This window comes from Cervus elaphus, chromosome 32 (assembly GCF_910594005.1).
Source record: "Cervus elaphus chromosome 32, mCerEla1.1, whole genome shotgun sequence".
In the NCBI taxonomy this organism is placed as follows: Eukaryota; Metazoa; Chordata; class Mammalia; order Artiodactyla; family Cervidae; genus Cervus; species Cervus elaphus.
The window spans coordinates 9,249,552-9,321,640 of record NC_057846.1 but is presented as its reverse complement, the minus strand read 5'-3'; the positions used below and the strand labels follow the sequence as shown (position 1 = coordinate 9,321,640).

The 72,089-nt window shown below is 37.6% G+C and overlaps 1 protein-coding gene, 1 long non-coding RNA gene and 2 pseudogenes across 2 annotated transcripts; 3 read left to right on the top strand and 1 right to left on the bottom strand.

The window, feature by feature from the left end:
* Window positions 1-4,422: 4,422 nt before the first annotated feature.
* Window positions 4,423-5,379, top strand: LOC122688074 (olfactory receptor 1030). The gene has a single exon (XM_043893899.1). The coding sequence runs from the start codon at window positions 4,423-4,425 to the stop codon at window positions 5,377-5,379; it is 957 nt and encodes a 318-aa protein (XP_043749834.1).
* A 9,614-nt stretch (window positions 5,380-14,993) lies between these two features.
* On the top strand, window positions 14,994-17,946 carry LOC122687732 (annotated as a pseudogene).
* A 2,823-nt stretch (window positions 17,947-20,769) lies between these two features.
* LOC122687861 lies at window positions 20,770-50,705 on the bottom strand. The gene is made up of 3 exons (XR_006339246.1): window positions 50,617-50,705; window positions 34,644-34,646; window positions 20,770-20,818 (listed from the first exon to the last, which is right to left on the bottom strand). It is a non-coding gene; the product is annotated as an uncharacterized LOC122687861 (long non-coding RNA).
* Window positions 50,706-64,889: 14,184 nt separating this feature from the next.
* LOC122688115 lies at window positions 64,890-65,837 on the top strand (annotated as a pseudogene).
* Window positions 65,838-72,089: the final 6,252 nt, after the last annotated feature.

Here is a 72,089-nt window from a genome sequence, read left to right as displayed (position 1 = left end):
AAAAAACAATAAATTCTGATAGCTCTTTAAATTTGGAAGCTCTTCAGGTCTTAGATTTTAATACTTCCCTGGTTGCTCAGATGGTAAAGTGTCTGCCTACAATGCAGGAGACCTGGGTTCAATCCCTGGGTTGGGAAGATCCTCTGGAAAAGGAAATGGCAATCCACTCCAGTACTCTTGCCTGGAAAATCCCATGGACAGAGGCTCATGGTAGGCTACAGTCCATGGGGTCACAAAGAGTTGGACATGACTGAGTGATTCACTCCACCTAAGATCTCACAGGGGTCAGATGATAGATAATCTGTCTGCAATGTGGAAAACTCATGTTCAATATCTGAGTCAGAAACATCCCCTGGAGAAGGTAATGGCAACCCACTCCACTTGCCTGGAGCATTCCAAGGCAGGAGGATGGTGGGCAACAGTCCTTAGGGTTGCAAAGAGTGACACAATTGAGCGATTTACACACACACACACACACACACACACACACACACAAGATCTTAGGACACACAACTTAGAATGACCAGTTAAAATTAGACTATCGTGAGTGGCTGCTGACCATTTATCTTGGGAACCACCACCTAGTTCACTTAAGTTCATTCTTATAATCACTCTGACGGGCTTCCCAGATGGCACTAGTGGTAAAGAACCCACCTGCCAATGCAGGGAAGTTAACAGACACGGGTTCCATCCTTGGGTCAGGAAGATACACTGGAGGAGGGCATGACAACACACTCCAGTATTCTTGACTGGAATATTCCATGACAGAGGAGCCTGCTGGGCTGTAGTCCATGGAGTCTGACTCACAAAGAGTCAGATATGACTAAAGCAACTTAGCACACAGGCACATACTCACCCTTATTATCTAAATGCCTCCCACAGGCATTTGAGTTTTTGTTTCTTATCGTATGTAGTATATAGCTTATAAAATAGCACATGACAACACTGAGAATCCACAATGAAAATATATTGAATCTGTAATGAGAAGTCTGGAAAAAGAAGTCCTCATTTCATTCTTTCATTATCATCTATATTGTCTGAACTGATAATCTTTTCCTGAAAGTATAATCCTCTCATTATATTTCAGTTCAGTTCAGTTCATTTCAGCCACTCAGTCGTGTCCGACTCTTTGCGACCCCATGAATCCCAGCACACCAGGCTTACCTGTCCATCACCAACTCCCAGAGTTTACTCAAATCTATGTCCATCGAGTCAGTGATGCCATCCAGCCATTTCATCCTCTGTCGTCCCCTTCTCCTCCTGCCCCCAATCCCTCCTAGCATCAGAATCTTTTCCAATGAGTCAACTCTTTGCATGAGGTGGCCAAAATATTGGAGTTTCAGCTTCAGCATCAGTCCTTCCAATGAACACCCAGGACTGATCTCCTTTAGGATGGACTGGTTGGATCTCCTTGTGGTCCAACAGACTCTCAAGAGTCTTTTCCAACACCACAGTTCAAAAGCATAAATTTTTCGGCGCTCAGTTTTCTTCACAGTCCAACTCTCACATCCATATAAGACCACTGGAAAAACCATAGCCTTAACTAGACGAATCTTTGTTGGCAAAGTAATGTCTCTGCTTTTTAATATGCTATCTAGGCTGGTCATAACTTTCCTTCTAAGGAGTAAGCGTCTTTTAATTTCATGTCTGCAATCACCATCTGCAGCGATTTTGGAGCCCCCAAAAATAAAGTGTGAAACTGTTTCCACTCTTTCCCCATCTATTTGCCATGAAGTGATGGGACCAGATGCCATGATCTTAGTTTTCTGAATGTTGAGCTCTCCTCTTTCACGTTCATCAAGAGGCTCTTTAGTTCCTCTTGATTCCAGCCTGTGCTTCTTCCAGCCCAGTGTATCTCATGATGGACTCTGTTGTAAGTTAAATAAGCAGGTGACAATATACAGCCTTGATGTACTCCTTTTCCTATTTGGAACCAGTCTGTTGTTCCATGTTCAGTTCTAACCGTTGCTTCCTGACCTGCATGTAGGTTTCTCAAAAGGCAGGTCAGGTCGTCTGGTATTCCCATCTCTTTAAGAATTTTACAGTTTAGCATATAGGATTATCATTACCATCTTTCTAAATTCCATATATATGTGTTAGTATGCTGTACTGTTCTTTATTGTGATCCACACAGTCAAAGGCTTTGGCATAGTCAATAAAGCACAAATAGATGTTTTTCTGGAACTTTCTTGTTTTCTCGATGATCTAGCGGATATTGGCAATTTGATCTCTGGTTCTTCTGCCTTTTCAAAAACCAGCTTGAACATCTGAAAGTTCACAGTTCATGTATTACTGAAGCCTGGCTTGGAGAATTTTGAGCATTATTTTACTAGTGTGTGAGATGAGTTCAATTGTACGGTAGTTTGAGCATTCATTATAATTAGTATCATGTAAACTCTGCATTAGAATGATTCTATCTCTGTTAATTAGTTTTTTTTTTTTTACATAACTTCTCGATATTGCAAGTCTGTAAAGAAGACAATCGAACTATTTATTATATAAATTGACCTAAATTGAATTAATTGAACTATATGATGCTAGGAAGGTTAGAGTCAAATTTCTGTTCCACTAGCAGCACAAAGTTACCGAATTTTGTTATATGCTATAAACTCCTTAAATGTTATCCAGTTAAAAAACTGGAAATAGAACTGCCATATGACCCAGCAATCCCACTTCTGGGCATACACACTGAGGAAACCAGATCTGAAAGAGACACGTGCACCCCAATGTTCATTGCAGCACTGTTTATAATAGCCAGGACATGGAAGCAACCTAGATGCCCATCAGCAGATGAATGGATAAGGAAGCTGTGGTACATATACACCATGGAATATTACTCAGCCATTAAAGAGAATTCATTTGAACCAGTCCTAATGAGATGGATGAAGCTGGAGCCCCTTATACAGAGTGAAGTAAGCCAGAAAGATAAAGAACATTACAGCATACTAACACATATATATGGAATTTAGAAAGATGGTAATGATAACCCTATATGCAAAACAGAAAAAGAGACACAGAAATACAGAACAGACTTTTGAACTCTGTGGGAGAAGGTGAGGGTGGGATATTTCAAAAGAACAGCATGTATACTATCTATGGTGAAACAGATCACCAGCCCAGGTGGGATGCATGAGACAAGTGCTCCAGCCTGGTGCACTGGGAAGACCCAGAGGAATCGGGTGGAGAGGGAGGTGGGAGGGGGGATCGGGATGGGGAATACGTGTAAATCCATGGCTGATTCATGTCAATGTATGGCAAAACCCACTGAAATGTTGTGAAGTAATTAGCCTCCGACTAATTAAAAAAAAAATGTTATCTTGGATAAATGAAAAATGAATAAATAAGTGGATAAGCAAACAAAACTTTGATCTAAGATTTTGCCACTTCACCTGTCCTCTATCCAAGTTTCTCTTGCTTTATTCACATAAAGTCATCTGAATGAAAAACTCTTCCTCTAATTCATGCAGGACTTTGTTATTTCTGAATCTTTGTCTTTGGTCTATTCACATAAGAATGCTACATCCTCCTGTACTGGGGGGACATAATAGTAAAGTGGGATTTCCCCGGTGACTGAGACTGTAAAGAATCTGGCTGCAATGAGGAAGCGTCAGGTTTGATTCCTGGGTTGGAAAGATCCCTTGGAGAGGAGAATGACTACTCACAATAGTAAGCTTGCCTGGAGAATTCCATGAACAGAGGAGGCTGGCAGACTATAGTCCATGAGTTAGCAAAGAGTTGGAGATGAGTGATCAGTAAAATAGGCCTCAGTAATTTTTCTTCAAATTCCTATAATGTGGGGCTCTAATACTCAGAGGTAAAGAATCCACCTGCCAATGCAGGAGATGCGGGTTCAATCCCTGGGTCAGGAAGATCCCCTTAAGAAGTAAATGGCAAGCTTCCAGTGGTTAAGACTCTGCTTCCACTGCAGGGGGCACAGGCCAGGTCCCTGATACCTGGTCAGGTAACTAAGATCCTGCATGTGGCATGACTAATAAACAAATAAATATGCACATACTATTAAAGACTGCAAAAGTGTTTCCAAACATGTTCACCATTTTGTCCAGAATCATCCCTGGGGCCAATGATGAATCTACAATTTTATAGCAATCTGTAAGCAACAGTTGGTGGTTGAAGCCATTTTAAGACAGACTTTGGGTCATAATTCCCTCATTCCAAAATAAGGTGGAGACACTGGAGCCATTCTGTTTGGGAATCATCTGCACATTGTATACCTAGTTATTAGGGGTTATGACCTTATTAAAAGTCTTACCTCCTACAGTCTTAGACTATGTCTGATAATAGCTAAGCATGAGGGTAGCTGAGGGTAGAAGAAAAAGAGAGAAAGGGAATACAAGAAAGAGAGAGAAGAAATGTATGATGGACTTCTCATTCACTTCTTATTTTAATTTATCTAAGTGAACAATGCTGGCACCTAAGAAAATGGGCAGAAGAAATTCCACCTTGGTGACTGAATTTGTTCTCTTGGGATTAACAGATCGTCCAGATCTTCAGCCCATCCTCTTTGTGCTGTTCCTGGGGATCTATCTGATCACCATGGGAGGGAACCTTGGGATGTTGCTATTGATCAGGATAGATCCGCGTCTCCACACCCCTATGTACTTCTTTCTTGCTAGTTTGTCCTGCTTGGATTTGTGCTATTCCACTAACGTGACTCCCAAGATGTTGGTGAACTTCTTATCAGAGAAAAAAACCATTTCCTACACTGCTTGTTTAATCCAGTGCTATTTTTTCATTGCCATGGTGATTACTGAATATTACATGCTAGCTGTGATGGCTTATGATAGGTACATGGCCATCTGTAATCCTTTGATTTATAGCAGCAAGATGTCTAAAGGGGTCTGCATTTGCCTGATTGCTGGTCCATATACCTACGGATTCCTTAGTGGCCTGATGGAAACCATGTGGACATACCACTTGACTTTCTGTGGCTCCAATGTCATTAATCACTTCTATTGTGCTGACCCACCCCTCATTCGACTCTCCTGCTCTGATACTTATATTAAGGAGACATCCATGTTTGTGGTGGCAGGATTTAACCTCTCCAACTCTCTTCTCATAATCCTCATCTCCTACATCTTTATTCTCACTGCCATCTTGAGGATGCGTTCTGCTAAAGGCAGGCACAAAGCTTTTTCCACCTGTGGGTCCCATCTGGTGGCAGTGACTGTGTTTTATGGGACCCTGTTCTGTATGTACGTTAGACCTCCCACAGACCAGTCAGTGGAGCAGTCCAAAATCATTGCTATTTTCTACACTTTTGTAAGCCCTATGTTGAACCCCATCATTTATAGTTTGAGGAACAAGGATGTGAAACAAGCTTTTTGGAAACTGATCAGAAGAAAGGTACTTTTGAACTAAACTTGCATTGTTTTTTTCTTTATGTATTAAATAAAAGTTATATTTATGAGAACCAGATCCAATGTTTAACTGTATTGCAGAAATGTCGATTTTAAATCCATGATTAAAAGCTATAAGCTAATGACAGAAAAGCTAAAGACTCAGTTTATAGTTTTACAGGTGACATGGGAGTGCATTGTGTGCAAAAGGTTGGGCATTATATATGTAGGTATTTTACTTTTACGTGTATATCTGTATATATACATTAATTTTACATTAAAAGTTATACATTCTCATAGTAAAACATTTAATCTCTAAAAGAATATAAAGTAAAATATTTCCTTTTCTTTGCCCCACTCTGATCTTCCAATCTTGCTTCTCGAATTTACCATTATTAACATTTCTTTATATTTCTAGAATATTTCTCTATATCCACAAATCAATGTATGATATGGCCATATATGTACATATATATACAAAATTGTTAATAACACATGTTGACTATGGTGAGCTAAGTTATAGTATTTTATAATTTTGTAGCATTTATCATGCAGGGTCTTTGATCCCATGGTTTAGAAGAATGTGATCACAACTGCTGATAAGACTTGCTGTCACCTCGGGGAGACAATGTGTGATGGCACCCTCATGTCCATGAATGACACCCATTTATTTTTCTCCACCTGTGACAGACATTTTCAATTAGACAGTTTCCTCCTTAGGCCATAACAGAAAACAAACATTTCCAAACAATTTATTTTTATTTATTAATTCCTGAAACAAAGAATGGTTCAAACAAAGATTTAGGGTTTGTCTCCGGAGGAATTATATCATCTCTAGAGTTTATCAACGTCATTCTGACCTCCTAGGGTTTTCATGCTTTCTCTCCTCTCTAGTAATCTATTTTTTCAGGATGTGGCAGATATTTTCTGTCTATACCATGGTTCAAATTTTACCCACAATTGTCCTTTGTCACAATTAATTCTTATATATCCAAGTTGATGAATGTTTAGCCGGTATCTACAATGAGCCAAGAACTGCTTCACGTACCAAGGAACCTTCAAGGAGCACTAGTGTTGCACAGTTTCTTGAAACTGTAAACATACAAGTCAAAAAATTGTGTTAAGTGCTATAATAAAGAAAAGGAATGAGCTGATGCTATAGAGGAAATAATCCATTTATTCTGAGTAAATTGAAGTGAGTCTGATAATTGCACAAAACAAAAACATTCATCTTTTATGCACCTGCCAAAATATACCAATAAGTCCCATTCAATATTATGTCAGGCCAGGCAGTGTCTGAACAAAATCAGTGTCCAATGTTACTTTCAAAGGAAAAGGATGACACAAATATTATTATTCCCCCAACTGACACCTTTCTTTCTCATTTGTATTTCAAAGCATCCTTTTCACCTTAGAGCTTATTTTTGCTCAATATTTTTATAGTCATTAATTCTGTGTTATCCCATACAATTATTTCAATCTTTCCATTACTAGATATTGTTATTGAAATAGCTTTATTTTGAAAGTCAGATTGCTTATAAATTTTGTTAAAACATACATACAAATAAATAGCTATTCTTTTAACTTTTAACATTCAATTTATAGTTTGTTGAATTCCACTTAAATATCTAGAGAGCTATTGTTTTTAAGAATACAAACATATTCAGTTATGTAAAACTAGCCCTTTTATTATTTCAAATGTTGTGATCCCAGGGTCCATGTCTCTATCTTTACAATCTAGACAAGCTTGACACTAAATAAAAGTCCAGTAATGACTGCAGCATTAAAAAAATGTCCATTTTGAAAGTGAACAAAGTGCCTCCCTTTTTGCAAATATAAGAAAGTTTTTGGAAGGACCAAGTGACTCTGAGGAAACATTATTTATAAGTCAACAGTACTGTTCAGAAATTCAGGTGACCCATGCGGTCATTGATGTTTATAAATGACATTAGCAATATGGTGCTCATAGTTATGTACTCATGCACACAAGTTTGAGACATAAGAGGATTTCACCCACTACTTTCATGAACTGACTAATTGGCATCTGATAACCTGTCTTTTTAGTTTCTATTGAACACTGTGTTGGCCATAGAATAAGTATGTGCTCATGAAATGCTTTTTGAAGTAGTGAGGTATTTCAGTAGACCCTGGGTTTCCCTGGTAACTCAGACGGTAAAGAATCTGCCTGCAATGCAGGAGACCCGGGTTCAATCCCTGGGTTGGGAATATCCCCTGGAGAAGGAGATGGCAACCCACTCCAGTATTTTTGCCTGGAGAATCCAATGAACAGAAGACCTTGAATTTTTACCTAAAAATTAGGGAATCACTTTATTAATGATAAAGTCTCTCTTGAAAAATGTTAGAACAGTCTCTTAAATCATTGTTCTCCTTTTAAAGTTAAATCTGACAGATCCTACAGTTACTGAAAAAATTGAGCAATGTGATGATTGATGCTTCCATGAGAAAATAGAGAATATTTAATGAACATTTCCCTGTTGTTGTTTGCTGTTCAGTCACTAAGTTTTGTCCAACTCTTTGTGACCCCATGGGCTACAGCATACCAGGCTTCCCTTTTCTCCACTGTCTCATGTCCATTGAGTTGGTTGTGCTATCTAATCATCTCATCCTCTGCCACCCTCTTCTCCTTCTGCCTTCAGTCTTTCCCAGCAGCAGGATCTTTTCCTATGAGTTTGCTCTTTGCATCAGGAGGCCAAATTTTTGGTGCTTCAGCTTTAGTATGAGTCCTTCCAATGAACATCCAGGACTGATTTCCTTTAGGATTGACTGATTTGGTCTCCTTGCTGTCCAAGGAACTCTCAAGAATCTCCTCCAGCATCACAATTCAAAAGCATCAATCCTTTTTCTATGATCCAGCTCTCCCACCCATACATGACAACTGGAAAAGCCATAGCTTTAACAAGATGGACCTTCAGACGGACCTTCTTTGCTTTTTAATATGCTATCTAGGTTGGTCATAGCTTTCCTTCCAAGGAGCAAATGTCATTTAATTTCAAGGATGCAGTCACCATCCACAGTGGTTTTGGATCCCAAAAATATAAAGCCTGTCACTTCTTTTCAACTTCTATTTGCCACAAAGTGATAGGACTGAATACCATTATCTTAGTTCTTTGAATGTTGACTTTCAAACCAGCTTTTTTATTCTCCTTTTTCACTCTCAGCAAGAGGCTCTTTAGTTCCTCTTCAATTTCTGCCATTAGAGTGGTATTATCTGCATATCTGATACACTTTCTTAAGGAGCAATAACTATTGTAATATGCATTTTCCTTTCCACCTATCTGAAAGATCACTGGCTCTAACTAGCAGTTTTTTTTTTTTTTTAAACGAAAACCAATCCTGGTGTATTTAAACAAATAGTTGAGTATTTCAGGAAACAGTAATGCAATAAGCCTAGTATTTTTATTCATATATGCTTTCTTTAGAGTAGTGGATATTTGAAGAATGTTTAGACTTTCACACTCACACATGTACACATGGAGGAGAGAAAAATAAATAATGATAATTTTCAAAGATCAGGCACTGTTTTAATATTGGGTTGGCCAAAATGTTTGTTCAACTTCTTCCATCTGATCTTGCAGAAAACCCGAACGAATCTTTCTGGCCAACTTAATATCTGTTGTTTCACTTAATGTTATCACCAATACTATTATTTCAGTATTATATTATATTATATATTGTTATATATAATATATATATTAATTATATTATATATTATATTTCAGTATATATTTCAGTATTATTTCAGTATTCCCATTTTAGAAATGACCATACAGAGACTACAGATTACTAACATAAAATCTCATAACTTAGAAAGTGAAAAGTGAAAGTGGCTCAGTTGTGTCAGATTCTCTGTGACCCCATGGACTGTATCCATGGAATTCTCCAGGCCAGAATACTGGAGTGGGTAGCCTTTCCCTTCTCCAGGGATCTTCCCAATGCAGGGATCAAACCCAGGTCTCCTGCATTGTGGGCAGATTCTTTATCAACTGAGCCACAAAGGAAGCCCAAGAATACTGGAGTGGGTAGCCGATCCCTTCTCCAGCGGATCTTCCGGACTCAGGAATCGAACCAGGGCCTCTTGCATTGCAGGCAGATTCTTTACCAACTGAACTATGAGAGAACCCCAAGTTTGTGTGAATGGTTTTGTGAGTGGCTGGCTTTGAAGACTATTTCAAATATGTTTGACTTCCAAGTTTATTGCTTTTTTCTATTATACCATCCTTTTTTCACTATAGTTTGTTGATGACAAAAACTATGCAATGAATAAAGCTATAATTTTCTGTCTTCCAATAATGTTATTGACCAGGTATTGACCAGGTATTTAACAGTTGCTGGACATTGAATGATATAATCCACCATGAGATGATGTCCTATCTTATTATCTTCAATAAATTAAATTAAATGTTTAATAAAGTAAGATTTATAATCAGATCCCGACTCCATCATTTGTTAACTAAATTAAGAGTTAGAAGCATGAATTCTGGAATCCAATACACTGAGCAGGTTACTCAACCTCCCTGCCTCAGTTTTCTCATCTGTGAGAATAATATATGGTGATTTCTCATAGGGAAGCTGTATAGAGGAAATGGATTATTACCTAAAATATTTAGCAGAGTGCTTGTTACATAATTTTCAATCAATAAAATGAACTCATTTTATTATTAAATAGGAAATTACTCCCTTGTTTGAGATTCTCCCTCCTCATAGCTTTCTTTATTTTTCCATTATTACATTTATTACTATTTAGATATAATATCCTTATAGGTTTGGTTATTTAATTTAAACCAATGTTTCCCATGATATTATAAATGCCTTTAAAAAAAAAAAGTTGAAAAGTGAAATCGCTCAGTTGTGTCTGACTCTTTGCAACCCCATGGACTGTAGCCTGTCAGGCTCCTCTGTCCATGGAATTTTTCAGGCAAGAGTACTGGAGCGGGTTGCCATTTCCTTCTCCAGGGGTCTTCCTAACCCAGGGATCAAACCCAGGTCTCCCACATTGCAGGCAGATTCCTTACTGTTTAAGCCACCAAGAAATCCTTTTCAATAAACATCTTAAGGCCAGATATAACATTTGAAAGCAATTATTTCTCTATTACTTAGCCTGGTACATAGTCAGTTAAGTTCAATTCAGTAGCTCAGTCGTGTCCAACTCTTTGCGACCCCATGAATCCCAGCACGGCAGGCCTCCCTGTCCATCACCAACTCCTGGAGTTTACTCAAACTCATGTCCATCCAGTCGGTAATGACATCCAGCCATCTCATCCTCTGTCGTCCCCTCTCCTCCTGCCCCCAATCCATCCCAGCATCAGGGTCTTCTCGAATGAGTCAACTCTTCGCATGAGGTGGCCGAAGTATTGGAGTTTCAGCTTCAGCATCAGTCCTTCCAATGAGCACCCAGGACTGGTCTCCTTTAGGATGGACTGGTTGAATCTCCTTGCAGTCCAAGGGACTCTCAAGAGTCTTCTCCAGCACCACAGTACAAAAGCGTCAATTTTTCAGCCTTCAGCTTTCTTCACAGTCCAACTCTCACATCCATACATGACTACTGGAAAAACCATAGCCTTGACTAGATGGACCTTTGTTGGCAAAGTAATGTCTCTACTTTTTAATATGCTATCTAGGTTGGTCATAACTTTCCTTCCAAGGAGTAAGAGTCTTTTAATTTCATGGCTGCAATCACCATCTGCAGTGATTTTGGAGCCCAAAAAAGTAAAGTCCGAAACTGTTTCCACTGTTTCCCCATCTATTCCCCATGAGGTAATGGGACCAGATGCCATGATCTTAGTTTTCTAAATGTTGAGCTTAGTGTTCCCTAAAACATAGGTATGTGATAGATAGAGGATAGATAGATGGATAGATAGAGGTATAGACAACTTTTACAAAGTGGAAATTGCAATTTAAGTCTTATAATGTGAAGAGAATTAGACATCATGTTAACATACTGATGGTATCATAAAATATGTGCAATTTATTCATGTGTAATAAATCTGTTTTTATTTCCTTAAACAGAAGAATTCAACTGGAAATGTTCAGAATAAATCAGACAAGAAAGAAGGATTTTAGCCTCCTGAAACTGACCAGTTGTTCAGTTTTGCAACTTGTCTTCTTCCTCTTATTCCTATTTCCCTGTATTCTCTTTCTTGTTGAAAACTTAGACCTAACTTTGAGATTCACACTCTCATACTGTCACTTTGCCAATCTGCCAATCTCACACATTCTGGTTAAAATTTTGTTTAAAAAAGTCATTTTCTTGTCCAACTTATTCGAAGAGTATAATATGATTACATTCCTGGTAACTCAGGGTTTCCTTCCTGCTGCTCTCTGTGACCATTACATCCATATGATTACCTACTTTTCATGTAGTTTCATGTATTTTTCATGTAGTTATGTGCAAAATGTACACTTATGTGGCTAACATTGCCTATACATGAGGTTTTGCATAGATTTATGTACAACATTGCAGCTGTTTTCTGCAGAGCTGGTGATATGGAACAACATTATGGTGTCTTGCCACTTTGTAACTACTAAGATCAAATGAAATTGTTATTTATCATAGATTATATTGGAACTCCAAAATATGGTTAAGGATATATAGTATCTCAAAAACTTACATTTTTTCAAGTGAATTTTCCATCTTTTTAATATTTGCAAGCCAGAAAAATATCCCTGCTTTGTAATTCTCTTGTGAATATGGTACTTCCTTAGAAGAATGAATAGCGAAATTGAAGTAGTGTCTCTTCTATACGTTTGTGATTCTTCATTTGAACTGCCAAATAAATAGAAAGAAGGAATATAAATAATATCACATTTGAATTACTACATATTATTCTTTATCAATAAGGATGAAGAATCACTACCTGAAGAATTTGAACAGCTCATATTTGATTATCTTTTACTATGGGATGCTGTAAACATGATTTTTGTTTGTTTTATTTGAATAATAGAATAAATATTATATTTTTAAGAGTATTCAATCTAGAGTCAAGTAATATTTATATCAGTGACTTACTTAAAATCTTTGGCTCTGAATCCTTTATTCCTTACTTTAAACTCATCTGTCTCACACTTTACAAGTAGATGTTCAATGGAAATTTAAATGTTGAATAAATTTTCCTGAGTTTTAAAGAAATAATATGATACTCATTATTGAACTCAGAAAATCAGAATGCGTGTAAAAGTAGTCATTGATTTGGAAATTACAGTATATTTAAAATTATTGTTTATTTTGATGATTTTGGGTTGAGAACTCTATTGTAATAAAATGGATTTTTCCTAGAAGACTATTTGATAAACTTAATGAAAGTTTGCTTTAGCTAGGCAAGACTATGTTGAGGGAAAGTTTCCTCTTATTTCACACCTCAACTGATAGAGATTTTTTTTTGGGGGGAAATTATATGATAATATATTTGATAAAAATATATTCACAGTCATGTGTTAACTTAGTTCAACACAAGTTATTAAAGTTTGTCAAGGGTAGAAAACATAGGTTTTAAAAACCATTAAATATACACCCACTATCATGTTTATTTATGAAGAAAATTCACATTTATTTGCCATACAAGTTTCTAGGATAAGGGAAACAGTTGATGAAGTTCTTTTTATAAAAATGTTTTGTGAAGAGAGAGGAAAAAATAATTCTGACTAAGACTTTCAGGATAGAGCTAGGCTTTGAAAACTGAGTAGAATTTCGAAAAGGTATAAGATGGGTGCAAAGACATTTTCTAAAGAAAGAGGCAATAAGAGGCAATTGATGGAAGGAGAATGGTTTGATCATGTGTGGGCCACCAATCATGGATAGAAAATTGAGAAATAGTACACAGGATCACATGAGGTGGAATGGGAATGCTTTGCTAACATATGTAGGATTGAATTTGTTACAGATAGGAACCAGAGAAACTTTCAAACCTGAGTAATGACAAGAAGAGTGTAAGACTTTGTCACTATTTGTTATTTTTCTGAGAGACAAGAACTCTGTGAAGAACAATGATCTCTTTTAGCCAAGGTGAAAGTGAAAGTGAAGTCGCTCAGTCGTATCTGACTCTTTGCGACCCCATGGACGGTAGCCTATCAGGCCCCGTCGTCCATAGGATTTTCCAGGCAAGGATACTGGAGTGGGCTGACATTTCCTTCTCTAGGGAATCTTCCCAACCCAGGGATCAAACCCAGGTCTCCTGCATTGCAGACAGACGCTTTACCATCTGAGCCACAAGGGAAGTCCTTTAGCCAAGGTAGACAGTGACTACAGGAGTGGCCACCATTGTTAATCTGGCAAATGACAGTCTCCTTCCCAGACCTTTTTTATTCCTCACCAAGACGTGTAGTTTTTTGCTTTCATCTAGGGATATACTTTACAAAAAACACCTATGAATTGGTTATTTGCATGTGTTCATGCTAAGTCTCTTCAATCATGTCCAACTCTTTGTGACCCTATGGACTGTAACCAGCCAGGCTTTTCTGTCCATAAATTCTCCAGACAAGAATACTGAAGTGGGTTACAGTGCCCTACTCTGTGGTATCCTCCCAAACCAGGGGTCAAACCCGAGTCTCCTTTGGCTCCTGCATTGCAGGTAGAATCTTTACTGCTGAACAGCTAGCAAAGCCCGGTTGGTTATTTATCTGCTCTTTATCTTTACTGTCACTTTAGCTTCCCATTTATTTACAGATTTAGGATTGCGTTGACTAGTTCCCTCTTGTCTAGATCCTAAGTTGCATTGCGATGAATCACCCTTGTCTTCCAAATCACTGAACAAAAGCTGAGTTCCACTAACCTCTCAGGAAGAAAATAGCTACTTGTTTATGTATTTTTGGTATACCAGTTCAAACAAACTTAAACAATAATCCACACAATAATCAGACATTTAGTGTTCACCAGAAGACAATACATGGAAGAATATGTAGTTTGATTCCAGTTATGTAAAATTCAGAAACCAACACAACGATCTACAATGATACAAATAATCACATCATCATCACATCATGTAGTCACTCCATCATGTCCAACTCTTTGCCACCGCATGGTCCACCAGGCTCCTCTGTCCATGGGATGCTCCAGGCAAGTATGCTGGAGTGGGTTGCCAGTTCCTTCTCCAGGGGATCTTCTGATCCAAGGATCGAACCTGGGTTGCCCACATTGCAGGGAGATTCTTTACCATCTGAACGACCAGGGAAGCCCAATAAAAGTGAAGATGCAGCTGACTTGAGGGACAGTAACTGAGAAAGGAGGTGAGACGTGGATCTGAAGTAGTGTTAATATTATCCTTGCTTTAGATCTTGGATCTTATAAGTCTGTTTACTGTGTTAAAAATTCATTAAGCTGTACATGTTTGTGTTGTGCACATTTTGTATGTATGTATTAATCTCCACTATAAATATTAAAATATATAAAAATGATACTATTCTTCAAAGGAAAAAAAAAAAAGCTTCAATCCAATATCAAAGTACTCTGTTTGTCTGTAGAACACAGAGCATATCGATTTGCTAGGACTGCCATAACTAAGTACCACACGCTGGTTGGCTTAAACCAGAGAGATGGATTTCCTCCCAGTTTGGAGGCTGTGAATTCAAAATCAAAGTGTCAGTAGAGTTGGTTTCATTATGAAGCCTCTCTCTGGCTTGTAGATGGCTGTCATTTCCATGTGTCTGTAAGTACTCTATCCTCTGTGAGTTTCTATGAGCTGATCTCTCTCTCTCTGTCTTTTTTTAATAATAAAAACAGCAGTCATCTTGGGTTTAGACCAACTCATATGAACTCATGACACTTTAATTTCCTCTTTAAAAGCACTATCTTCAAATTCATTCATATTCTGAAGTACTGAAAGCAGAGATTTTGATATATGGATTATGAAGTGAAATGGAAGTCGCTCAGTCGATTCAATGGACTATACAGCCCATGGAATTCTACAGGCCAGAATACTGGAGTGGGTAACCTTTCCCTTCTCCAGAGGCTCTTCCCAACCCAGGGGTTGAATCCAGGTCTCCCACACTGCAGACAGATTCTTTACCACCTGAACCACAAGGGAAGCCTGATATGGATTATGTGTGTGTGTGTGTGTGTGTGTGTGTGTGTTAGTCACTCAGTAGTGTCCGACTCTTTGTGGCCCCATGGACTCTGTCCATAGGATTCTCAAGGCAAGAATACTGGAGTGAATTGCCATTTAAAGGAACACAGTTCAACCCGTAAGACTAAGTAAGGTGGTAACACAATGTGACACTAAGTTACGATATGGTGTGGAAGAAATTGCATTAAGCTAATATTATTGCAAATATAATGTAGTATGAGCATTCATGGCAGACATCAATACTATGGTGCAGATTTCCCAATGTAAGAAGAAAAATATTGAGACTGAAGGTTGCATTCCATGGTAAATCTGCATTGTGCCCAATTGTTATTTCTCCAGAGAACTCATGTATTGAATTATTATCTAAAAAAGTATTTGCTTCACTCTCACTTGTTTGTGCAATCTCTTAGGAAATCAGTATAAACCTACAAATGATATAAATTCTGCCTTCATCATTCCTCAGAAGAGCCATTGTTATTCTTTCTTAAGACAGCTCTTCCCCCATAGGTATATTTCTTTATTCTACATGTATTTATTACTATCAAAAGCCTACTTACTTGTGTAATCATGTATGATACCAAAATTAGACCTAAGATTTATAAATAACTGTGGAAAAAAAAGAAAGGTCAATGAACATAAAAGTGCAGACATTTAGTGAATATAGATGAAGTCTACATAGAAAAGCAAACACATATTTTAGTTATTATTAGTATGAGTGTTTATTTATTTATTTTTATTTCTTGCCAAAACAGAAGTCAACTCTAGCTTTCTCAAGCAAAAATAAACTGTTTTGGAAACGTATGTGGTGTTGTGATCAATGTGCCACCAGAATGCCAGGCATAAAGAAAAAACCCAAGGAGTCTGGAGACCTGTCAGCTCAGACTTAATAGAGTCAGTCTTCCTTTGCACGATCAGTCTGGCCTTTAAAGTACACTGCAATCTATTTAATGGAAATGTATGTTGCATTAAGGCGACCACCTTAAATCACTAATGGACTCATGTAAGATATCCAGGGATGAGCATTTGATTTCTGCATATTCTTCTTTGAACACAGAATCTTGGCCCTCAGATTTCACAGTGAAACCAGAAGTGAGACCAGGAACTGAGAATTTTTATCACTGCCAACTCCATACAGGGGGAAATTCTCTATAAAATAACCTAATGGAAGATTAATGGATGGAGAATTTAAAAGCTGGTCAACTGCCAGAATATAATTATGTATTTATTTTTTTAATTTTTTCCATTTATTTTTATCAGTTGGAGGCTACTTACTTTACAGTATTGTAGTGGTTTTTGCCATACATTGACATGAATCAGCCATGGATTTACATGTGTTCCCCATCTCGATCCCCCCTCCTGCCTCCCTCCCCATCCCATCCCTCTGGGTCTTCCCAGTGCACCAGCCCTGAGCACTTGTCTCATGCATCCAACCTGGGCTGGTGATCTGTTTCACCCTTGATAGTATACTTGTTTCAATGCTGTTCTCTCAGATCATCCCACCCTCAGTTTTTCTACTTTATTGTAATCCAATATAAATGTAAAGGTCAATATCTCACAAAGGAAATTATAAGAAGAAACTTCACATTAGTGACTGAGTTCATTCTCCTTGGACTATCTAGGATCCAGGAATTGCAGATTCTCTTCTTCATGCTGTTTTTCACCATTTATATGGTCACAGTGGCAAGAAATCTTGGCATAATTGTCCTCATCAGGGTCAATGCCTGCCTCCATGCCCCCATGTACTTTTTCCTGAGCCACTTATCTTTTGTGGATCTGTGTTTCTCTTCCATTGTGACTCCAAAGATGTTGGAAATCTTCTTATCAGAGAGGAAAACCATTTCTTATACAGCTTGCATGGTTCAGTGTTACTTTTTTATTGCCTTGCTCCATGTAGAGGTCTACATCTTGGCTGTCATGGCCTTTGATCAGTACATGGCCATTTGCAACCCCCTGCTTTATGGCAGCAGAATGTCTAAGTATGTGTACGTGTGCACATCCCTCATCACGGTCCCTTATGTATATGGAGTGCTCACTGGCCTGATGGAAACCTTGTGGACCTACAACCTAGCCTTCTCTGGTCACAATGAAATTAATCACTTCTACTGTGCTGACCCACAGCTGATTAAGCTGGCTTGTTCTGACACCTATAAAAAAGAATTGTCCATGTTTGTTGTGGCTGGCTTTAACTTCACTTGTTCTCGCTTCATCATTCTCATTTCTTACATCTACATTTTTCCTGCCATGTTGAGGATTCATTCCACAGAAGGTAAGCACAAAGCTTCTCTACCTGGGGCTCCCATCTGACAGTTGTCACTGTCTTCTATACAACTCTTTTCTTCATGTATCTTAGACCCCCTTCAGAAGAGTCTGCAGCAGGGGAAAATGGTGGCTGTGTTGTACACCACAGTGATCCCATGTTGAATCCTGTCATCTACAACCTGGGGAACAAGGATGTGAAAGAAGCTTTGATCAAAGACTTGTTCAGCAGGAAACTGCTTTCTATTAATAGATAAATTCAATGCTACTGTTCTTAAGAATTTTTATTTTCTATAGACAATAACTTCTTCCTATTGCTTCATTCAGTAATTTGTCCAAATACATATCCTTTTCTTAAAGAGATGGGGGAAATTTCCATGGAGAAAATCTTACTAAAATGTATATGAGCATCCATGTCAATAGACAGGAATTTTGAATTCTCCAAGAAGTCTTTGCTTGCCCGGACCCAAAATTAAGAACTTATACATTGAGAAATCAATGTCAGTCAAAAAGCTAATTTATATCTTGGAGGATAAAAAAAATATTAATGTTGGGATAGTATTTTCTTTTTGGAAGGAACTGGTCATTGTTTTAGACTGTCTTTTAATGGGGTGATTTGCTATAAAATGTAGCTGACAACTTTCAAAAAATTATTTCTCCTCAACTTTACTAAATAAGCATGAATTTCTTACCACTGAAAACAAACACTTGAACTTTCAAAGAGGGGAAACTTTCCTCCTCACCTTGCTTGAATTCTTTTGACTGGTCTATAATTAAGTTTACACAGATATATAAAGAGGAGGAAAAAAAAATGCTCATATGTGCAGAAGTCTCATAGGAAGAGACACCCAAAGTGACAAAAGCAAGTTGTTTATGTATCAGTTCCAGACAAAGACAATTATTTGTGAAGATTTTACAAAATAAAGGGACATGTGCTTGGGGTTGAGATCTAATGAAAAAAAATCACGGTTGGTTTACAGTTTTCTTAACTTGAATTCTCTAACTCTAGTGATAAGGATGATTTCTATCTTCCTGGTGTTCAGAGGGTACCCTCACAGGTGAGAGTTATTTTCCACCTTTGAGGAAAAGTGGAGGGCTAGAATGTGTTTTTATTATGTTTTGATAGGTATTTCCCAAGTAAACTTAATTCGAAATAATCAACAAGGCAGCCAAGGTCACTTGCTGTGACCTTTTCTGAGCCTCCATGAACTCAATTAGTCAACAGTAGGTCTCACTTCTTTACACTTACCCATCAGCTCAGTTCTATACCCTTCTTCCATCAGCACTCTCTTTAGCCTGAAGCACAAGAAACATGGTCCTCAGCAAATCACACTTTTTTCCCAAGATCTATCTCTGGCTTTTTTTTTTTCTTGAGACTTTTGTTGGGGGGGAGGGGCAAGATTAATTGGTCAAGTTCAGTGCTACCTAAAAGTCTATGTAAAGAAATATACATAGATATACATAGTTCCCCTGGACTTGAAGCATCCAATTCTAATTTCTCCTACAGGAGCCCTGGATAAGAAAATGGAAACCCATTCCAGTATTTTGCCTGGAGAATTTCACAGACTGAAGGCCCCAGTGAGATATAGTCTATGGGATCACAAGGAGTCAGACATGACTGAGCAACTAACACAAACACACAAAAAGATAAAAAGTGACTTGATAATTAGTTCAGTCTCTCAATCATGTCTGACTCTTTTCAGCTCCATGGACCTCAGCATGCCAGGCTTCCCTGTCAATTACCAACTCCAGGAGCTTGCACAAACTCATGTCCATGGAGTCTGTAATGCCATCCAACCATCTCATCCTCTGTCATCCCCTTCTCCTCCTGCCTCAGTCTTCCCAGAATCAAGGTCTTTTCCAGTGGGTCAGTTCTTCTCATCAGGTGGCCAAAGTATTGGAGTTTCAGTTTCAGCATCAGTCCTTCCAATGAATATTCAGGACTGATTTCCTCTAGGATTAACTGCTTTGATATCCTTGCAGTCCAAGGGACTCTCAAGCATCTTCTACAACACCACAGTTCAAAAGCATCAATTCTTCAGTGCTCAGCTTTCTTGATATTACATGTATCTAAAACTATTATGTCAACCCATATTGCTTAAAACACAGCTATAATAATATAAAATAATTACATAATATATTATATATAATATAATAATAGCAATACTTCACATTTGAATAGCAATTTGCAAACCACACAGTCCTTTATGTTATCTCACTTTATTTCACAGAATATTAAGAGTAGAAAATACTTATTTTCAATGGAAACCCCATGGAACTGAGATTATTTTTCCTGTTTAGAGACAAAGATACTGCAATTCAAATCTCAAAGTGATGAGAGATAGTCCAATCCAGCCCCACCTCTTCCAATCATGTAGACATGGGTTTTATGCATGCTGAGGCCAACAGGTCATCTAAAGGTAACTTGGACTTTAAGTATAATCATCTTATGGAATATGACAGGCCAGTGATAAGGCTCACACAAAGCAAGGAGCTAGAATAGACGTCTCTCATGAAATTAAGATTGTTGTAGGCCTATAACTTCTACAGAGGTATAGGGTCAACAATAATAGCAGCGACAACAAAATCAAAGTAGTTTACTTAGGTTTTGACAAATGGACAAGTTAAAAATAATTTTTATTGAAAATTCAAAAAATAACATGTCATTTTTTTTTTGTCATTTTGGGTTTAGATTTACAGTGCTTTCATCAGCTGTCAAATTCATTTAAAATGAACTTAAGGTGTTCCTAGTTTAAAATAAGCTTTGTGGGAGTGAAAAACCATAAATACAGAAATGAGCTATCAACCACTCATACATGAAGGAACTTCCATAGATAAAGTCCTTGTTCATGCAAATTTCCAGAAAAATGGGGGGAAAAAAAAGAAAGGATACTGTTAACTTCAGATATTAAATTTATATTATGCAAAGTATATATTATTTGAAAGAAATAAAGGTTAACATTAAAGCCATGGGACTATAAAGAGTAAAGTGGACAACTAGAACTTGTGAAGAAACTGTCCAATTAGGACGAAGTACAAGGAAAACAAGAGTTTCCCTGGTGACTCAGAAGGTAAAGAATCTGCTTATAATGCAGGAGACCCAGGTTCAATCCCTGGGTTGGGAAAATCCTCTGGGGAAGAAATGGCAACCCACTCCAGTATTCTTTCCTGGGGAATTCCACAGACAGAAGAGACTAGTGAGCTACAGTCCATAGGATCACAAAGAGTCAGACATGACTGACAGATTAACACTTAACACAAAGAAAATAAAATCCATCAATGAGAACAAACTTGTGACTAAATATACATAAATAAAGACCATATGGAGCAACAGTATAAATTTGGGTAGTTCAAAAGACAGAACTGACTGACTGAAAATAAACAAATTATAAAGAAAGAGGAAGAGATGGTAGCTAAAAGGGTTTTTATTCTGCATTATCGGGATGGGGAATACATGTAACTCCATGGCTGATTCACGTCAATGTATGACAAAACCCACTACAATATTGTAGAGTAATTAGCCTCCAACTAATAAAAATAAATGAAAAAAATAAAAAAAATAAAAAATAAAAAAAAAGCAGAAAAACAAACAAACAAACAAACATTGGATGACTTCAGGATTTATTAAACTTAGTCTGGGTGTTAGAATAACAAGTGGTACCAGTGAAAGACCAAACATAGAGTCTAGTTTGCAAAAAAATTAGAAGGTAGATTAATAGACAATCCAGGTATAGTGTTGTTCATATGCCAAACAATAATCAGCCCATATTTTACAGATCTTTTCCCCCAGATATTTACAGATTGTCAATGGTCACTGAAACAACTGAGACACGTGACGTTACTGTCTCAGATTTGTACTTGGGAGAACCTGAAGCAAAAATCCATTAAATGACTGCCACAGATTACATGTATTAAGTGGCAGAGCTGGAAATATTAATGTGATTTAAGTCTAATTCATTACAGTATGTCAAAATATTGCCCAATTAATTCACAGAAGTGAATGAAAAAAAAAAAAAAAGCAAATCATGAACAGGTTCTCAACAAAGGTATATTCAAAAAACTGAGTAACATGTCACATAACTTCAAATTCAATGGTAATTAGGGAAATGCAGATTAGAACTATAAAATATTTGTACCTAGATGCAAATTTAGCATACAAAAAATTTTTATAAACACCTTGTAATATTAATATTGGTGACACCATGGAACAAAACTACTTAAATAGTGCTAATAGGAATGTAATTCATATAACCAGTTTGTGAAACTATTTGCCAGTTTAAGCAGAATATATACCTAATCTGTAAACCAGCAATTCTATCCAAAATTTTATCAAGCAGAAGTGCATGGATATATTCACATAAAGACAGGAACAACAATGTATTTTGTACTAACCACATCATGAAGCACTCTAGATGTTTCTCAAAAATAGGAAGAATACGTAAGTTTAGGTACAGTCATGTAACGGATACTATGTTGTTGCTATTCAGCCACTCAGTCGTGTCTGACTCTTTGTGACCCCATGGACAGCAGCAGACTAGGCTTCCTTGTCCTTCACTATCTCCTGGAGTTTGCTCAAATTCTTGTCTGTTAAGTTGGTGATGGGTGGCCAAAGTATTGGAGTTTCAGCTTTAGCAACAGTCCTCTCAGTGAATATTCAGGGTTGATTTCCTCTAAGATTGACTGATTTGATCTCCTTGCAGTCCAAAAGACTCTCAAGAGTCGTCTCCAGCACCACAATTTGAAAGTATCAGTCCTTGGGTGCTCAGCCTTCTTTATGGTCCAAATCTCACATCCATACATGACTACTGAAAACAAAACAAAACAAACAAACAAACAAAAAGTCCCACCACAAAAAAAAACATAGATTTGACTATACAGACCTCTGCCAGTCAAGTGATGTCCCTGCTTTTTAATATGCTATCTAGATTTGCCACAGCTTTCTTTCCAAGGAGCAAGCCTCTTTTAATTTCATGGCTGCAGTCACCATCCACAGTGATTTTGGAGCCCAAGAAAATGTAATCTGTCACTGCTTCCAATTTTTCCCCTTCTATTAGCCATGAAGTGGTGGGGCATCCCATGTAGTGCTAGTGGTAAAGAGCCTGCCTACAAATCCAGGAGACATAAAGGATACAAAAGATGCTGGTTCGATCCCTAGGTCAGGAAGATACCTTGGAAGAGGGCATGGCAACCCACTCCAGCATTCTTGCCAGGAAAATCCCCATAGACAGAGAAGCGTGGTGGGCTACAGTCCATGGGGTCTCAAAGAGTTGGACATGACTGAAGTGAGTGAGCATGCATGAACAATGGGACTGATGTCATGATCTTAGTGTTTTGAATACCGAGTTTCAAGCCAGGTTTTTCACTCTCTTCTTTCACCCTAATCAAGATCCTCTTTCGTTCCTCTTCACTTTCTGCCTTTAGAGAGGTATCTGCATATCTGAGTTTGTTGACATTTCCACTAGCAATCTTGATTCCAGCTTGTTATTCATCCAGCTCAGCATTTCTTATGATGTATTCTGCATATGTTAAATAAACAGGTTGACAACATACAGCCTTGACGTACTCCTTTCCCAATTTTGAATCAGTCTGTTATTCCATGTCCGCTTTTAACTGCTGTTTCTTGACTGACCTACAAGTTTCTCAGAAGACAGATAAGGTGGTCTGGTGTCAGGAGCCGGCAAGAGAAACCCCGCCCATGACAAGGTCTGGGTTCAAGGAGCTGGCACACAAAGGTGTCCAGACCTCTGGGGGTTTCTCAGGACCACCCCCACCATCCACTCCCAGGCCTTCGTCCTTTCATCTTCTGATGTTTGGCATTCTTCTATGTTCCCTAAAATCTAGTCTGACTCTTACCTAAAATCCCTCCTTGAAACCTTTGCATGGCAACAACACAGTCCCTGGGGGCACGTGGGTCCCAATAAACAGGCCTATCTATCCCATAATCAAAAGTAGATAGAGTCCCTTACGAGATTGAGAAGATTCCTTAGGGTGTGATCAGGAGGGGATTCATGAGACCTCTGACCCTTAGGATTACATACCAGAACTAAGTCCACCCGGAGCTGAGCTTCCCAATATAAGGTTTGTAGATGGCTTTTCACAGTTGACTAGCTGCTGCCATTAAATTGTTTAAAAGATATGTGTAGGTCTTGACAGTTTTGGAAAGTTATTTATGATGTAACCCATGATTATGCACCTGGTACAATCTTATCATTCCCCCCTCCTTAAACCTCTTTAAAGGATTATTGGTTTTAGGGTATATAAGCACTGATGTAAAAAAAATAAAGTAGTCTTGATTCTGCACTCAACCAAGACTCGACTGGCTTTCTTTTCTTTGCAGACACTGCTCATCTGAAGGGAACCCCTGGACTCCGCCAGAGCTGGACCCCGGCAGTCTGGTTCTCCCATCTCTTTAAGTTTCTCTACAGTTTGTTGTGATATACACGGTCAAAGGTTTTAGTGTAATCAGTGAAACAGAAGTAGTTTTTTTTTTTTTTTTTTGGAACTCCTTTGCTTTCTCCATGATTCAATGAATGCTGGCAATTTGATCTCTACACTTACAGTAATAGGCCAATATCACTGATGAACATAGATGCAAAAATCCTTAACAAAATTCTACCAAACAGAATCCAACAACATATTAAAAAAATCATACACCATGACCAAGTGGGCTTTATCCCAGGATTGCAAGGATTCTTTAATATCCGCAAATCAATCAATGTAATACACCACATTAACAAATTGAAAGATAAAAACCATATGATTATCTCAATAGATGTAGAGAAAGCCTTTGACAAAATTCAACACTCATTTATGATTAAAACTCTCCAGAAAGCAGGAATAGAAGGAACATACCTCAACATATTAAAAGCTATATATGACAAACCCACAGCAAGCATTACCCTCAATGGTGAAAAATTGAAAGCATTTCCCCTGAAATCAGGAACAAGACAAGGGTGCCCACTCTCACCACTACTATTCAACATAGTGTTGGAAGTTTTGGCCACAGCAATCAGAGCAGAAAAAGAAGTAAAAGGAATCCAGATAGGAAAAGAAGAAGTGAAACTCTCACTGTTTGCAGATGACATGATCCTCTACATAGAAAACCCTAAAGACTCTTCCAGAAAATTACTAGAGCTAATCAATGAATATAGTAAAGTTGCAGGATGTAAAATTAACACACAGAAATCCCTTGCATTCCTATATACTAACAATGAAAAAACAGAAAGAGAAATTAAGGAAACAATACCATTCACCATTGCAACAAAAAGAATAAGATACTTAGGAGTATATCTACCTAAAGAAACAAAAGACCTATACATAGAAAACTATAAAACACTGATGAAAGAAATCAAAGAGGACACAAACAGATGGAGAAACATACTATGCTCATGGATTGGAAGAGTCAATATTGTCAAAATGGCTATTCTACCCAAAGCAATCTATAGATTCAATGCAATCCCTATCAAGCTACCAACGGTATTTTTCACAGAACTAGACCAAAGAATTTCACAATTTGTATGGAAATACAAAAAACCTCTAATAGCCAAAGTAATCTTGAGAAAGAAGAATGGAACTGGAGGAATCAACCTGCCTGACTTCAGACTCTACTACAAAGCCACAGTCATCAAGACAGTATGGTACTGGCACAAAGACAGAAATATAGATCAATGGAACAGAATAGAAAGCCAGGAGATAAATCCATGAACCTATGGACACCTTATCTTTGACAAAGTAGGCAAGGATATACAATGGAAAAAAGACAACCTCTTTAACAAGTGGTGCTGGGAAAACTGTTCAACCACTTATAAAAGAATGAAACTAGAACACTTTCTAACACCATACACAAAAATAAACTCAAAATGGGTTAAAGATCTAAATGTAAGACCAGAAACTATAAAACTCCTAGAGGAGAACATAGGCAAAACACTCTCCGACATAAATCACAGCAAGATCCTCTATGACCCACCTCCCAGAATATTGGAAATAAAAGCAAAAATAAACAAATGGGACCTAATGAAACTTAAAAGCTTTTGCACAACAAAGGAAACTATTAGTAAGGTGAAAAGACAGCCCTCAGATTGGGAGAAAATAATAGCAAATGAAGCAACAGACAAAGGATTAATCTCAAAAATATACAAGCAACTCCTGCAGCTCAATTCCAGAAAAACAAATGACCCAATCAAAAAATGGGCCAAAGATCTAAACAGACATTTCTCCAAAGAAGACATACAGATGGCTAACAAACACATGAAAAGATGCTCAACATCACTCATTATCAGAGAAATGCAAATCAAAACCACAATGAGGTACCATTACACGCCAGTCAGGATGGCTGCTATCCAAAAGTCTACAAGCAATAAATGCTGGAGAGGCTGTGGAGAAAAGGGAACCCTCTTACACTGTTGGTGGGAATGCAAGCTAGTACAGCCACTATGGAGAACAGTGTGGAGATCTCTTTAAAAACTGGAAATAGAACTGTCATATGACGCAGCAATCCCACTTCTGGGCATACACACTGAGGAAACCAGATCTGAAAGAGACACGTGCACCCCAATGTTCATCGCAGCACTGTTTATAATAGCCAGGACATGGAAGCAACCTAGATGCCCATCAGCAGATGAATGGATAAGGAAGCTGTGGTACATATACACCATGGAATATTACTCAGCCATTAAAAAGAATTCATTTGAACCAGTTCTAATGAGATGGATGAAACTGGAGCCCATTATACAGAGTGAAGTAAGCCAGAAAGATAAAGAACATTACAGCATGCTAACACATATATATGGAATTTAGAAAGATGGTAACGATAACCCTATATGCAAAACAGAAAAAGAGACACAGAAATACAGAACAGACTTTTGAACTCTGTGGGAGAAGGTGAGGGTGGGATGTTTCAAAAGAACAGCATGTATACTATCTACGGTGAAACAGATCACCAGCCCAGGTGGGATGCATGAGACAAGTGCTCGGGTCTGGTGCACTGGGAAGACCCAGAGGAATCGGGTGGAGAGGGAGGTGGGAGGGGGGATGGGAGGTGGGAGGGGGGATTGGGATGGGGAATACATGTAAATCTATGGCTGATTCATATCAATGTATGACAAAACCCACTGAAATGTTGTGAAGTAATTAGCCTCCAACTAATTTAAAAAAATAAAAAATTAAAAAAAAAAAGAACAATTGCTATTTAGATGTGAGGGCTTTAGGGAGGTGATTAGGTCTTGGAGGCTTTGCTTTGCCCTCATGAACTGAATTAGTGCCTGCGCATGCTTAGTCATGTCCTACTCTGTGACCCCATGGAAATTCATGTTTTGTGCACATTTTGAATGTGTACTATAATGGTTTAAAATATATTAAAAATAATACTCTTCAAAGAAACAAAGCTTCCTTTGAATATGAAAGCAGTCTCTTTGTCTACAGAAGGCAGAGCATATTAGTTTGTGAGGGCTGCTATAACTAAGTACCATAGCCTGGGTGGCTTAAACAAAAGAGACGGATTTCCTTCCAGTTTGGAGGATAGTAACTCAAGATCAAAGTGTTGACAGGGTTGGTTTCATGCTGAAGCTTCTGTCTGGCTTATAGATGGCCATCACCACCTGTGTCTGTCACAGTCTTTCCTGTGTGTACTTTTGTGTCTTAATCTCCTTTTTCAAAAATGGCACCAGTCATCTTGGGTTAGGATGAACTCATCTGAACTCATTACAGTTTAATTTCCTATTTAAAAACTATATCTACAGATTCAGTCATATTCAGAAGCATTGGGAATCAATATTTTGATATTTGGATATTAAAGAAACTGTTAAACCCTTAGCCCAAAGTGAGATGGCCATAAGTTGTGGCACAAAGATATGATAATTGTGTGGAAGATATTACACTAAATTGGATTAAGCAAATATTATGGGTAACATAATATGGTATGAGTATCAATGGAAGACGTCAAATTTATGCTGTGGACTTCCCAAACTATGAAGAAGAATACTGGCACTGAATCTAAAAAAGAAAAACACTAGAAAAGCAGTTGGGTACCATGGCAAATCTTCATTGTATCCAGTTGTTATTTCTCCAGAGAATTCATTTAGTGCAAAATACTATCTAACAAGGTGATTACTTAATACTCACCTATATGTGTAATCTCTTAGGGAAATGTGTCAATTGACAAATAATATAAATTCTGCCTGCATTATTCAGGAGAAGAGCCATGACATTGATATTCTTTCCACAGATGTCTCTTTCTTCATAGGTATGTAGACTTCTATATTATACATTTATTTATTTGTAACCATCAAAATTCTGCTTTCTTATTTATTTTTTTCCATTTATTTTCATTAGTTGGAGGCTAATTACTTTACAATATTATAGTGGTTTTTGACATACATTGACATGAATCAGCCATGGATGTACATGTGTTCCCCACCCCGATTCCCCCTCCTGCCTCCATTTCCATCTCTTCCCTCTGGGTCTTCCCAGTGCACCAGCCCTGAGCACTAGTCTCATGCATCCAACCTGGGCTGTTGATCTGTTTCACCATTGATAGTATACTTGTTTCAATGCTGTTCTCTCTGAACATCCCACCCTCGCCTTCTCCCACAGAGTCCAAAAGTCTGTTCTGTATTTCTGTGTCTATTTTTCTGTTTTGCATATAGGGTTATCATTACCATCTTCCTAAATTCCATACATATGCATTAGTATACTGTATTGGTCTTTATCTTTCTGGCTTACTTCACTCTGTATAATGGGCTCCAGTGTCATCCATCTCATTAGAACTGATTCAAATGAATTCTTTTTAATGGCTGAGTAATATTGCATGGTGTATATGTACCACAGCTTCCTTATCCATTCATCTGCTGATGGGCATCTAGGTTGCTTCCATGTCCTGGCTATTATAAACAGTGCTGCAATGAACATTGGGGTGCACGTGTCTTTTTCAGATCTGGTTTCTTCGCTGTGTATGCCCAGGAGTGGTATTGCTGGGTCATATAGCAGTTCTATTTCCAGCTTTTTAAGGAATCTCCACACTGTTTGCCATAGTGGCTGTACTAGCTTGCATTCCCACCAACAGTGTAAGAGGGTTCCCTTTTCTCCACACCCTCTCCAGCATTTATTGCTTGTAGACTTTTGGATAGCAGCCATTCTGACTGGCGTGTAATGGTACCTCATTGTGGTTTTGATTTACATTTATCTAATAATGAGTGATATTGAGCATCTTTTCATGTGTTTGTTAGCCATCTGTATGTCTTCTTTGGAGAAATGTCTGTTTAGATCTTTGGCCCATTTTTTGATTCAGTCATTTATTTCTCAGGAATTGAGCTGCAAGATTTGCTTGTATATTTTAGAGATTAATCCTTTGTCTGTTTCTTCATTTGCTATTATTTTCTCACAATCTGAGGGCTGTCTTTTCACCTTGCTTATAGTTTCATTTGTTGTGCAAAGCTTTCAAGTTTCATTAGGTCCCATTTGTTTATTTTTGCTTTTATTTCCAATATTCTGAGAGGTGGGTCATAGAAGATCTTGCTGTGATTTATGTTAGAAGAGTGTTTTGCCTATGTTCTCCTCTAGGAATTTTATAGTTTTTAGCCTTACATTTAGATCATTAATCCATTTTGAGTTTATTTTTGTGTATGGTGTTAGAAAGTGTTCTAGTTTCATTCTTGTATAAGTGGTTGAACAGTTTTCCCAGCACCACTTGTTAAAGAGGTTATCTTTTTCCATTGTATATTCTTACCTCCCTTGTCAAAGATAAGGTGTCCGTAGGTACGTGGATTTATCTCTGGGCTTTCTACTTTGTTCCACTGATCTATATTTCTGTCTTTGTGCCAGTACCATACTGTCTTGATGACTGTGGCTTTGTAGTAGAGCCTGACGTCAGGCAGGTTGATTCCTACAGCTCCATTCTTCTATCTCAGGATTGCTTTGGCTATTCGAGGTTTTTTTGTATTTCCATACAAATTGTGAAATTATTTGTTCTAGTTTTCTGAAAAATACCATTGGTAGTTTGACAGGGATTGCATTGAATCTATAAATTGCTTTGGGTAGCATACTCATTTTCACAATATTGATTCTTCCAGTCCATGAACACAGTATATTTCTCCATCTATTTGTGTCCTCTTTGATTTCTATCATCAGTGTTTTATAGTTTTCTATGTATAGGTATAGTTTTGATTTCCATGCTTGTCACGGGTCTGTTAAGATCTTCTTTTCTTCCTGGTTCAGTTTTGGAAAGTTATACTTTTCTAGAAATTTGTCCATTTCTTCCAAGTTGTCCATTTTATTGGCATAGAGATGCTGGTAGTAGTTTCTTATGATCCTTTGTATTTCAGTGTTGTCTGTTGTGATCTCTCCATTTTCATTTCTAATTTTGTTGATTTGGTTCTTCTCCCGTTGTTTCTTAATGAGTCTTCTAACGGTTTGTCAATTTTGTTTATCTTTTCAAAAAACCTGCTTTTAGATTTGTTGATTTATGCTATGGTCTCTTTTGTTTCTTTTGCATTTATTTCTGCCCTAAGTTTTTAAGATTTCTTTCCTTCTACTAACCCTGGGGTTCTTCATTTCTTCCTTCTCTAATTGCTTTAGGTGTACAGCTAGGTTATTTATTTGACTTTTTTCTTGTTTCTTGAGGTAAGCCTGTAATGCTATGAACCTTCCCCTTAGCACTGCTTTTGCAGTGTCCCATAGGTTTTGGGTTGTTGTGTTTTCATTTTCATTCGTTTATATGCATATTTTGATTTCTTTTTTTATTTCTTCTATGATTTGTTGGTTATTCAGAAGCACGTTATTTAGCCTCCATATGTTGGAATTTTTAGTAGTTTTTTTTTTTTTCTCCTGCAATTGAGATTTATTCTTACTGCATTGTGGTCAGAAAAGATGACTGGAATGATTTCAATTCTTTTTTGAATGTCCCAAGGCTAGATTTATGGCCCAGGATGTGATCTATTCTGGACAAGGTTCCGTGTGCACTTGAGAAAAAGGTGAAATTGATTGTCTTGGGGTGAAATGTCTTATAGATATCAATTAGGTCTAGCTGGCCCATTGTGTCATTTAAAGTTTCTGTTTCCTTGTGAATTTTCTGTTTAGTTGATCTATCCATAGGTGTGAGTGGGGTATTAAAGTCTCCCACTCTTATTGTGTTATTGTTAATTTCCACTTTCATACTCGTTCGCATTTGCCTTCCATATTGCAGTGCTCCTATGTTGAGTGAATGTATATTTATAATTGTTATATCTTCTTCTTGGATTAATCCTTTGATCATTATGTAGTGTCTTTCTTTGTCTCTTTTCACAGCCTTTCTTTTAAAGTCTATTTTATCTGATATGAGTATTGCAACTCCTGCTTTCTTTTGGTCTCCGTTTGCATGAAATAATTTTTTCCAGCCCTTCACTTTCAGTCGGTATGTGTCCCTTGTTTTGAGGTGGGTCTCTTGTAGACAGCATATATAGGGGTCTTGTTTTTGTATCCATTCAGCTAGTCTTTGACTTTTGGTTGGGGCATTCAACCCATTTACATTTAAGGTAATTATTGATAGGTATGGTCCCGTTGCCATTTACTTTGCTGTTTTGGGTTCACGTTTATACAGCCTTTCTGTGTTTCCTGTCTAGAGAAGATCCTTTAGCATTTGTTGAAGAGCTGGTTTGGTGGTGCTGAATTCTCTCAGCTTTTCCTTGTCTGTAAAGCTTTTGAATTCTTCTTCATATATGAATGAGATCCTTGCTGGGTACAGTAATCTAGGTTGTAGATTGTTCTCTTTCATTACTTTAAGTATGTCCTGCCATTCCCTTCTGGCCTGAAGAGTTTCTATTGGAAGGTCAACTGTTATCCTTATGGGAATCCCCTTGTGTGTTATTTGTTGTTTCTCCCTTGCTGCTTTTAATATTTGTTCTTTGTGTTTGATCTTTGTTAATTTGATTGATATGTGTCTTGGGGTATTTTGCCTTGGGTTATCCTGTTTGGGACTCTCTGGGTTTCTTGGACCTGTGTAACTATTTCCTTCCCCATTTTAGGGAAGTTTTCAGCTATTATCTCCTCGAGTATTTTTTCATGGCCTTTCTTTTTGTTTTCTTCTTCTGGGACTCCTATGATTTGGATGTTGGGGCATTTCACATTGTCCCAGAGGTCCCTGAGGTTGTCCTCATTTCTTTCAATTATTTTTTCTTTTTTCCTCTCTGCTTCATTTATTTCCACGATTTTATCTTCTACCTCACTTATCCTATCTTTTGTCTCCGTTATTCTACTGTTGGTTCCCTCCAGAGTTTTTGATCTCATTTATTGCATTATTCATTTTTAATTGACTCTTTTACTTCTTCTAGGTCCTTGTTAAACATTTCTTGCATCTTCTCAATCCTTGTCTCCAGGCTATTTATCTGTAACTCCATTTTGTTTTCAAGATTTTAGATCCGTTTTGTTATCATTATTCTAAATTATTTTTCTGGTAGATTCCCTATCTCCTCTTTTGGCTTGGTGGGCACTTTTCATGCACCTTTACCTGTTGGGTATTTCTCTGCCTTTTCATCTTGTTTAGATTGCTGTGTTTGGAGTGGGCTTTCTGTCTTCTGGTGGTCTGTGGTTCCTTTCTATTGTGGAGGTTTCACTCAGTGGGTGGGGTTGGACTATTGGCTTGTCAAGGTTTCTTGGTTATGGAAGCTTGCATCAGTGTTCTGGTGAGTGGAACTGGATTTCTTCTCTCTGGAGTGCAATGCAGTGTCCAGTAGTGAGTTTTGAGATGGGTCTATGTGTTAGGTGTGATTTTGGGCAGCCTCTATGTTGACACTCAGGGCTATGTTCCTGCTTTGCTGGAGAATTTGTGTGGTATGTCTTGCTCTGGAGCTTACTGGCTCTTGGGTGGTTTCAGTGTAGGTATGGAGGCTTTTGGATGATCTCTTATTACTTAATGTTCCCTGTAGTCAGGAGTTCTCTGGTGTTCTCAGGTTTTGGGCTTAAGTCTCCGGCCTCTGGATTTCAGTCTTATTCTTCCAGTAGCCTCAAGACTTCTCCAACTATACAGCACTGATAATAAAACTTCTAGGTTAATGGTGAAAAGATTCTCAACCATGAGGGACACCCAGAGAGGTTCACAGAGTTACATGAAGAAGAGGAGAGGGAGGAAGGGGATAAAGATGAGTAGGAGGATAAAAAGCGGGACGCAAGGGGAGAGAGACAGATCTACGCAGTATTCTGTTCCCTAAGTGTTCTCCATAGCCCAGAACACCCACAGAGATTCACAGAATTGGATTGAGAAGAGAAGGGGGAGGGAGGAAATAGAGGTGATCTGGGGGACAAAAAGCCGAGTCAAAAGGGGGAAAGAATAATCATCACACTCTTGAGTAAAAATGGGTACTGAATATTGGATTCTTAAATGTCCACAATTGATATCAAATACTGAAAAACAAAGATTAAAAATCTAGAGTAGAGGTTAGACTCTTAAAAATACGATATTAAAAACAAAAACACAAAAAATTTAAGAAATATATATGAAGTTCGTTTTAAAAATAGGGTCTTTTTTTTGCAAGGTTATAGTGAAATTAAAATGAAAATTAAGGAGCAATAGAGGAGTAATAGAGGACTTTAACAGAAAACAAAGGAAAAAAAATTTAATTAAAAAATAGTAAAAATATATAAGAATGAAAATGAAAATTAAAGAGTAATAGAGGAGTAATAGGGAATTTTAAAAGAAAATAAAAGAAAAAAAATGAAAAAAAGAATAAAAATTTAATTAAAAAAATAGTAAAAACATATCTAGGAATTTCTCTGGAGCTGTTACAGGCAGTGTGGGTTTGGTTTAGTTTCAGATAGCTCCTTGTTCCAGCTTACACTTCTCAATATTTATAGGCCCCTTCTGGTGTAGTCGGGGTTAACTACAGGGCTTTTAATCTTTTGCACAGGTCACTTCTGAAGTGATTCCCTTTGTTTATTCGGCTTCTGTTTGCCGGTCTTTTCAGTGTCTAATTTCCGCCCTGACACAAGTGGGTGGAGGTGGTCTCTTGTTTGGGTTTGCTTGTTCAGTTGTGCTCTGGGGAGGTAGGGCACTGTAGACAAATATCACTGGCCTGTGTGGGGATCACTCGCAGTGTTCCGGCCACACTGGGTTTGCCCTAGCACACGGTGCATGTGTTTTCCCTGTCTACACTGCTCAGGCTCCAGGCTGCTCTATAGGGAGCGGGCCCTGCGTTGCGTGCGGTTCCAGTTTTCAGGTACTCCACAAAGACGCAGACTCTGTTGGGCCTGCGTTTTGTGCCTTCCAGGGTCGGAGCATCTCAGGCAGCCAGGAGCTTGACGAGTGCAGTCTCCCCGGGTGCGGTGCACCTATTCCCCTCCGCGGCCCCAGCCTCAGTTTCCGGGTGCGCCAGTTGGGTGCGCCTTGTGTCTGTTCTGGGGAGCTGTCTCTAGCCGCGACCCTCCCGGGGGATGTCAACCATCCAGAATCTCAGGAAGTCTTTGGTTCGAAACTGGGAGCCTGTTTGCAGTTTGGTAGGGGGTGCCATCTCTGGGGCCGAGTTTGCCCCTTTCCACTCCCCCCTGCCTCCTACCTCCAGCAGAGGATAGGCCAGTCCGCCGCTGTGTAGCTCATCTCTGGAATTGCTCAGTCCCTTTGTTCTGCAAAAGGCCAGCAGTGTGTTCAGTTAGCATGCTTTTTGCCGGTTAATTCTCTCTCTCTCTCTCTCTCTTGCTATCCCACAGTTTACATTGTTATCTCACGTTAGTTCCCTCTGATTGCCCTCAGGGCATTCAGGCCCGGTCCTTACCCTAAGCAATGCCACCCGCTCCTCTCCGTTCAGCCCCCACTTGCTGGTGGCGGATGTGAGCGTCTGGGTTACTTTTCTGCTGGGAGTTGCTTTTATGTATGTAATTTGTGGGTTTTATTTATTTTTCCTCCCAGTTAGGTTGCCCTCTGAGATTTGAAAACTTCCCCCAGACCAGCCCATTACAGGGTTTCCTGGTGTTTGGAAACTTCCTCTATTACAACTCCCTTCCCAGGATGGGTCTCCATTCCCAGCTCTTTTGTCTCTCATTTTATCTTTTTTTATTCTGTCCTACCTCCTTTCAAAGACAATGGGCTGCTTTTCTGGACACCTGATGTCCTCTGCTAGCGATCAGAAGTTGTTTTGTGCAATTTGCTCAGCATTCAAATGTTCTTTCGATGAATTTGTGGGGGAGAAAGTGGTCTCCCCATCCTATTCCTCCACCATCTTAGCTCCTCCTCCCTGCTTTCTTATTTAGACAATCATGTGCAGTACCAAAACTAGATTTATGATTTATGATTCATAAATGACAAGATAGAAAAAGGAAATACCAATGATCAGAAAAGTGTGGATATATACTATTTTAGGTACTGTTACTTATAAAATTCATTGAGTAATTTAGGTGGATGATAAGGAAATTGAAATATATTAAATGCCATTCTCTGAGATTCTTTACTTAATAACTAATAGCTACCATTATTGAGAACTAGCCAGTTGATGGGTGTACAGTGTCAGAAATGACTACATCCACACATACACACAGACATGTATGTAGAACAATATTTTCTGTGTTGCATACTTTCTGTTGTATAATCCTCAAAATAACACTATCCATATAAGGAATCCATTTTGAGTAGGAAAAAAAAATGATGAAGCCAAGAAAAATTTAGAAACATTGTGCAGACTGCTTGGATCAAAATTGCTAAAGCCAGGATGAGAATTCAACAAGCTGACTTCATAGCTCGTGTTTTCACAAGTAAATTCTCCTCAGTTCAGCTAAGTCTCTCAGTCATTTCCGACTCTTTGTGATCCCATGAACCTCAGCATGCCAGGCCTCTCTGTCCATCACCAATTCCCAGAGTACACTCAAACTCATATACATTGAGTCAGTGATGCCATCCAATCATCTCATCCTCTTTTGTCCAATTCTCCTCTCGCCTTCCATCTTTCCAGCTTAAGGGTCTTTTCCAATGAGTCAGCTCTTTGCTTGAGGTGGCCAAAGTATTGAGCTTCAGCATCATTCCTTCCAATGAATATTCAGGACCGATTTCCTTTAGGATGTACTGGTTGGATCTCCTTGCAGTCCAAGGGACTCTCAAGAGTCTTCTCCAACACCATAATTCAAATGCATCAATTCTTTGACACTCAGCTTTCTTCACAGTCCAACTCTCACATCCATACAGGACCACTGGAAAAAAACATAGCTTTGACTAGACAGACCATTGTTGGCAAAGTAATGTCTCTGCTTTTAAATATGCTGTCTAGGTTGGTCATAACTTTGCTTCTAAGGAGTAAGTGTCTTTTAATTTCATGGCTGCAGTCACCATCTGCAGTGATTTTGGAGCCCCCTAAAAACAAAGTCAGCCACTTTTTCCCCATCTATTTCCCAAGAAGTGATGGGACTTGATGCCATGATCTTAGTTGAGCATTAAGCCAACTTTCCCCCTCTCCTCTTTCACGTTCATCAAGAGGCTCTTTAGTTCTTCTTCACTTTCTGCCATAAGGGTGGTGTCATCTGCATATCTGAGGTTATTGATATTTCTCCTAGCAATCTTGATTCCAGCTTGTGCTTCATCCAGCCCAGCATTTCTCATGACGTACTCTGCATAGAAGTTAAATAAGCAGGGTGACAATATAGAGCCTTGATGTACTCTTTTTCCTATTTGGAACCAGTCTGTTGTTCCATGTTCAGTTCTGTTTCTTTCTGACCTGCATACAGGTTTCTTAAAAGGCAGGTCAGGTGGTCTGGTATTTCCATCTCTTTAAGAATTGTCCACAATTTACTGTCATCCACAGAGTCAAAGGCATTGGCATAGTCAAGAAAGCAGAAGTAGATGTTTTTCTGGAACTCTCTTGCTTTTTTGATGATCCATTGGATGTTGTCAATTTGATCTCTGATTCCTCTACCTTTTTAAAATCCAGGTTGAACATATGGAAGTACAAGATTCATGTACTGTTGAAGCCTGGCTTGGAGGATTTTGAGCATTACTTTGCCAGTGTGTGAGAGGAGTGCAACTGTGTGGTAGTTTGAACATTCTTTGGCATTGCCTTTCTTTGGGACTGGAGTGAAATTGACTTTTCCAGTCCTGTGGCCCCTGCTGAGTTTTCCAGATTTGCTGCTATATTGAGTGCAGCACTTTCACAGCATTATCTTTGAGGATTTGAAGTAGCTCAACTGGAATGCCGTTGCCTCCACTAGCTTTGTTCATAGTGATGCTTCCTAAGGCCCACTTGACTTTGCATTCCAGAAAGTCTGGCTCTAGGTGAGTGATCGCAACATAATGATTATCTGGGTCGTGAAGATCCTTTTTGTACAGTTCTTCTGTGTATTCTCACCACCTCTTCTTAATATCTTCTTTTTCTGTTAGGTCCATACCATTTCTGTCCTTTATTGAGCCCATCTTTGCGTGAAATGTTCCCTTGGTATCTCTGATTTTCTTGAAGAGATCTCTAGTCTTTACCATTCTATTATTTTTCTCTATTTCTTTTCAGTGATCACTGCAGAAGCCTTTCTTATCTCCCCTTGCTATTCTTTGGAACTCTGCATTCAGATGGGCATATCTTTCCTTTTCTCTTTTGCCTTTTTGTTTCTCTTCTTTTCACAGCTATTTGTAAGGCCTTGTCAGACAACCATTTTGCTTTTTTGCACTTCTTTTTCTTGGGTATCTTCTGGATCCCTTTCTCCTGTAATATGTCATGAACCTCCGTTCATAGTTCTTCAGGCACTGTGTCTATCATATCTAATCCCCTGACTCTATTTGTCACTTCCCCTGTATGACTGTAAGGGATTTGACTTAGGTCACACCTGAATAGTCTAGTGGTTTCCCTGCTTCAATTTAAGTCTGAATTTAGCAAGTGAATTTGGCAATTGGATTTGGATAATCTTTGTTACCTCTTTTGTTTTTTCAAAAGTGAACCACTTTCTCTACTCTTTTCAGCGTTGTTTCAGTATTGCATGAAGGATGATAATGTCAAGGTCATTGGTTAAGTCATGTTCCTGGTTTTAGCTTCCAATATTCAAACTAATTTATGGGTGACCTTGAACTGCTCATTTTGTGTCATTCATCCAGTTAATTTTTAGGATATAGTATCTGATCTCCAAGATCACTTCCAGCTCATAATTTCCCAAATCTGGATTCATCCAGTGAAGTTCAAGTAATTTTGCCATTTGCAGGGAATTCAAGATGGGTTTGTAACATACTTTAAAAAAATGGATCTCATTCATACATTTATTTATATATCTATCAACTTTGTTATATTTAAGCGTCTCTAGTATAAAATGTATTTAACCTTCACTCTCTTCCTTGCTCTCTCCCTCTTTAGCACACACACATACAGACACACTCCCACACACAATGCTTTCTTGTTTTAAATTTCCTTTTTCTCTAGGGAGTGCAAGTTAAGTTATAATAACGTGGTGCTGATGAGTTTGCCTGATGCAGTTTCTACATAAAAGGGGAGAAGGAACTAAGGAATCTGGGGTCCTTGGGCACTGAAGAATACAGAGGAAAACTTTGCCGGATTATTATTCTGTCCATGACTTTCCAGCAAAGTTAAGATAGTACAAATCAGAGTTTATGAAAAAATTTGGTTTCCATTCAGATTCTTTAATCCACTAGCTATCTTTAATAGCTAGGGAAACACCAACAACACTGGGGTGGATAGCCATTCCTTTCTCCAGAGGATCTTCAGGACCCAGGAATCAAACCTGGGTCTCTTGCATTGCAGGAAGACTCTTTTCCATCTGAGCCACCAGGGAAGCCCCTACTATCTATATTTTGTGGAAAAACTGAAACTCAGAATTATTTTACATATACTCTTTTTTTTTTTTTTACCCTTCAACACAGAGATGATATTGATCACAATCACAAATAGGTGGTGAGATCATACTTGTAAACTGTAAATAGGTGAAACTACATAGGTCATTTCAATTTTTTGACTGCTTCATCAGAGACAGGCGTTGTGCTAAGAATTTCCCAGTGATATCTGTGATGCTCACACCTCACTGTGACACAGCTGTTTCCTTTTTCTACAGGTGAGCTTTGAAACTGAGAATCCTTATTATTCCGAGGACAGGTAGCTAATTATGGTGCAGAGTTAATATTTTATTTCTGATCGAGTTGACATGGAAGTTGATGCTCTACTGACTCCCAAAAGAGCCTACGTTAACTGATAAATTGTTTTACTACAGTTAACTTCTCCACCAATGACCACTACTTGTACTCATTCTCCCTAGATACTTCCATGTGATCCGTACTTTTGAGGCACCTGGGGTCTCTTAAACAGCCATGAGATGCACAGGGTGTGCATTGCTGTGATTGCCCTGGAATATAATGATTACTAGAACTAAAGCAAAATAGAAAAGAAAGTGACTGAGCAACATTGTATAATGCAAACCAAGGATTTGCCTGAGGTGCAAGGTTTTCCTGAGGTGCAAGGTGTTTTCCTGAGGCCAATATTATACCATGTGAAGATGGGAGAGATTATACCGTGATATTAAGGATACTGGTCACATAATGTTATCAGAAGACATTTTTCTGATTAACCCTTCTTAACTTCTCTTACTCCTGTGATGTTTCTATAATTTTAATTATAATTTGCTTCATCATTATCCAGATAGTTCCTTGGGGATATGCTCTAAATGTGTGCAGTGTTCAAAATTCTATTATAAATAGTGAGGAATTATCATTTTTTTTGTTCTTGTTGTTGCTGCTGAAGGTAAGTCTGCAAATTTTATACTCTGCAATAGAGATTAATTATCTTTTATTTTTATCCCTTTTTTTGAAGAGACTAAGACCTTACTTGTGGACCTATTTGTTATCACAATGTTTTATTGTCTGGAATTATATACTTGGGAAATATTACTATTTATATTAATAGTTGATGTAAAAATTCATAAGAATATCTTGCTACCTTAGGGACTTACTGGAATTTTTGCTCTTCAGGTTTTGCCTTTTATGTCTTCTCTACAAAGATTATTGATTTTCACATTGTGTTTTTAAATGTATCTGAGTGAAACAGAGGGTATTGCATCATTGGGAATGATTGTTATTGTTCAGTCACTAAATTGTGTCCTACTCTTTGCCATCCCATGGACTGCAGCTTGCCATGCTTCCCTGTCTTTCACTATATAACACAAATAATTATACCTTTGTTGTAATGTGTGTGTGTGTGTGTGTGTGTGTACAATTCCTGAAAAGTTAATGAGAGTGATTTTTTTAGTTTGTAAATTATACATTCTATATGTTTAATTGCTTTAAAAGATGATGCACAGTTTTATAATAAAGTGGTTCTCTGTGAAAAGTTAATTCAGTCATCTGACCCTAGCACTATAGGATCACCTAACGTTGAGAGGCATAGATAATAGTGGTCCAAGTGTTTTTCAGGCTTTAGGTCAATGCCAAGCTCTTCTGGTTCATCAAGCATGAATTATCAAACGGATAACTTTTTCTATTTTTTGGACAATAATCAAACTGAATTTTAAATGTAGAGAAATAGAATATTAGAAAAAGCTATCAAAGAGGCAGCAGTGATATAAGGTTATTAAGAATGTACCCCTAGAGTCCAATTAATTGGTTTGCATTTCCGTCTGGCCAATTTGCAGATGTCTGATCCAAGGAAAGCCTATTAGTCTCTCAGTGCTTCAGTTTTCTAATTTTTTTTTTTTTCGAAAGATACACTAATTAGAATCTCCTTCATGGGACCTTTGCTTATAAAAGATTGTGTAAGGGTTCAACAAAAGTTAGCTATTCTCTTACCTTAAAGCTGAGACTGTTGCCACTAGAAAAAAAAAAAACATTTAACAGCAATTTTATTAGTTATGGACACAGTAATGCATTCTATAAAGCTGATCTGGAGATCAGGATGCTTAAAAACTGTGTGTGATTATCTCTGAATGTCTACAATATATAATAACTAATGTAGTCAGTTTGAAGTGTTCTAAAATGAATGAGACACAATCTACTATCACAGAGCTAATGATTATGAAAAGTGGAAGAAAATCTATTTGTCACACAGGGAGGAAAATTGGAGAAGTAGTATTACTTTATGTTTCTTAGGTGCCTTGATGATTTTTTATATATTTTATATTTAGTTGCTGTTGTTCAGTCACTAAGTTGCATTTGGCTATTTGAGACTTCATGGACTGCAGCATGCCAGGTTCCTCTGTCCTTCACTATCTCCCAGAGTTTCCTAATACTCATGTCCATTGAGTTGGTGATGCTATCTAACCATCTCATCCTCTTATAATTAGTTGTACCAATAATCCAAATCAAACTCTGTTAATTAGATAATTATGGGTTCACCAAGGAGAGTTAAGAGTTTTTATATATGAAAATTCTTGGTCTTAGCTCTATCTCCCAGTCAAAATCTTCAACTCAAATCTGGCTTAGTATATCCACACTTAGCAGCTAGAAGATCTACGGTCATGAAAATATAAGGTACAGGTGAACCCAGACAAGAACTGAAATATGAGTACCTATGTTATGTGACCAAATCATTTTCTCTATGGTGCATTTAATTCCCATATGAATGATTTCAGGAGTAGGAAAATAGTTCACAGATATCAATAAAATTCCAAATTGTTAGTTGCTACCCTCTTCCAACAACACAAGAGAAGACTTTACACATGGACATCACCAGAAGATCAATACCGAAATCAGATTGATTATATTCTTTGCAGCCAACGATGGAGAAGCTCTATCGGTCAGGAAAAACAAGACTGGGAGCTGACTGTGGCTCAAATCATGAACTCCTTATTGCCAAATTCAGACTTAAAATAAAGAAAGTGGGAAAAAAAAAAATAAAAAAAAAATACAGAAAGTGGGGAAAACCACTAGACCATTCAGGTATGACCTAAATCAAATCCCTTATGATTATACAGTGGAAGTGAGAAATAGGTTTAAGGGACTAGATATGATAGACAAGGGTGCTTGAAGAACTATGGACAGAGGTTCATGACATTGTAAAGGAGACAGGGATCAAGACCATCCCCATGGAAGGGCTGGAAAAAAATATTTCATGCAAATGGAGACTAAAAGAAAGCAGAGTCGCAATACTCATATCAGATAAAATAGACTTTAAAATAAAGGCTGTGAAAAGAGACAAAGAAGGACACTACATAATGATCAAAGGGTCAATCCAAGAAGAAGATATAGCAATTATAAATATATATGCACCCAACATAGGAGCACCTAGAGGGATCGGGTGGAGAGGGAGTTGGGAGGGGGGATAGGGATGGGGAATACATGTAAATCCATGGCTGATTCATGTCAATGTTTGGCAAAAACCACTACAATATTGTAAAGTAATTAGCCTCCAACTAATAAAAATAAATGGAAAATATAATAATAACAACTCTAGACTCACTTTGGTCTTCCATGATAAATACCAATTTGAATATTTTAGAGGTAATTAGCATAAATTTTGATACTGAATTTCTTTTCTTTGAGCATACATTGAAATCAGGCTTATTTTGTTATATTTTTCTTTGTAATAAAAGGAAAAAAGATGCCAAATCCACACAGCTTCACCAATTTTGGGGGAAAAAAAAGTCTCCCTATTTTGTGAATTACTTTCAGCCACAAATGTCTCTTTTTACATTTTTTTTTAAATGATCAAATGTTTCCCCTGAGAGAAAGACAACACTCATACATACAAATGCTCTTCTTCCTTAGGAATTGGCTTCCACAGTTTCATCAACAAAGTGTTTTCTTCTTAAGGAAACCCAAGTCTTGGGCAGAAGTCAAAGAGGATATTTTATTTGGTGTGGACTAAGAAAGTATTTCACTATTGTGTATACATGTCAGCTTCATTCAGTTGGAGCAGAGTTAGACAGGTTCATCTACTTTCCTTTAAATTGTGAAAAGTATAGAGGCTTGGAAAAGGAGGGTTATTGAAATGACCAACAATACCTCTTAACCTACTTGGTTGTAGAAGAAATCTTCCCCTGAAAGCTGGAATACCCAGGGTACCTGAATGTGTGAAGTAGGCCTTTAAAAGTACAGTCTCTGTTCCTTGGGGAGTGAGTTCCTAATATTCCCCAGACATGACTGCACCAGGTTCACTGACCCTCCAAGCTGCAATTGTGATTAGAAAGCTTCACTTAGAAAAAAAAAAAAAAAGCCTGTAAAGACAAAGATAACAATAGATCTTATTTTAAACCAGAATGTTGTGAAGTAATTAGCCTTCAATTAAAATAAATAAATTAATTTCAAAAAATAAGAGAAAATAAACTATAATGATGCCATCATGAAAACACTAATCCTTGATTCAGTTCAGTTCAATCACTCAGTCATGTCTAACTCTTGGCAGCCCCATGGACTGCTTCCCATATCCATCATCAACTCCTGGAGCTTACTCAAACTCATGTCCATCAAGTCAGTAATGCCATCCAACCATCTGATCACTCTGTTGGTTCCTTCTCCTCCTGCCTTCAATTTTCCCCATCATCAGGGTCTTTCCTAGTGACTCAGGTTTTAGCATCAAGTGGCCAAAGTATTGGAGTTTCAGCTTCACCATCGGTCCTTCCAATGAATATTCAAGACTGATTTACTTTAGGATAGACTGGTTGGATCTCTTTGTTGTTTGAGGGGTTCTCAAGAGTCTTCTCCAACACCACAGTTCAAAAGCATCAATTCTTCAGCTCTCAGATTTCTTTATACTCCAACTCTCACATCTTCACATGACTACTGGAAAAAACACAGCTTTGACTAGAAGGACCTTTGTTGGCAAAGTAATGTCTCTGCTTTTTAACAGGCTGTCAAGGTTGATAATAGCTTTTCTTCCAAGGAGCAAGGGTCTTTTAATTTCATGGCTGCAGTCACCATATGCAGTGATTTTGGAGCCCCCAAAATAAACTCTGTCACTGTGTCCATTGTTTACCCATCTATTTGCATGAAGTGATTGGACGGGATGCCATGATATATGTTTTCTGAAAGTTCAGTTTTAAGCCAACTTTTTCACTCTCATCTTTCACTTTCATCAACAGGCTGTTTAGTTCTTCTCCACTTTCTCTCATAAGGGTGATGCAATCTGCATACTTGTGGTTGTTGATATTACTCCCAACAATCTTGATTCCAGCTTGTGTTTCATCCAGCCTGGCACTTCTCATGATGTACTCTGCATATAAGTTAAATTAGTAGGGTGACAATATACAGCCTTGACGTACTCAATTCCTGATTTGGAACCAGTGTGTTGTTCCATGTCCAGTTCTAACTGATGCTTTCAAACCTGCATACAGATTTCTCAAGAGGCAGGTCAGGTGGCCTGGTACTCCCATCACTTTAAGAATTTCCACAGTTTGTTGTGATCTACACAGTCAAAGGCATTGGCATAGTCAGTAAAACAGAAATAGATGTGCTTCTGGAACTCTCTTGCTTTTTCAATGATCCAGCGGATGTTGGCAATTTGATCTCTGGTTCCTCTGCCTTTTCTAAATCCAGTTGAACAACTGGAAGTTCACAGTTCACAATCATTTGAAGTCTTGCTAGGAGAATTTTGATCATTACTTTACTAGCGTGTGAGATGAGTGCAATTGTCAATAAAGCAGAAATAGATGTTTTTTCTGGAACTCTCTTGCTTTTTTGATGATCCAGCAGATGCTGGTAATTTGATCTCTGGTTCCTCTGCCTTCTCTAAAACCAACTTGAACATCTGGAAGTTCACATTTCGCATAATGCTGAAGCCTGGCTTGAAGAATTTTGAGCATTACTTTACTAGTGTGTGAGTTGAGTGCAATTGTGCAGTAGTTTGAGCATTCTTTGCCATTGCCTTTCTTTGGGATTGGAATGAAAACTGACCTTTTCCAGTCCTGTGGCCACTGCTGGGTTTTCCAAATTTGCTGGCATATTGAGTACAGCACTCCCATAGCATCACCTTTTAGGATTTGAAAAGCTCAACTGGAATTCCATCACCTCCATTGGCTCTGTTCGTAGTGATGCTTCCTAAGACCCACTTGACTTCACATTCCAGGATGTCTGTCTCTAGGTGAGTGATCATGCCATCATGATTATCTGAGTCAGGAAGAGCTTTTTTGTGTAGTGCTTCTGTGTATTCCTGCCTCCTCTTCTTAGTATCTTCTGCTTCTGTTAGGTCCATACAATCTCTGTCCTTTACTGAGCCCATCTTTGCATGAAACGTTCCCTTGGTTTCTCGAAGAGATCTCTAGTCTTTCCCATTCTAATGTTTTCCTCTATTTCTTTGCACTGATCATTGAGGAAATCTTTCTTATCTCTCCTTTCTATTCTTTGGAACTCTACATTCAAAGCAATGTATCTTTCCTTTTCTCCTTTGCCTTTGTTCTCTCTTCTTTTCTCAGCTATTTGTAAATCCTCCTCAGAGAATCATTTTGCTTTTTTGCATTTTGTTTTCTTGTGGATGGTCTGATTCACTGCCTCCTGTGTAATGTTATGCACCTATGCCCACAGTTCTTCAGGCACTCTGTCTATCAGACCTAATCCCTTGAATCTATTTGTCATTTTTGCTGTATAATTGTACAGGATTTGACTTAGGTCATACCTGAATGGTCTGGTGGTTTTCCCTACTGTCTTCAATTTAAGTCTGAATTTGGCAATAAAGAGTTCATGATCTGAGCCACAATCAGCTCCCAGTCTTGTTTTTGCTGACTGCATAGAACCTCTCCATCTTCAGCTACAAAGAATATAATCAATCTGATTTTGGTATTGACCATCTGGTGATATCCAAGTGTAGAGTCTTCTCTTGTGTTGTTGGAAGAGGGTGTTTGCTATGACCACTGTGTTCTCTTGGCAAAGCTCTATTAGCCTTTGTGTTGCTTCATTCTGTACCCCAAGGCCAAATTTGCCTGTTACTCCAGGTATCTCTTGACTTCCTACTTTTGCATTCCAGTCTCCTATAGTGAAAAGGACATCTTTTTCGGGTGTTATTTCTAGAAGCTCTTGTAGGTCTTCATCAGTTCAATTCAGTCGCTCAGTCGTGTCCGAGTCTTTGCAACCCAATGAACCACTGCACTCCATGCCTCCCTGTCCATCACCAACAGCCGGAGTTCACCCAAACTCATGTCCGTTGAGTCAGTGATGCCATCCAGCCATCTCATTGTCTATAGTCCCCTTCTCCTCCTGCCTTCAGTCTTTCCCAGCATAAGGCTCTTTTCAAATGAGTCAGCTCTTCACATCAGGTGACCAAAATATTGGAGTTTCAGCTTCAACATCAGTCCTTCAAATGAACACCCAGGACTGATCTCTTTTAGGATGGACTGGTTGGATCTCCTCGCAGTCCAAAGGACTCTCAAGAGTCTTCTCCAACACCACATTTCAAACGTGTCAATTCTTTGGCACTCAGCTTTCTTTTTTTTTTTTTTTTAATTTTTTCAAGTAATGTTATGTACAGTTTTATTGCCAGTATATGCACAACAGTAAGCATAAAACTATAAATACACAATGTAATTAACAGTAGAAAACAAAATTGTTACAGGTAAGGGGGGGTGATGTAGAGAAACTATTTTCCTGCTGCTAGAACAAAAACAAAGGAAGGTAAAAGCCTATGACAAATCATCCATTCAGTACTCTTGTCTTAAATTCTTTACATACATTTCTACATTTTTTTTCAATTAAACAAAGAAAGTACAGATAACTCTGTTAACAATAGCAAATTGCTTCCCTAATAGCCATTTGCCTTTCCAGTCAAATTCACTTTATGTTAAGATTTAAAAAAAAAAAAGTCAAGGTAAGAAATCATTAGTATCCTGGTTCCATAAGATCTAATCTGCCTTTCACCAAAACCAGTAATTTTTGAAAGTTGGCTGCACGTGAAAATAAGAGGTGTAGCAAAAGGTGATTAAAAAATTTGTTAAAAAGTAACAGAAGATCACCCTTTTAGTAGTTTTCCAAAAGACGCTATATAGGCAGCAGCTCAGTTAAAAGTATTAGCCCTGAAGAGGTAGAGAATTTGAGCCCATTACATGAAGATAATAATAGCCTTGGCACCATCTTCTCTCTCATCAGGATCAATGTTTTAGTCCAACTCTCACATACATACATGACCACTGGAAAAACCATAGCCTTAACTAGACAAGCTTTTGTTGACAAAGTAATGTCTCCGCTTTTTAATACGCTGTCTCGGTTGGTCATACCTTTCCTTCTAAGGAGTAACTGTCTTTTAATTTCATGGCTGCAGTCACCATCTGCAGCGATTTTGCAGCCCCCCAAAATAAAGTCTGTCACTGTTTCCACTGTTTCTCCATCTATTTGCCATGAAGTGATGGGACCAGATTCCATGATCTTAGTTTTCTGAATGTTGAGCATTAAACCTTCATAGAGCCATTCAACTTCAGCTTCTTCAGCATGACTGGTCAGGGAATAGACTTGGTGTTTTGTTTTGTTTTGTTTTTTATTGTGATATTGAATCATTTCCTTGGAAACAAACAGAGATCATTGAGACATTTTTTGAGATTGCATCACATACTGCATTTTGGACTCTTGTGGAGTATGATGATTACTCCATTTCATCTAAGCAATTCTTGCCCACAGTAGTAGATATAGTGGTCATCCGAGTTAAATTCACCCATTCCAGTCCTTTTTAGTTCGCTGATTCCTAAAATGTCGATGTTAACTCTTGCCATCTCCTGTTTGACTACTTCAATCTGCCTTGATTCATGGACCTAACATTCCAGGTTCCTATGCAATATTGCTCTCTACAACATAGGACTTTACTTCCATCACCAGTTACGTCCATAACTGGGTGCTGTTTTTGCTTTGGCTCTGTCTCTTCATTCTTTCTGGAGTTATCTCTCCACCAATCTCCAGTAGCATATTGAGCACCTACCAACCCGGTGAGTTCATCTTTCTGTGTCCTATCCATTTGCCTTTTTATACTGTTTATGGGGTTTATACTGTTTATACTGTTTATATTGTTCAAGGCAAGACTACTGAAGTGGTTATTCTTGTTTGTGCATGTCCAATTCAGTTCCTTGAAACAAAACAAGCAATTTTAGCATATGTGCTGCTGAAGCGAGCAGTTCAAACCTGTGTTGTTCAGGTGTCAACTCCTAGAGGAGAACATAGGCAAAACACTCTCCGACATAAATCACAACAGGATCCTCTATGACCCACCTCCCAGAATATTGGAAATAAAAGCAAAAATAAACAAATGGGACCTAATTAAACTTAAAAGCTTTTACACAACAAAGGAAACTATAAGCAAGGTGAAAAGACAGCCCTCAGATTGGGAGAAAATAATAGCAAATGAAGCAACAGACAAAGGATTAATCTCAAAAATATACAAGCAACTCCTGCAGCTCAATTCCAGAAAAATAAATGACTCAATAAAAAAAAAATGGGCCAAAGAACTAAACAGACATTTCTCCAGAGAAGACATACAGATGGCTAACAAACACATGAAAAGATGCTCAACATCACTCATTATTAGAGAAATGCAAATCAAAACCACAATGAGGTACCATTACATCCCAGTCAGAATGGCTGCTATCCAAAAGTCTACAAGCAATAAATGCTGGAGAGGGTGTGGAGAAAAGGGAACCCTCTTACACTGTTGGTGGGAATGCAAACTAGTACAGCCGCTATGGAGAACAGTGTGGAGATTTCTTAAAAAAGTGGAAATAGAGCTGCCATATGACCCAGCAATCCCACTTCTGGGCATGCACAGCGAGAAAACCAGATCTGAAAGAGACATGTGCACCCCAATGTTCATCGCAGCACTGTTTATAATAGCCAGGACATGGAAGCAACCTAGATGCCCATCAGCAGACGAATGGATAAGGAAGCTGTGGTTCATATACACCATGGAATATTACTCAGCCATTAAAGATAATTCATTTGAATCAGTTCTAATGAGATGGATGAAACTGGAGCCCATTATACAGAGTGAAGTAAGCCAGAAAGATAAAGAACATTACAGCATACTTACACATATATATGGAATTTAGAAAGATGGTAATGATAACCCTATATGCAAAACAGAAAGAGACACAAGTGTAGAGAACAGACTTTTGGACTCTGTGGGAGAAGGTGAGGGTGGGATGTTTTGAGAGAACAGCATGAACATTATCTAAAGTGAAACAGATCACCAGCCCAGGTGGGATGCATGAGACAAGTGCCCAGGCCTGGTGCACTGGGAAGACCCAGAGGGATCGGGTGTAGAGGGAGGTGGGAGGGGGGATCGGGATGGGGAATACATGTAGTTCCATGGCTGATTCATGTCAATGTATGACAAAACCCACTGCAATGTTGTGAAGTGGTTGACCTCCAACTAATACAGATAAATGAAAAAATAAATAAATAAATAAAATACTATATGCTGCTGCAAAAAAAAAAAAAAAAAAAAAACAACAAGCAAAAGCAAAAAAAAAAAAAGCACTAGTGTTAAACTATTTAAACATCCCAACTGTTTCTGATGCATTTTCATCATTTGTTTATATCTGTCTCTTCCATTCCCTGTGACCTTCCTAGTTGAAGGGATTCTGGTTCAAATTATTTGCATTATATCTGTGTTTTTCACCTAGATGTTGTAAATTGTAAGCTGTTTTCTTTATTCTTTGCTACGTGTAGACTTAAAAACAATAAATACCCTCTGTCTCCATCATATATTATTAAAATTCAACTTTTAAAATTACATAGCATTAATTTGTTATGTAACCTGCAGCAAGAATCTAAGCTATTTGTTTTCTACACAGAGAAATAATTTCCCTAACATTATTAATTAAATTAATAAATTGATTATTAATAAATTAAATTAAATAATCCATCTCTTTCTTATTAATTTATAATTAACAAGGCTTTAAAAATATCACCTCATTTACTAAAATAACTCAATAAAGTCCATGAGTTTAGAGTTTTAGAAAACTTGATAGGTATAGGGCATTTTTATATAAGCTTTACTTTATGAAAAGAAAAAGTTTTTTTAGAACATAGATAAAGTATAGTTGACACCTGAACAACACAGGTTTGAACTGCATGGATCCATTCATAGGTCGTTTTCTTTTCAATAAATACTACTACAGTCCTACTCTATCCAAAGTTGTTTGACTCTTCAGATGAAGAACTGTATATCTAATGCAAAGTTAAGCCAAATTCTACAACCAGTGGGGTTTATGTCCCTAATCCTACATTGCTCAAGGGTCAAATGTATATGTATGCATCATAATAAAATTTGATATACAGAAAAGTATGAAAAATATACAATATAAATCATCCACTACAGGTAACTACTCCAAGTTTAAAGGCAATTCATTTTCCTTCATATTTTATGTAGTTTATTAAAATGTGTTCATAGAATATATGATGATTTACTACTTATACTGCTCCCCCCCACTTTTTTTTTTTTACCAGCAAGTCAGTCATTCATCAATATCCAGGGGGTATGGTTCTAGGACACCTCTCCACCCTACCCACCAAATGCAGGGGTGATAAATTCCCTTATATAAAATGGTATAGCATAGCACAGCTCTCCCATCAACTCAGAGGTTCTACATCAGTGGATTCACCAAATATGGCTCCTAGATGAATTGCCAAATTCAGGTTCCTCAAATATAAAAGCCTGATGATGTATCAGGATTCTGGGCTTCCCTGGTGTCTCAGATGGTAAAGAATCTGCCTGTAATGCAGAAGACCTGGATTCAATCCCTGGGTCAGGAAGATCCCATGGAGAAGGGAATAGCAACCCATTCAAGTATTCTTGCTTGGAGAATCCCATGGTCAGAGTAACCTGTCAGGCTATAGTTCACAGAGTTGCAAAGAGTTGGATACTAACTACTAACACTACTATTACTACAATATCAGAATTTTATATACCATGTAAGATTATTTCCAAAATATGTTTCTAATACTCTGTAATGTATCTAATTTCAATATTTTGTCACTTTTTCTAATTAGTAAAATGCTTCCTTGGTGGCTCAGTAGTAAAGAATCCACCTGCAAATACAGGAGACATGAGTTCTATCCCTGGGATAGATTCCAAGGAGAAGGAAATGGTGGGAAGATCCACTGGAGAAGGTAATGGCAACCCATTCCAGTATTCTTGCCTGGAAAATTCCATGGACAGAAGTTGCTAGCTGACCACAGTCCATGGACATGACGTGTGACCAAAAGAGTCGGACATGACATAGAACATGACAAAGAACAACAAATTAGAAAATACTAATCCTATAATAAATTATCTTACTCAAGATTGGTTTAGAATGATCCAGTATTTTTAAGATTAAATACTGAAAAAAAGAAATGTTGAGTAAGACAATAAGTCTACTTTAACATTTTTGCTGTTGTTGTTCAGTCACTAAATTGTGTGTCCAACTCTTTTCAACCCCATGGACAGCAGCATGCCAGTCTTACTTGTCCATCACTATCTCCAAGATTATGCTCAAACTCATGTACATTCAATCAGTGATGCCATCCAACCATCTCATCCTCTGTCACCTCCTTCTCCTCCTGCCCTCAAGCTTTCTCAGCATCAAGGTCTTTTTCAATGAGCTGGGTCTTCACATCAGGTGGCCAACATATTGGAGCTTCAGCATCAGTCCTTCCAATGAATATTCATGGTTAATTTCCTTTAGGATTAATTGGTTTGATCCCCTTGCAGTCCAAGGACTCTTAAGAGTCTTCTCCAGCATTACAATTTGAAAGAATACATTCTTTGACCCTCAGTCTTCCTTATAGTCCAAACTTCTCATCCATACATGACTACTGGAATAAACAAGCAAACAAACAAACAAACAAACATAGCCTTGTACTTATTTTACTGCAAAATTATCTTTTTTACAGCACTGTTCTTTGCAAAATTGTTTGTATTTGTATGCTGCCTCCAGGGTATGTCCTCCCACTCCTCATGAAATCATTCCAATCATCCTTTTATTCTCATTATTTAATATAAACCCCACTTAACAAGATTATGCTATTTAATCTATCAGCCACATTTGCCATAGTTTTTCCTTCCTTGATGAAATTTCTCACATTTGAATTTTCATTCCCCCACTGAATTTCTTCCTGAATGTTCATCCTCAGTTTCATTGCTGGTTTCTCTTCATTGCCTTGACCTCTAAGTGTTGGACAGACACAAGTTCAAGTCCTTGTCAATTTCATCTGGCTATACTTACACGTTTTCCTTTACTTGTTAATTTCATTCATTCTTATACCATTTAACAGTGTTCATATGCAAATTGTTCCCAATGTAACTCTTCACTTTAGTACATTCTGAATTCTAAACTCTCATATTCAATATCAGATTGATGTCTTTACTTGGTAGTGCACTAAACATCTTAGATATAATGTCCAAAACTGAGTTTCTAATACCATTCCCTTTCCTTTCTCAAGTCTGTTCCTCTCAAACTCCTCTGAATCCTATGGTTGCTCCAGGCAAATACCTTGAGTCACTCTTGACTTGGAGGACTTCAGATTGGTGTTTTCTTCCAATTTATCTGACATCCAATTTATTTTACCAGCTAGAATGCTACCCCATGTTTTTATCCATCATCCTTTCAGCTAGGTTCCTTGCTTCCATCCTTTCTCTCTTCAGTCAATTGTAAAGCAGAGTAATTTGTTTAAAGAGTAAATTAGGTTATCTCACTCCCTGGCACAGAATCCTCCAACAGTTGCTTATTTCACCCACTATAGAAATCAGATTTTTTTAATGCTTTTTTCAAAGTTATTTTGAATTGGAATATAATTGCTTTACAATATTGTGTCAATTTCTGCTGTACAACAATGTTAATCAGCTTTAAATAGACATATATCTCCTCCTCTTGAGTTTCCCTCCCAGTTCCCCCCTCCCTCCCATCCCTCTAGGTCATCAGAGAGCACCAAATGAGCTCCCTGTCCTCTACAGCAGTTTCCCACTAGCTATCTATTATACACATGGCGGTGTATACATGTCAATGACACATTCTCAATTTGCCCCACTTTCTCAGATATGCAGATGACACTGTTCTAATGGAAGAAAGCAAAGAGAAACTAAAGAACCTTCTGATGAAGGTGAATGAGGAGAGTGAGAAAGCTGGCTTAATACTCAATATTCAAAAAATTAAGGTCATGGCATCTCATGCCATCGTTTCATGGCAAATAGATGGGGAAAAAGTGGAAACAGTGCTAGATTTTATTTTCTTGGGCTCCAAAATTTCTGCAGACTGTGGCTATAGCCACAAAATTAAAAGCTGTTTGCTCCTTGGATGAAAAGATAATAAATCTAGACAACTTCTTAAAAAGCAGAGACATTACTCTGCTGACAAAGGTCCGTATAATCAAAGCTATTTTTTTTTTTTTTCCAGGAATCATGTAAGGATGTGACAGTTGAACCATAAAGAAGGTTGAGTGCTAAAGAATTGATGACTTCAAATCGTGGGGCTGCAGAAGACTCTTGAGAGTCACTTGGACTGAAAGAACATCAAACCAGTCAATCCTAAAGGAAATCAACACTGAGTATTCATTGGAAAAACTAAGGAAGAAGTTCCAGTGGTTTGGCCCCCTGATATGAAGAACTGATTCATTGGAAAAGACCCTGATGTTGGGAAAGATTGAGGGCAGGAAGAGAAATGGGTGGCAGAGGATGAGATGGCTGAATGGCATTATTGACTCAATGGACAGGAGTTTGAGCAAACTCCAAGAGATGGTGAAAAACAGGGAAGCCTGGCATGCTGCAGTCCATGGGATTGAAAAGAGCCAGACATGTTTAGGGGCTGGTCGACAACTCCTTCTCCTCCTGTGTCCACAAGTCCCTTCTCTATGTCTGTGTCTCTATTTCTGCCCTGCAGACAGGTTCATCAGCACCATTTTTCTAGATTTCATAAATACACAGTAATATATGATGTTTATTTTTCTTTTTCTGATTTACTTCATTCTGTATAACAGGCTCCAGGTTAATCAACATCACTTCAAAAATTTTACAGGGGTCCACAGAACTGGGAATGATTAGGCTGTTTATGGCTTTCTGACTACATTTATCTTAATCCTCCCCCCTGCCTTCATTCCCTTCTTTCTACCCATATATATATATATTTTTAATATTTTGAGGCATGCCAGCTTGTGTGTGTATATTCTAGGCTCCTCCATCCATTGGATAATCCAGGAAAGAATACTGGAGTGGGTTGTCATGCCCTCCCTCAGGGGGATCTTTCCAACCCAGGGATTAAACCCATGTCTCTTATATTTCCGCCATTGGCAAACTAGTTTGCCTTTGGCAAACTAGAGCCACCTGGGAGACCCCATGTTTGCATTTATTCCCTCTGCCTAGATTACCTTTCTTTGACATCTCAATCTTTCACCCCCTGGACACTTTCAAGTGTGAAATGTGAGAACTCTAGAGTTAGGTTATCTGGGCCCAAATTCTGGCCTTGTTGGTATGAGCCATGGCAAAACGTATTCACATAACACCTTACGTTTTGTTTTCAACATCTCTGGAACAAAAATGGACATAGTAACTGCTTCTGGTGTGGCTTTGAGGAGTAAATGTGTGTGTGTAAACTATGCAAATATAAAGGATCTAAATTGTGTAAAAGATCTAGAATCATGTCTGTATTATCATAAATGCCACATCAGCATCAATCGCTAGTACACTGCTTCCCTTCCCTAACTTACATTTTTTCCCCAGATATCATTTATTGTTATACCAAACTTTTAGTTGGTTTGTTCCTTTGTCTTCTCTGTTATTTATCATATGGGAAGAAGCTTTGATCTCTTATCAACCTTTTTATATGTGTTTGTTGACACAAACTGGAGACTCAGTAAAGATTCTCAACAGAGTTGTAAGAGTTTACATTTTTTCTGCACTAACATTAATAATTACATATATAGTAAGCTCATTCTTTAAAAATAATATTTTCTCTTTTATGCCTATTGTTGTTGTTTAGTTGCTGTGTCATTTCCAACACTTTTGCAACCCCAGGGACTATAACCCACTAGGCTCCTGTGTTCATGTGATTTTCCAGACAAGAATATGGAGTGGGTTGCCATTTCCTTCTGCAGAAGGTCCTCCAGACCCAGGGATTGAACTCGTGTCTCCTTCATTGGCAGGCAGATTCTTTTTCCCTGAGCCACCAGGGAAGCAATAAATCTTTAGTAAACTGTATGTTAATTATTAGTAACTTTAAATTTAATTTAAACTTAAAATTTTAAATTTTACTAATAATTAAATAAATTAACATAAAAGAGGAAACATCCTTTGAAAATAATGAGATTGTTGTTGGGAGTCAAACTGCTAAAACTTTTTGAGAAATTCATTTATTGCTCAACAATAATTTATTAAGTCGCCAGTTGTGTCAGGAAGTACAGATAAATTGGCTAAAAAAATGATTCCATTTAGTTATGTTTTCTTTGTAGTTGTGGTTGTTGCTTTAATTTCTAAATCAAGTTACATAAGGCTTTTTATTTTCTTTACCCAGTTTGTGGTACTTAATTTCTAATATACCCAGTTTCAGTCTTTTTTATTTAACTATGAAGGAGGATACGGCTATTCATGATTAATTCTCTACATCTACCTTCATAGAAAATACACTCTTCCAACAACAAAAGAGAAGACTCTACACATGGACATCATCAGATGGTCAACACCGAAATCAGATTGATTATATTCTTTGTAGCCAACGATGGAGAAGCTCTATACAGTAAGCAAAAACAAGACCGGGAGCTGACTGTGGCTCAGATCATGAACTCCTTATTAACAAATTCAGACTTAAATTGAAGAAAGTGGGGAAAACCACTAGACCATTCAGGTATGACCTAAATCAAATCCCTTATGACTATACAGTGGAAGTGAGACATAGATTTAAGGGACTAGATCTGATAGACAGAGTGCCTGATGAACTATGGACGGAGGTTCGTGACTTTGTACAGGAGACAGGGATCAAGACCATCCCCATGGAAAAGAAATGCAAAACGGTAAAATGGTTGTCTGAGGAGGCCTTACAAATAGCTGTGAAAAGAAGAGAAGTGAAAAGCAAAGGAGAAAAGGAAAGATATTCCCATTTGGATGCAGACTTCCAAAGAATAGCCAGGAGAGATAAGAAAGCCTTCCTCAGCGATCAATGCAAAGAAATAGAGGAAAACAACAGAGTGAGAAAGACTAGAGATCTCTTAAAGAAAATTAGAGATACCAAGGGAATATTTCATACAAAAATGGGCTCAATAAAGGACAGAAATGGTATGGACCTAACAGAAGCAGAAGATGTTAAGAAGAGGTGGCAAAAATACACAGAAGAACTGTACAAAAAAGATCTTCATGGCCCAGATAATCCCGATGGCATGGTCACTCACCTAGAGCCAGACATCCTGGAATGTGAAGTCAAGAGGGCCTTAGGAAGCATCACTATGAACAAAGCTAGTGGAGGTGATGGAATTCCAGTTGAGCTATTTCAAATCCTGAAAGAGGATGCTGTGAAAGTAATGCAGTCAATATGCCAGCAAATTTGGAAAGCTCAGCAGTGGCCACAGGACTGGAAAAGGTAAGTTTTCATTCCAATCCCTAAGAAAGGCAATGCCAAAAAATGCTCAAACTACCGCACAATTGCACTCATCTCACACACTAGTAAAGTAATGCTCAAAATTCTCCAAGCCAGGCTTCAGCAACACGTGAACCCTGAACTTCCAGATGTTCAAACTGGTTTTCAAATAGGCAGAGAAACCAGAGATCAAATTGCCAACATCCGTTGGATCATCAAAAAAGCAAGAGAGTTCCAGAGAAAACATGTATTTCTGCTTCATTGACTATGCCAAAGCCTTTGACTGTGCAGGTCACAGTAAACTGTGGAAAATTCTGAAAGAAATGGGAATAACAGACCACCTGACCTGCCTCTTGAGAAACCTATATGGAGGTCAGGAAGCAGCAGTTAGAACTGGACATGGAACAACAGACTGGTTCCAAATACGAAAAGGAGTACATCAAGGCTGTATATTGTCACCATGCTTATTTAACTTCTATGCAGACTACATTATAAAAAACACTGGGCTGGAAGAAGCACAAGCTGAAATCAAGATTGCTGGGGGAAATATCAATAACCTCAGATATGCAGATGACACCACCCTTATGGCAGAAAGTGAAGAGAAACTAAAAAGCGTCTTGATGAAAGTGAAAGAGGAGAGTTAAAAAGTTGGCTTAAAGCTCAACCTTCAGAAAACTAAGATCATGGCATCTGGTCCCATCACTTCATGGGAAATAGATGGGGAAACAGTGGAAACAGTGTCAGACTTTATTTTTTGGGGCTCCAAAATCCCTGCAGATGGTGAATGCAGCCATGAAATTAAAAGATGCTTACTCCTTGGAAGGAAAGTTATGACCAACCTACATTGCGTATTAAAAAGCAGAGACATTACTTTGCCAACAAAGGTCCATCTAGTCAAGGCTATGGTTTTTCCAGTGGTCATGTATGGATGTTAGAGTTGGACTGTGAAGAAAGCTGAAGGCCGAAGAATTGATGCTTTTGAACTGTGGTGTTGGAGAAGACTCTTGAGAGTCTGTTGGACCTCAAGGAGATCCAACCAGTCCATCCTAAAGGAGATCAGTCCTGGGTGTTCATTGGAAGGACTGATGCTGAAGCTGAAACTCCAATACTTTGGCCACCTCATGCGAAGAGTTGACTCATTGGAAAAGACCCTGATGCTGGGATGGATTGGGGGCAGGAGGAGAAGGGGATGACAGAGGATGAGATGGCTGGATGGTATCACTGACTCGATGGACATGAGTTTGAGTAAACTCCAGGAGTTGGTGATGGACAGGAAGACCTGGTGTGCTGTGATTCATGGTGTTGCAAATATTCAGACATGACTGAGACTGAACTGAACTGGACTGATACCTTCATTGTATTATTTTAGCTTTTGTTTGGGCTTCCTTGGTAGCTCAGATGATAAAGCATCTGCCTGCCACCTGGGAGACCCTGATATTAAACACACTGCTGCTGCTGCTGTTGCTGCTGCTAAATCGCTTCAGTCGTGTCCAACTCTTAGCGACCCCATGGACTGCAGCCTGGAAAATCATGGGATTTTCCAGGCAAGAGTATTGGAGTGGGGTGCCATTGCCTTCTTCAATTAAACACACACACATACACAATTACTTCTCTGATATTTTTAAGCTGAAAATTTGACTTATTCCTTGAAGCAAGTTTTTAATTTGTTTTCACAGAGTAAATTGGTTTGAAGGATTCCCAAGTAATGATAAAGAATCTGCCTTCCAGTTCAGGAGATGCAACAGACACAGGTTCAATCCCTGAGCTGGGAAGATTCCCTGGATTAGGAAATGGTAACCTACTCCAGTATTCTTGTTTGGAAAAGCCCATGGACAGAGGAGCTTGGCAGGTTACAATTCATGCAGTAACAAAGAGCTGGACACAACTGGACGCTGGGCAGTGGCACTGACTGGACTTCATTTGATACCTTTGGTATCTTGTTTCCATCGTGATGAGATTTTTGGGCCCTGTCTAATTTATAGAAATTTAACAAACCATAAATATGAGCATTTTAATCATATTTTGGTTCATAATTTCTATTCTAGAGTTATGAAGAAACTAAAACTTTGTCTAATTATTGCAGCTCACACACTATCACATAACCCAAACTATGCACACGTGGTATATGGCATTTCACATTGGTAGTGCAGATATTTTACATTAGCTGTTTCAATGCTATCTCCAACTGAGTTAGCTTTTACCTAGCTAACTTTTTAGGATTTTTGTTTTAAATTCAGGGAAGTATTAAGCCCATTGGTATCCTTTAATGCATTCTAGCAATACCTTCCCTCATATGTTAAAAATCTGAATTATGAAAAAAAAATAGTAGCAGCATTGAATTTGAAAAAAACTTAATTAGTGATTCTATTACCGAAGTATTTGGTGTTAGTGAATACGAAGTATCTCTCCATAAAATTTACAAGTTCCCAAGGGCCTATTGCTTACCCATAATATATGATATGAAAGAAATTAGGTTAATATTTCCATTTCTAGTCAGGTTGCAAAAATTCAGACTATCTGGGGAAACTAAGAAAAAAATTATATATATATATATATAAGCTACCATTCTTTACTTGTCTATTTTAATTGAATAATTGCTGATCATTAGGTAAAAAGAAACTGAAGTCAGAGTGTGCTTAAGTGTCAGTGATGAAACTGTCTCTCTGGGTCTTATTACAAAACTCTTCCCTGCAAACAAAATTCCCTATTGTAATTGCTAAAAGTAGATTTACCTTTTAATCAGTTTCAAGGAGACTCATTAAAATGATGTTTCTCAGCTTTTTCTTGGGGGTGTATTAACAGAAACCAATTTCAACAAATAAAGTTCCAACTCAGGATTAATGAATATGGGGTACAGTTTGAGTGTGTTGAAGTAATCATCTGATTCCTCAGGGATGACTCTGTCCTCAGCCTTGAAGCATCTTCCTTTAGGAGATCAAACTGCAGACTGCAGTGGGAAGATTAGAGGTTTTGGAGCAGGATGTAGGTTTGACTCAAGCTCATCAATTACCTCCCCACACACAATTGGGAAAGTCATAAATTCTGAGTCCCAATTAAGAAAGAAAAATACTACTTATAACACCAGGCACTTTTGATGAGTAAACCTTTAATGGACGGTAAATGAATTTGCAAACTGCAAATTGATGCTGCTATAATAATTGCAAGTAGAATGATAGTAAGGATGATAACTGTGACTAAGATTTATTGGGTCCTAATTATGTGCCAAGCAAGGTACTAAAAAGATCTACATACCTTATATTGTTATTCCTTACAAAACACAATGGTGCAGGATAAATACTCCCACATTTTAGATGAGAGAAACTCAGATAATTTAAATAATTTGTCTCAAGTCACAGCTGATTAAATCATTAGCTAATATTAAGAATCAAGGTCTAACTGATGAAGGGCTATATATTTCAAAATTAATGCAATCTAAAATTCTCAAGAATGTACTATTATTGTGTCCCTTTCAGAATGTCTAACAAAGTTTTTGGATACTTTTGTCATTTGTAGTAGTAGTATAATAGATAGATGATAGATAGACAAATACATACATACATATATACATATGTATATTATTAAATTATTTTAAATATCTCAAGGAAAGAAATTATTTTCCTTTCCTCAAATAAGAATACTACTATAGAACCCCTTATCACACCAACATAAACCAGAGAGCAACAAACTATGAAAGTAGATCTCTAAATTCTCTTGTTTTTAAAGTACACACACATCATCTATAATATATATATATATATATATTTTTTCCATTTTGAATTCCATTTTTTAAATCACATTCAGAGGAACAACTGTAAAGGACAGTTTTAAGTTATATATGTATATATATATATTTTTTCTTGTGTAAAGAGTTGCTGACCTGTATGATAATAGTTTTAATAAAGATGTATTAGTATTTCAAACCACGAGCTTAAACAATTACTTATAGACTTTCAACAATTTTTACTTTTTTACTAAAAATACTAATTATCATGTAATCAGGTTTTTTACTATGGAAATCTTCAAACCTATACAAAATTGCAAGATTTTATACAATAATTTCCTCCATAAAACCTGCCAGCTTTAACATGTCTGTTCATTGTCAGATATGTTCCATCCATACCTGTTGTTCAGTGGCTCAGTTCATCTCTAGGTCCATTTATGTTGCTGCAAATGGCATTATTTCACTTTTTCTTTACAGCTCAGTAGTAGTATTCTATCATATATATTTTAATTATAAGGACATATAGAATGGATAAACAACAAGTTCCCACTGTATAGCACAGGGAACTATATTCTATATTCTGTGATAAACCATAGTAGAAATGAACATGAAGAATATATATGTATATATACATACACACACACACACACACACATATATATATATATATATAAATGCATTCTCAGTCACTTGGTCACGTCCACCTCATTGCAACCCCATGGACTGTAGCCTTCCAGGTATAATATATATATATATATTATACACACACACATACACACACACACACACACACACACACACATGAATCACTTTTCTCTGCAGAAATGTCAACTATCCTTTAATAAAAACAATTAAAAAAGAAAAAGTAGCATATACATACATAGGAATATCAGCCTTAAAAAGAAAGAAATTCTGCCATATGTGACAACATAAATGAGCCTGGAGGATATTATAAGTAAAATAAGCCAGTTAGAGTAGGATAAATTGCTCATTATTCCACTTATATAATGTATCTAAAATAGTCCTTCAAATAAATGGTTGAATGGTGGTTGCCAGGACCTGGGAGGAAGGGTGAATAAGAGTTGTTTAGGAAAGAAAAATATCAGTTATACAACATAAATAGCTCTAGAGATCTCCTGTACAACACTTTGTCTATAGTTAACAATATCTTACTGTGTACTTAAAAATTAAAGTGGGTAGATCTTATGTTAAGTGTCCTTACTAGAGGTAAGAAAAGAAGAAAGAAAGCAAGCAACAGGGACTTCCTTGGTGGCCCAGTGGTTAAGTATCTGCCTGCCGATGCAGGGGACACAGGCTCTATCCCTGGTCTGGAAAAATCCCACATGTTGCAGAGAAACAGCCTGTGCACCACAAACTCACAAACTACTGAGGCCCGTGTTCCTAGAGCCCATGCTCCATAACGAGCACAGCCACTGGAATGAGAAACCCACACACTGCAATGAAGATCAAAATGAATAAATCAAAAATAACATAAAGAAGAAACAAATCAAGGAAATCAAGGTATCGTAAATGACAAGAAGTGAGATAACGTACAACATTTTCAAATTTCAGAGGAATCTAACTAAGACTTGACAAAAGTTTATTGTGTTTATCAGTCATATAATAATCATACAAGCTAGAAAGGACTGATGTCAGAGCTGTGGGAGAAAGCTGGGTGGAAAGGACAAAAGTTAGGAGAAACTGGAAGCAGTGGATAACTTTTTCAGGAAGTTGGTCTACTGCTGTGAGTACCGTTTTCATGCACAAACATATTTTGAAATTGGTTTAAAGTTGATTTTTTAGTTTGAAATTTGTGAAAAAAAATCTGAATTTCACCATTAATGATAATGTTTCCTTTACTATGCAGATTCACCAAGATAAAGTCTGACACTGTGTTGAAGTGGTTCCATTTTTCAGGTAGTTTTTTGGAGTAAGTATATTTTTTTTTTTTTATGTTCTGATTTAAGCAAATATCTTTTGAGTATTCACTATTTATCATAGAGTTTACTGAGTCTTTACATACATTAATACATTCAATATTCATTAAAACATAAAACACGTTTTACTTGATTTTACAATTGAGGAAGCTGAAATCTAAAAAGAATATGGACTTTACCCAAATTCTCATATTTTACTCAGAATTTAAATGTTGGTCTTATCCTTTCACAAAACCTGAGTTCTTATTTAAATGAATGAAAGTATATGGTCTTTTTACATTGCTGTCTTTAATACAGCCTACTTTTGCTTCTGTGGAAATTGTCTGATAGGCATACTTGAAGTATAGTTCCTTCAGGAATACAGATAATTATATATTTTTTTCAAATCCCCAGTGTAATTTGTTCAGCTCATCATACTTTGAGAGAAACAGAGAAGGAGATATTACATCATTCAGATATCTCTAGAGGTTCAAATTTAGACTCAGAGGGATCTAGGAACTATTACACCACCCAGACAACTTCGGAATGAGTATATCTGGAGTCAGAATCATGGCCAAGCAGGTGAGTCATGTGAGGTTTGTAGAGTGAATAGTTAACCGTCCACCTAGAATGTAGTTTTCCACTGGAAATCTTTCTCCTTTGTGTGCTGCGGTATTGAATGGAATCATAATACCTCTAACATCTTAACTGCACTTCTTACTTTCATACTCTCTGCATTTCAGTCCTTTCTACAGGATATCTATTTGTACTTTAAATACTTTTAGAAAACTTTTTAGAAGTTTGATCTCCTGAAATTTGGCTCAACTACAGTTTTCATGTTTGACTTCTCTAAACATTAGGTTCATATCAGAGCAAAATGGACATATCTGCCAGTATTGTTACACATTGGCCAGGATGGCTTGATGGATTAGAAATATGGGCTCTGCAGTCAAACAAACCCAGTTGCACACATACTGTATCATCTACTCTGTGTGTTGCTGTTGCTGTTTAGTTGCTAAGTCATTTCCAACCCTTTCCAACCCCATGGGCTGTAGCCCACCAAACTCTTCTGCCCATGGGACTTCTCAGGCAAGAATACAGGAACGGGTTTCCATTTCCTTTTCTAGGGGATCTTCCCAACATAGGGATTGAACCCCCATCTCCTGCACTGGCAGGCATATTCTTTACTGCTGAGCCACCAGGGAAGTCCCTATTTTCTGTGACCATAGCTCTAAGCCTGGGTTTTTTCCACTGCTACTCAGACATAATGGGATAGAAATTTAATCAGAGTGTGTTAGCAAGAAACTATGAAAAGTGAAAGTGAAAGTCACTCAATTGTGTCCAACTCTTTGTGATTCCATAGACTTCACAGTCCATGGAATTCTCCAGGCCAGAATCCTGGAGTGGGTAGCCTTTCCTTTCTCCAGGGGATCTTCCCAACCCAGGGATTGAACCCAGGTCTCCTGCATTGCAGGCAGATTCATTACCAGCTGAGCCACAAAGGAAGCCCAAGAATACCGGAGTGGGTAGCTTATCCCTTCTCCAGTGGATTATCCCTACCCAGGAATTGAATCGGGTTTTCCTGCATTGCAGGTGAATTCTTTACCAAGTGAGCTGTCAGGGAAGCCCATACCACAAGTGATTTCATGTTCTACACTATGTAGAGTATCTGTAAGGACAGTCCTCAACTTCAACAGATAAATAATTATAGTATTAATAAATAAAATTTGAAATTTGAAGGAATTATACACAGTAATGTCTTGAGGCTCCTTTTTTTGTTAATATTTCATGGTTCCACTATGTGGGAAATAAAGACAGGATCAAAAATAAAATTCAAATAGGCTAACATTGAATTTAGAGAAACTAATCTTAATTTTCCAGAGCCGTCAAAAATAAAAGTAATTATTCGGAAGCATTCATCAAGAACTACTATACACGCTTCCGTAAAACTACGTTTACAACTGAAGGTAAGTACTTTGGATGTTTTAAGCCCCTGAAATATACTGACACATGTTTTTGGGAAAAGGTGTTTATCTACATATAGTATAGAATAAATTATCTAACAGACTACTTAATTAGTGTTATCTCTCAGAAACAAACTACAAAATGTAGTAAATTTTTGAATTGGAAAATAATCCTAAGTCTCTTTGATTCTTATGCAAATAAAATTATTCCCATAGATCTGATTAATTTCCTTTTAACTTACATAGCATCAAGTACTTATTTTATAAAAGTAAGTAAGTAAGTCATGAAAGATCATTTTTATATTTTAAAGCTTTTGGGACTTACACAAAATTGAAAAACAGGGAAATATAAGTGTACTTTCATTTCTCTATTATGTATTTTTAACTGTCACATTTTTTTTAACCAAATCCAAGCTCACTTTGCTTACTGAAAGGCAAGCCAATTAACTGTGAGTTTAAGTGTTGAGGCAAGGAATATTGACTTTATTCAGAAAGCCAGCAGCCAAGAAGATAGCAGACTGATAGCTTAAAAGAATCATTTAATCAGGGTCCAGATGACAGTTTCTTTTATAGAACAGAGATGAGGGGAGGACAAAGAAATGAATTAAAAAGGCAATCATCTCTTGGAATGGCAAGACTTGGGCAAAGGATGTGTTAATTCCTTCCTTCCTGTAGCCATCCACAGGTGGACAGGGTCCCGAACAAATGCACTTTGGTTTAACATTCAGGCAGAGGGGCAGGGTTTTCTGAGGTAGATCAATATGTATGAACAATATTCTTTCAGTGAACAAAAGCACAGGAAACAAAGGTTAAAGAAAAGAAATATATCCAACATGGAGTAAGTTTTCCCTGTAATGTATACATGGGCATTAAAACCTTGATGGCACCAAAAACACTGAAATATTACTATTAGTTGTCTCAAGTGCTTTCTTTCAGATACCATTTAATTTTTAATCGGCGTCTTCCCATATTTTCTACATCACAAAGCAAAGAAGTACTGTATCTTTGTAAAGCAAAGTAAGACTTCAGAAGACTACTCTGAGGGTAATTGATCCTTTCCCTGGGGAAAGAATGGCATGCCATTGGAGAGCTGCAGCTACCTTGTGCCCACAAGACGGTGTGACTCACGGATAGAAGATGCTAATGGTCACCTTCCCCAGCACTGGCAGAGGCCGTAGAAGGTGTCATTCTTATTCTCCAACTCACAACAAACTCTGCCAAATCCATCAGACTAAATGGCTGAAGTGAATCTTACTTTTGTCCCTGAATTCATTCTCAAGGGAATTACAGACTGGCCAGAGCTCCAGGTCCCCTGCTTTGTGGTGCTTTTGGTCATCTATCTGGTCACAGTGCTGGGCAACCTGGGCTTGGTAACCTTGATCAGACTCCACACGCCTATGTACTATATCCTCAGTCACCTGGCCTTTGTTGACCTTCGCTGCTCCTCTGCTATCACACCAAAGATGATGGTGAACTTCGTTGTGGACACAATACTATTGCTTTCTATGCTTGTGCAACGCAACTGGGCTGTTTTCTCACCTTCATGATCACGGAGTGTTTTCTCGTAGCTTCCATGGCCTATGATCGCTATGTAGCCACCTGCAGTCCCCTGCATTATTCCACACTGATGTCAAAGAGAGTCTGCACTAGATTAGTGGCAGTTCCATATGTGAACAGCTTTCTGGTTGCCCTGTTCCACACCATCATCACCTTCCATCTAACTTACTGTGGCCCCAATGTTATTAACCATTTCTACTGTGATGACCTCCCTCTCTTGGCTCTGTCATGCTCAGACACACGCATGAAGGAAATTCTGATCTTTGCCTTCGCTGGTTTTGATATGATCTGTTCATCTTCCGTTGTCCTTACCTCCTACCTTCTTCATCATCAACGCCATTGTAAGGATCCACTGTACCCAGGGGCGATGCAAGGCCATTTCTACCCACGGCTCCCACATGGTGGTTGTTACTATTTTTGATGGCACACTGATCTTTATGTACCTACAGCCCAAGTCAAACCACTCCCTGGACACAGACAAAATGGCACCTGTGTTTTATACAGTGGTGATCCCCATGTTGAACCCACTCATCTATAGTCTAAGAAACAAAGGGGTAAAAGATGCCTCCAAGAAAGTCTTGGGGGAAAGTTGTGAAGCTTTAAAGATATTAAAATTAAGAAAATAATAATAATAATACTTTATTACATACAAGAAGAAAAACAAGTCAGTCTTTCCCTTTTTGACATTGCTTGTAATTATTTTTTACCAAGAAACTGAAAATGTGATTGTTACCTCAGCAGATCTTGATAATTACTACAAGGGCCCATGTCAGTTCTGGAAAGTCAGTTTGATTCTGAGTCCTGCTCAGGATATTGTAGCATTTAAAGATCATGAAATCATCTTCAAATACAAACACAAATACACTCCCAAACACATGTATGTGTATCCCAAACAAAGGTATCAGCATCTTTTTCTTAGAATTCATGACTCTAGAATCAAGACTGCCTGAGTTTGAATTCTATCTTCTTTTTTTATTAGCTGTGAAACTTGGGACAATTGACCTGGACTCTGAATGACTCTCTTTCCAACTTTACAAAATAATGGGAACCAACTGATTGATCCGGGTTTGAAGGTTAAGCAGGTTAATGTTTATGAAAGTCTTAGAACAGTATCCTGTTATAGTAAGTGCTATGCATGCTAAGCACTTGAGTCATGTTCGACTCTTTATGACTCCATGGACTATAGACTGTCAGGCTCCTATGTTCATGGGATTTATTGGACAAGAATACTGAAGTAGATTGCCATACCCTCCTCCAGGGGAACTTCCTGACCCAGAAATCAAACCTGCATCTCATATGTCTCCTGCGGGCAGAATTTTTTACCACTTGCACCACCTGGGAAGCCGATAAGTTCTATGTGTTTGTTATATAAATGCTTTTATGTGTAACTAAAAATCAATCAATTAAGTTATCAAAAGTCCATCAGTCTTAAATAAGAAAGACAAAGCCTAGATAGATTTATACTATTTGCCAGGATTTTTATCACCTAGTTCTACTTAATCCTATACATCAAATCTACTGGAGTGTAAAGTTTCACTTCTAGGTCTCAATAATTTATAAATTGTCCAAGGTCACAAAACTAATAATGGGAATATTCTAAGTTCAAATTCAAGTCTATTTAAATTTTGTTTTCTTAACACTTTGGATGTTAAGAGTATTATAGGTTGCTCCCTTAGTCTTTCAGCCATGTCCAATTCTTTGCAACACATTGGACTGTATGCTACCAGGCTTCTCAGTCAATTGGATTCTCCAGGGAAGAATTCTGGAGTGGGTTGCTATTTCCTACTCCAGAGGATCATTCCAAGCCAGGGCTTGGATTTGCCTCTCCTGTGTCTCCTGCACTGCAGGCAGATTCTTTACCACTAGAGTCACCAGGGAAGCCCTAATTATAGATCACTGTGTTATTGTTGTTTAGTTGCTAAGTTTTGTCAGACTCTTTGTGACCCCATGGACTGTAGCCTACCAGGCTCCTCTGTCCATAGAATTTCCCAGGCAAGAATATTGGAGTGGATTGCCACTTCTTTGTCCTGGGGTTCTTCCTGACCCAGGGATTGAACTCGGGTCCCCAGCATTGGCAGGCAGATCCTTTATCACTAAGCCAGCTGGGAAGCCTAATTATAGGTTATCTATACTTAAATGTGTCATTATTAGATTTTTAAGTATAATTGGAAAACATGGTTTATAAGAAATTATATTTTAAAAATGAATAAATTTGTATATGTTCAAATAGAATCAATCTTAGGCTACAATGTCATTTATTCAATCACCCTTATAGGATTGTGACATGAAATTTAAAAATTAGTGATTCTGGGTTCTTTTATTATTTTGACAGTTCATAAAATTAATTAAATTACTGACAATATTATCATTTTACCATTTTGGAAGGTGATTTTGGTAGTTGTCGTCATTATGTAGAATACAGTTTGAGGTTTGTAATGTTGTTGTTTAGTTGCCAAGTCATGTCTGACTATTTTGTGACCCTGTGGACTCTAGCCCACCAGGCTCCTCTGTCCATATCATTTTCCAGGTAAGACTACTGGAGTGGGTTGCCATTTCCTTCTCCAGGGGGTTGTCCCAGTCAGAGATCAAACCTGTGTCTCCTGCATTGGCAGCTGAATTCTTTACCCCTGAGCCAATAGGGAAGCCTTGAGGTGTATTGTACAAGGGAATTATTTCCTCTTCTGCACTTAATTTGTAAGGAACCCATGTTTGTTGCCATGAGGTGTATTTGGAACCTTGTGAGTTGAATGAATTCTCAGATTTTTAAATCAGGTTTGACAGAGAACATGGTGTTTCTATTCACTGCACTATGCCTTGTGAGTACATATTTATATGATGGATATTCACACATATTCTCACATTTCACATACAAAACACATAGAAACAATATAGGAAATTTCTCTTTCACAGGCAAAGAAGTTCAAACTTAAAGAATCTTAATGCCTCACTTGAGGAACTCTGCTCTTCTGGAGTTTCACTTTATCTTTTTGCTTCCAATGATTATTTACAATAGCAATGTTGAAACACTAACTGGAGTTTTCATGTCTACACAATTTTAATCCCTTACTATTAGCAGTCATTTCTTAAAGTAATCCTGATCTTTCTCAGAGAAATTCAAGAAGAAATTCACATATAATCAATAGTTATGTTACTCATCTTCTTCCTAAACAGACACATACAATTCTGTGTGGCCTTTAAAACTGTACTGTGAAACATCATTCCCTCAGCTAAAAATCAAAATCCACATTCTTATGCACTCTTAGGAGCAGCACTTCCCCAGGTCTATCACAGGCCTGCACTCACTGTAGCTGGAGTCAACCTGCCAAAGTCACCAGTTGTGAGCAGTAGACACAAGAGATGCACCCACACAAAGATACTCCTGCGAGACAAGGAGAGGTAGATGTTTTGCCTAATTCATAGAAATAGAAATCAAAAGTCAAACATAATGAGGAGACAAAGGAATAAGTTCCAAACAAAAGAGCAAAATAAAACCCCAGAACAAACCCTAGTGAAATAGTCTTTAGATAAATGTTTACCCTGATAAAGAGTTCAAAGAAATGATCAAAGGAGGCTCACCAAACTCAGAAAATGAATGGAGAGATTCAGTGAGAAACATCGACAGAGACAGAAAATATAAGAAAGAACCAACAAAACTGAATACAATAACTGAAATTTTAAAAGATATATTATATATATCTATATCTATACACACACATGACAGGGAATCAATGTTAGAGAAAAATGATTTGGAAGATAGAATTGTGAAAATCATCCAATAAGAACGGCAACAAGAAGAAAAAAATTATAAAAATGAGGAGAGTTTAAGGGACCTCTGTGTCAATACCAAGTAAAATAAGATTAACATTAAAGGGGTCCCTGAAAGATAAGAGAGAGAGACAGAGGCAGAAAATGTATTTGAAGAAATAATGTATACAGGTATTTTTTTTTTCATAGCTCCAGATATATTTCTAATGAGCAATCATGTTTAAAAACAACTGGACTATATGATGATCTCTTACTTTTACCTCGTTCATTTCACTTTTTCTATTTCATAATCAGTGCTCCCATTTCATTTAGTTTATGTTTTCCAATTTCTCCATCTCTCTTTTTTTATTTTTGATGTTCTTTCTTAAACCTTTATCAAATGTAATAGAAAAGCTTTTGCATACACTTATATAAATAATATATATAATATATGCATTTTAGAAAAATTATGAATTTTTGCCTAACTAAAACATTTATGACATTTGATTCTACTTGTTTGACTTACTCTGAATAGAATGTTAAATTTCTAATTAAAAAATAGACATGCAACAAAGGTTTACTGTGTAGCAGGGAACTATACTCAATATCTTTTAGTAACTTGTAATGGAAATAATTTCAAAAATAATATATTTGTATATATATTTTTAAAAGACATAAAATTACCCTAACCTGGGGAAGAAAACAGACCCTTTGGTACAGAAAGCAAGCTCCTCTCAATTCTTTTCAGTTTCCTGAGTGACAATTGAATTATTTTAAAAAGGACAGCACAGTTTCTTTACAACTTATTTTTACATGATATATTTAAACAAAGGCCATCACTCAGTTATATAATTTATTTACTAGCAACAAAGAAAAAGAAGAAAAATACCTGACATTTATTGAGTGTTGCTATTGCTTAGCCTAATTTTGAATTTTATCAGCTCATTTAATCTTCTTACCAATACTAAGAAATAAGTCATATGCATTTAAGTTTAGTAATGTGAAAATCAGGATTTACAAAATAAAGAAAGTGAGCTTTAACCCATTTTACCTTTTAGAAAATGATAAGTAGAAAACATATGAGGTTAAATTTTCTTAATAGTATAATTTGTTAATTTTACAAGATAAATTGTTGTAGAAGTACTAGATTTTCAAGAATACACTTGGAATGTAAATATTCTGATGAGTTTAACTTTTTGTTGCTTATGTATAAGTACCTCATATTCCCTCAGTTATATTTCTCATTTACATATTAGTGCAGAGAAGCCCACATTCTAATACAGTTTGATTGTTTCATAGTAACATTACAGTGCTATCTATGAAGAAAAACCATTAATGATTATATATTTATAATATATATATTTATATATATTCCCCTCAGACCTTCTTTTTGTCACTTAATTTGGTTTTTAGATAATTAAATTAAGCATAGATGTTGATATTTTATTATATAGGTAATAACTCAGACTGAGAACCATTAGAGTTCATTTCTCCTGAATATGTCAAATTACATGAAAAACTTGTGCCTCAGAGCTGTTAAAATCCTTTCCTTATATTCTAAGCCAAAGCAATTATGTAATAGCAAAGGGACCAAGTGACACCAAAGTGTAGAAGTGAAATATGGTTAGACATTTTAGAAACTGCTAAGAATCTAGCTTTTGGGAGATGATGGGATATTCTCAGAAACTTCTGAAATGAACATCACTGGAAGGCAAAGAAATGATAAAGGAAAAGAGCTTTTGCTCCAAGTGCAGTGACTTTTCCCTTTATTTTCTTTTCCAGAGTATATGAGCCCCATGAAAGGTTCATTAATTGTGCCAGATTCAGGCTCATCTATCTTTCAAATTATTTTTCTAATTAAAGAGGTAATTTAAATTTAGCTTTTAAATGAATTTGGATCAATGTTCAAAACCAGTTCAGTTCAGTCGCTCAGTCTTGTCCAACTCTTTCCAACCCCATGGACTGCAGCATGCCAAGCTTCCCTGTCCATCACCAACTCCTGGAGCTTACTCAAACTCGTGGCCATCAAGTCAGTGATGCCATTCAACCATTTCATCCTCTCTCATTCGCTTCTTCTCCTGCCCTCTAACTTTCCTGGCGTCAGGGTCTTTTCCAATAAGTCGTCTCTTTGCATTAGGTGGACAAAGTATTGGAGCTTCAGCTTCAGCATCAGTTTCCTTCCAATGAATATTCAGGACTGATATTTCCTTTCAGATTGACTGGTTTGATTGCCCTGCAGTCCAAGGGACTCTTGAGAGTCTTCTCTGATGCCATAGGTAAAAATGTTTAAATAGTCACTAAAACTCTATTTTAACAAAATTAAACTCATTTTTTCCTAGTTATTAGCTACATGCTTATTAAAAAGCTACATAAACTGTTTTGGACTTTTTTTTTTAATACCCGTCTCAGCAGAGTGTTATAAAAATTAGTTGATACCATCCATTGAATGAGTTTCATTCAGCACCAGAAATACAGAAGATACAACTTATTTTATTTCTAGTTTTACTTTGAAAAGTTTGGAACCAAATAATTTATATTTTATTAATGCAATCCTTACTAAGGCAACAAAAATAGCTTAAATTTTATTTCAAGAAAATATATGCTTATTTTAATAGCAGGAATGGAAGAACCAAAAAAATTCAGTTTCAAATATGCTCACACACACAAGAAAAAGTAAATTTAAAATGGCCATCCAAAAATAAATTTAAAATGGCCAATTAGGTAAGTGAGAGAGTGAGTGATAGTCACTCAGTCGTGTCCAACTCTTTGAGACCCAATGGGCTGTAGCCTGCCAGACTGCTCTGTCCATGGAATTCTCCAGGCAAGCATACTTGAGTGGGTTGTCATTGTACTTTTGCTTTGCATTTCGCGAACAATTGGTGATCTTGAACATCTTTTCATGTGTGTGTGTGTGTGTGTGTGTGTGTGTTCTGTTTTTTGTTTTTTGTTTTTTTTAACTAGCTCTATGTCTTCTTTGGAAAAATGTCTCAGTTCAATTCAGTTCAGTCGCTCAGTCATGTCTGACTCTTTGCGACTCCATGAATCTCAGCACGCCAGGCCTCCCTGTCCATCACCAACTCTTGGAGTTTACTCAAACTCATGTCCAATCGGTGATGCAGTCCAGCCATCTCACC

Excerpts from the sequence above, each read along its gene's own strand:
- LOC122688074 (XM_043893899.1), top strand. The coding sequence starts at position 4,423 with ATGCTGGCACCTAAGAAAATGGGCAGAAGAAATTCCACCTTGGTGACT.